At 37.4% G+C, this 51,068-nt stretch overlaps 2 protein-coding genes across 3 annotated transcripts; one reads left to right on the forward strand and one right to left on the reverse strand.

The window, feature by feature from the left end:
- Positions 1 to 9,766: 9,766 nt before the first annotated feature.
- Positions 9,767 to 48,053, reverse strand: LOC127806038 (nuclear pore complex protein NUP1). Of its 2 annotated transcripts, XM_052342995.1 has the most exons (8): positions 47,699 to 48,053; positions 47,272 to 47,336; positions 43,523 to 43,686; positions 43,072 to 43,279; positions 27,382 to 27,708; positions 27,185 to 27,271; positions 11,017 to 11,643; positions 9,767 to 10,483 (listed from the first exon to the last, which is right to left on the reverse strand). In XM_052342995.1, the coding sequence occupies exons 1-8, from the start codon at positions 48,000 to 48,002 to the stop codon at positions 9,974 to 9,976; spliced, it is 2,292 nt and encodes a 763-aa protein (XP_052198955.1). In that variant the 5' UTR covers positions 48,003 to 48,053; the 3' UTR covers positions 9,767 to 9,973. The 2 variants fall into 2 exon arrangements, with proteins under 2 accessions (XP_052198955.1, XP_052198956.1); XM_052342996.1 differs by lacking the exons at positions 27,185 to 27,271; positions 27,382 to 27,708.
- Positions 34,951 to 35,450, forward strand: LOC127806040 (uncharacterized). Its single transcript, XM_052342997.1, has 2 exons — positions 34,951 to 35,299; positions 35,380 to 35,450. Exons 1-2 carry the CDS (start codon positions 34,951 to 34,953, stop codon positions 35,448 to 35,450), a joined length of 420 nt encoding a protein of 139 aa, XP_052198957.1.
- Positions 48,054 to 51,068: the final 3,015 nt, after the last annotated feature.

Genomic DNA, 51,068 nt, shown 5'->3' on the forward strand with positions numbered 1-51,068 from the left:
TCATCTGAACTGTCGTCATCTTCTTCCTTTCATTTTTTTTTTAAATTAAACATCTGGGCTAGGATATGTGATTTAAAGACTTTATCCCACATGTTATATATATAAACATACATACCTAATTAAGGAGCATGAATAGTTAGGCAAACATGTTCCACATATGGTTTGTCACATCCCAAAATGCCTTTTTTTTGGTAATTTTTTATATGAACCATTTGTTTATTTTTTTTTCCATTTTGTACTTTGAAAACAGAGGGGTGCAAGGAAACAGAAGTTCTTTCTGATAACCCTTTTTTTGGTTAGGCAAAAAGAAAAAAAAAATGATAGGAAACTGTATATATTGAAACAATCCTAATCAAGCAAATTATGTTTCAATGGGATAAAAAATTAATTGAAGCCTTAATTACAAGAGAAAAAACTAGTTGAAGCTTTAATCGGAATTAATGTCCTAGAGGTTAATTAAAGCCTTAATTGCAAAGAAAAAAAAACTAATTGAAGTCTTAATGGGAATTAAAGTTATAGGGGATTTTTATTTTCCTTTAACCTATATTTTTTGGGATTTGTGTTTTTGTTTGGAGATTGGGATCGCAATTGTAGGATATGAGTAGGGAAATTATCTACTTTATTTTCACACTCAGGTCATTTTTCTTGTCTCCTACCTCATATCCGTACTCTCAAAATATTTTATTTAACCTTCCATCTATATACACTAGAGTAATGGTTACTTGATGAACATTTATGTACTCGATATAAATCATTCTAACAAATTTATATTTATGGTTTAAATCATTTTAAAATAATTTGATAATAAAAGAATCTAATATTAGTGTAAGTAAAAAACTAAAAGACAATAAAAAATAATAAAATAATAAAAAATATCACCTTGATTTGTTGATGGTGAGGGAAAGAGGCAAGAGAGGCTATAATTAGGTTAGGTTTCAAATTTATGAAAATATGTCTAATTTAGACATTTTTTTTAATATATTCCGCCACTCTACTCATACCCGATAAGTATTTTAGATAAGTATTTTAAATACCTCACCCATAACCTCCCCAACAGGTATTTTTTGATACCCAAACCTTCCCCATCAGGTAGGATATGTATAGGGTGCTCATTGCCTCAATTTGAGGGTTTTTCTGTATATTTTTATTAATTTATGCAATCTGTGTGTGCTCGGTTTAGAAGATATGAAAAGTGTTTTTTTGTACTAAATATGATTTGTCTATTTTTTAAATCATAACCAAACTATCATATACTTGAAACTACTCAAACTGTGACTCAATGATTTAGATGATTTCAATTATAACAATTGCTGATAACTAACGAGAAAAAAAAAAAATCATAGCAACAACTACAACACCTTTTACTTTTGTTTGATGGCATTTTAATTTTTTCGAAGGAATATTTATACTCTCAATCATTAAATTAAAAATTGTGAATTTATTACTTTACTTGACAATCAATATTAAAATTCTTAATTTTACAAGTAAATAAAAATTTTAAGCCAAAAAACTTAGTTTTGTTTATGTGGGAGGTATGGCAATTTATCGAAACCCAACCGAAACCAATTAAACCACTTCAAATGATTTTTGAAATTCTCAAAGCATAACTAATCACTTTTATTTATGAAATCACGATTTGAGTCAATTTGGTGCAACTGGTTTAAACAGTTTGATATTTTCCTTCTCGCCTATAATGCAACCTTATTTGGCTTCTCTCTAGTCGGTTCTTGAGATGCAAACCAAAGGATCCAACAAGATATATTAAAAACAATCGCAACCACTGACCTCAGTACAAAGGGTACCATTGAATATCACATGTAATTTCATGTAGCGAAACCATATAGTTAATTAAACTCAAAAGTTAGAGAACCAAATAAGGTTAATAATTAATGACCCAGTAATGAAGGTTTAATTACTAAATAGCAACCTTGACCATTGGTCAAAAAGAAATAGTCTGAGGAACCTAGACCATAGTCCATGGAAATCAAGTATTGTGGATGGCTTTAGATTCCCAAAAATATAATGAAAAGACCATTTAAGGTTGGAGCATTATTTTCCTCTTCTACACTTGGTTGCGTTGCTTTGTTTTTTCATTTCCATGCATGCCTACCTTGATCTTTGCTCCATTTGGCCTCTTCCATCTTCTCTATTTTGCTACCCCTAGCCTTTACTATTATTTACCACCTCCTTCCGTTTCTTCTTACCAACCTTAATTTGTTTATTTTTAGCCCTCTATTTTTCTAACCCTTTATTTCTTTCTCTAATTTGGATCTCACAATCCATCCTTCTCTCTTCCCCTTGATGGTGTTAATCTCCTATTTTGGTCTTTCTTTTTAGTATTGAATTAGGTATGGTGAGACATTTATGAAACCCAAGAATTAATAGATCTACTAAACCTGGTTTCCCTAACCTTTAATTGCACGCATTTGTATCTAAATGTGTGATTTCATGCTTTAGTCCCCTCGCTAAATCCCAAGGGTTGTTTAGTCATGTAGCTATTGAAGGAAAAAGATATATATAACATAGTGATTAAGCTTAGAGAAGAAAAACAAAGCATCATAATGTATATATATGGTTCTAAGGAGATTGTGGATCATCATGTCTACACAACAATATTTGGTTAGAGATAACCTTTATAGCAAAGAGTTTCATCTCAACATCGTTGTAGAAATTTTAATTAAAAATAACTTGATATCATTAATATATTTGAGAAATTTACACAAATATGAATTTGTTTACATTAACCCTTCAAACAAAATAAAAACATAAATGATTAGAAAACAATAAAATTTGAAGACTATATTCTTGGCTTCTTATGTTATGAGAATAAAATTTGAAGGCATTATCCAAGAATATCCCTTCAACAATATCCCTTTCCTTTTGGAATTCAAGTTTTTACTATGAGGATATAGCTAGGAACCACTCCTTTGCCATTGTTTTCCACTATAAAGATAAAGCATGGATTGTGGCTTGGCCTTTTGTAATATATTCAATAAAGTAAAAAAGAAAAAAAAAAGACGCTAGAAGATCATTTGCATAAGAGAAAAGTTTTTTTTTGGCTAAGAGAAATACATTAATGAAGGGATCAAACAACCTTAGAGATATAAAATAATAGGCCACAAAAGGGAATACACCTAAAGCTATTTAAGAGATGCATAACCATGGGTGAAGGCTGAGACAAGAATAGTGATAACCCTATAGGGGCCAACTTGGACTGGAAGAGTCTGGCTTGGAATGGCAAGGGCACTACGCCATTGTACGTATGGCGATGGGGCTAATTAAACTAGTTTTTGCCTCCTAACAGAGAGTGGGAAGGTGACCCGAGAGGGCCTATGCCAACACATAGGCACGAAGCAACCCTACCTCACACCAAAGAGCTAGCCATTTAGAGAAGAAACTATCAACAAGCAAAAGACAAATAAGCAAGAAAAGAAAAAGGCCTCAAGCACACGGAGGACCTCAAAACGGGGTAGATGGCATCAAACTACATCCACCATCAATGCTGGAGATCGTCATTTCTTTGTGGTAGGCACTATTAGTCTTGCCACTAAGGCACTTGAAGTGCTAACTTTGAGCCACTAGGCTTTGCTTTTTGATTGGGCTTACTAGTAAACTTCCAAAGCTCTTTGTCGATAGCTATAAAAGGTTCAAATATAGCATTCATTTATATTCCACAAGGGAAAGAGATAAGGTTCACATGTCGATAGCATTGATTTTTGCCTTCTAAGCTTTAGTCTTTTATTAATATTAGTGGAATATCTAACGTGATAACGTCATGTACATATGATATTTATTGACCCAGAAAAGCTTAGAAGTTAAATATGTCGTTAGATAATGTTACTACATTTATGCATAGATTAGCAAAACATGACTAGCGGTTCTCTTATCCTAGTGCTTTTCGGTTGCATTAGTTTGATTTATTGGCCTGAGTTTATCTTAATGCACCTCCTTTTGTAAGCTTAGCACACGATTTATAGAGTTGTAGTTCTCTTTTATATATATTTATATATATATATATATCCTTCTCAATAAATAAATAAATAAAACATGATTAGTATAATTTTATTTTATTTTTTTTGACTAATCATCAAAAATGGTAGAAACAACAAAAAGTTATCCCAAAAAATAAGACATGCACGGAGTAAAAAATAGAGCCCAAAGAGCTCCACAGATGAGCGTTAGGGTAAGATACTAGACCTCCAAATCACTTACTTTTAGAGAAGAACACTACCAAAAGTACACAAAATTAACAAATAGAAAATTTATGCAAATAGAAGAAGGCCTCACAAACAACACAAATAACTACGATCCCTAGGCCTACTGTCATAAACTTCTATTGGAACACATTAATGTTTCTTTTTTTTTGTTCACAACCCTAAGCATTTTTGCAAGGAAGCCAATATGGGATCCAACCCACCGAATAATCCAAGATAAATCAACGATGCATATATAGTACAAAATCTGCAAATCATGACCGCTAAGATGCAAATTAAGACAAGAAAGCACAAAACAAAGGGCTATTGACTTTTAGATCAAAAGGCAAGCTTGGATCCCAAACTAGACACCTCCAAGACATCCCCATGGTGAGCTTTGAGATGTTAGTCACAACTCACAACCACCATTTTTTTATTCACCTCAAGCAACATGTAGAGACCATAACTAGAGAGGTCAAGGTCATAAAGCAACTAAATTGGCAAGGGAGAAAGGATGGTTGTGGGGGAAAGGGTAAGAAGCTGTTAAAGATTGCTTCAGAACTGCCATAAGTCCACATGATATTTTTTTTTATTAGTTTCAGATTTTATGTTTCCAACAAATAAAGTTATCCTAATTTTTAGGAGTTGTTAGTCTGTTAGCAGATCGTAGCATGATTGGTGGCTATTAGTTAACATTTCAATTTTCTTTTTTTGCTATATACTAGTTGAGATGTTAATCAAATAAAAAGATGAATTATCCATTCTCCCAATCTATTCTCTGATCCTTATACGTTTTTTTCTCTTTTCTTTTTTCTCTATAGAAAAACCAACAGAAGCAACATGGGATAGGAGGAATTAATATGGCTTTGGGGAAAGGGTTACACATGTAATGGCCTATTGAAAATGGAAAAAGGCAACAATAAACGAGGAAACGACTAATTGTTGAGGGAAAGGGAAACAACGTCAAAGATGGCAGTAGGAGAAGGCAAACCAGTTAGCTAACTAAGACACCATGGTAGCAAGGGCTCCAACTTTCATATATTATCGTACCAACTTTCGCAACATTGAGATATTTTGTATAATTTTTAAGAGAAATTTTGTATCGAAAAATGTTACTAGATATAAGTACAATAAGCTTATCATTATAAGCCAACATGTTACATTTTTTACTTCCTAATGAGTAGATATATAAATTAAAAATTATGGTTTATATAAATTCCAAATTGAAACAAACCATTTTTAGTAGTAGAACCAAACTTCACAATTTAGTTTCATATGAACTACAATTTGGACAATATAAAATTATATTAATAAAAAAGCAAACAATAATTCAAAATTTTATGAGAATTTAAAATAAAAAGAAAATTGTTTGTATTAAATTTCAATACCAATTTTTAAACAATAAAAATTAACTAAAAGTTTATCATTTAAATATTTTTTGGTACAAGATATTTTTGTAGGCAAATATTTGTATATAATGTAATGTATAATAAATATACAAAATGGTTTAAAATAGTTTGTGGTTAGGTTTTAATTTTTAATTATGACTCAAATCAAAATGACATGGTGAACCGTTTTATCGAAGTTTCCAAAATAAATTATTAAAAAAAAAACGTTAACCAGAATCAAACCAAACTAACTTGTTCCATTTAATTCAATGGTTTAAAATCTCTTTTATTTTTCATCTCTAAGTTGAATGATAACTATAGGGATGAGAAAAGGTTGCCCATTTTCCTCAAAAAGAGAGCGCGAACACATTCAACATTTCTAGGACAGGAAAGTGAGAAAATCTAGTAGAAAGCTTATTTCTGTCTATGCATAGATTCACACCCCCATTCAACCATGACATATTTCCCTGATAAAGGGTAGTTTATGGACCACCATTTTAGTTTTCGGGCACCCAATATCTTTGCATCCAAGACACCCGCCCAAAACCATGCATAATGCACCAGAGAGCACTAAGAACAAGCATCAATTGAACTTTGATTTTATTGGGTTCTTACAAAAAGGTGCAAGTGGTCCTAGATGGAGGCTGTATATATATCAGTATGTATCTCTCACTTTTCTTCTTCATAGAAAGACATAAAAAAATCAAAAAAGCCCTCTTGTGTGTGGGAAAGGTAGGAGATACTAAGGTACGGTTCGGAGGAATGGTTGTCCTCAACTAACTCACATAGTCTCATTGAATAGGTATTAGTGCTTATGTGAATAAATTTTCTGTATGAAAACCGGATGCAGTGTAAATCATCACTTCCTGTTTTAGCTTATCTATTCAGGAGGTAAATACACTTATTATAGCTCATATTTATAAAATGGATATTGTTCTACACACAGATATACATTAGGAATGAAAAAAAAATCCATCAAATGACTTGTACATATTTGTAAAAATATAACAATCATCTCATTTTACAGAAACTTCTTATACCAAAAAATTATATAAATATTATTTTTGAAAAGAAATATCATTAATGTCATAGCATCTTAATAACATTTTCCATCCTGAAAGAGACTTGCAGATCTAATTTTTAGAGTGGCAAGCACTGAATATATATCAGCTGGAGCCTTAACGGTCTATATCCACACACAAACCAGATAACAGGATGCTTTGATATCTATGCATGTGTGTGTGTGCGCGCATATATAAATGCAGATTTTGATGTGTGCTGAACTTAAGAGAAGAGAAAGCTGTAACACAATGAATGAATGCTTGTTCTTGGGATCTGCAAGTGGTGGGTATTGGACGATAACAGGCAGCTGGCAGTGGTTTTCTCCCAACAAGAAATAAATACAAAGAAAATTTTTGGTCTCTCCTTCTCACAAGAAAGAAAGAAAAGACGCACTACATTAATTGGGGCTAGCTGAAGGAAGGACAAGGGAATAGGGAAAGAGTGGCTCGTGAGCAGAATCTGAAATGTCAAAATCATGTCTGTTAAGCATTCATTTCATGTCATTTCACCTCTTACTACCCCTCCTGACAACCATCTTCCCCCCTTGTTTTTGGACTCTCTCTCTCTCTCTCTCTCTCTCTCGGAATGTCTGTCTCCTAAGCTGTGCTAACTCCGATCATATGATTCAAATCCATCCCCCCACCCCATATATTGTGTTGAATTTAAATTTAAATAATTCATCACAAAATATGATATATTTAGATTTTATATACTTAAGATATAAATTATCAGATTTTAAAAATAATCTCGTATTTAATTATCAGATGGCATCGAGAACATATGTGATATTTTAGATGCTTTTTTTGTTTAGTTCTAACAAGATTTCTTCACCTTTTATAAAAAAATAAAAAAAAATAAAAAAAATAAAAATAATAATAATAATAAAAGAATATTCCTTTTATAAATTCTGCCTTTGCATTACTTTTTCTCTAATTTTCATCTTGTTGAAATTAGATGAACATACATATCAAATTTTAATACTGGGTGTTTGTCTTTTACCAACACGCAATAGAAATATATCCATGCTCTCTCTCTCTCTCCACTGAGTTTTTCATTTTATATGTGGAGAGGAATGTCTATTATCTATACATGTATGTCCTTGAGGAGTACCCACTGCGCACTGCAACTGATAATGTGGGTTGGAATCTCTTCAATCTGATAAGGAAGGGGGGGTTCTGAGCGCTGTCTTTTGGTGGCTGAAGGGATCAGTTCTTACATATTTTACTTTTCTTAGAGAGAATAAAATTTTAGAACAATAGAACAAACATATATATGAGATTCCAAAGGCATCTTGTTCTCTGGAATTAGCTAGGGCTTAACCTAAAATTCCCCAACCATTGGCATATATTTCTTCACGGATCTTATAAGCAGCACCTTTGCTGCTTGGGAATGAATTTTCTTAGTAACTTAACGTAGTGTTACAAAACTGAATCAGACATTAATTAAACTATGAAAATGTCAATTTATGGTTCATTGGTTTTACAAATAGTCAGTAATAAGTAGATATGTCTTGGGGTTAGAATAAACGAAATAACAGTTAAAATTGTTTGTCAATCAAATTAGTTCGAGGTTTATATAAATTCATATTGGAATCAATCATGATATCATCTATATTTTTTAAGCAAATCCAACCCAATTAAGAAAATTTGGGTTTCACCTGGTTAGATCTTGACTTCCCCATATATATATATATAAAAAAAAAATCATACGTATCAAAATTTTATAATCACAAACTTGTGGTATATAGAAGGTTACAATTTATAAATTAAATCTATCAAGATGATATTATTTTGACCCTTCACCAGTGCAATTTAACATTTAGCAAGAAAAAAAATTATGTTAGTTGTCTTACATTGATTGAGTTGAGGGATCACATGTTGTAGATAAGTGACCCCAAGTCTCCCTTCTAATCACAGTTGTCTGAAAATAGTACTGGTGGATCCTAATTTCCTTACACATGTTTAATTCATACCCCAAGCTCATGCTCTTTCGGCCGTTCATGAGTCTAAAGTTTACTTAGCAAGAAAAAAAAAAAATACAACTTTACTATGATTTATTTAAGCCAATTATGTTGGATCTGAGTCCATAAGACACTAAGGTCTAACTCAAACTATAACTCAATGATAGCCAAGTTTAAAAAAATAAGACAAAAATCGGACCATATTTGGGAGGGAAGGAGGTTAAGATGAAGCGAACCAATTTAATCACATTGATTTGGATCAATTTTCATATCTACCCGAAACTAATTAAGAACACATGAAAGTTCAATGGGCAATTTTAAATATCAATAATTAACTTAATAGTCTTTGTAAAATTAATTGCAAACCACTTTTTCTTTAGGTTCACCTTAATGCATTATTGTGAAGGACAAAAGGACATCAGAAAATTTCTCGTTACAAAGGGATATTTCAATAGAACTTGGGTGCAAAAAATATCGTAAAAATAATGTGACAATGACGTATATGATGGCACAATATGAATACGCCCATCAACCACTTTATTTGGGCCTACATTTCATAGCTTTTCGTACCCAGTGTTGTCCAACATGGGAAGTTAGGGGCCCCGGACCCTTACAGCCCGGCCCACCAGACGATCTTGAAGCTACCAGAGACCAATACACTGGCTGCAGTAAAAGCAAATTAAAACAACTAACATAAAACAATAATAAGAACAACCCAAAGTGGTAACCCTGCGGGTGATGCTTTTTACAGCAAAATTTGAATTGATGTCCAATGTTTCTCTAGGTGAGTACCCCTCGTTATATAAACTACGAGGGCACGAAAATTGGTGATGCCAAATTGGATGGCTCCTAATTAACCAGAGTTTTCAAACATCGTGGATAGGTAACGTGCAACAGATTAAAGGACAACACACTCCATACCTGAGTTTCCCCAACCATAACATTCCACAATATCCTTCATGCTCAAACAATGGAGCATCAAGTCCAAGAATTTGTCCTTACGTTACACACTACTAGATGCAAATATAAAGACAATTAATTCAAAGGGAAGATCTGATAGATCATAGGATGGAGCACCTTGTCTTTCTAAGGAGGACAAATACCAGGGGAGACAAACCCCCCAAACTGGAAGGAAAAACATAAATAATGGAATAGGGGGGAGAGACAATTGAAAATTGAAATCATTTTAGTCCCTAGCGCTCTGTAAGTACTGGTTTTGTAGCTCAACAAACACGAATCAGGTTTATGAAGTTTGAGGCAAAAGCAACAAATACAATTTATGATTCTTCTTATCAACTAAAAGTCAACATGACATAGAGTACAGATTAAGGAAGGAGGAGGGCCTAAACATATGATATTTGCCGGTATGATTAATAGCAAATGGCATCTTTCCCAAATGACCCGAAAGATAACCCGTTCTTGTCTGATCCAAAGCTGAAGTTAAGGTTCGATGTACCATCTTGTATAGAGCTTGTTGAGGTGAAAGAGAAAATAAGGGCTGGAGAAGATCTCTTGTCGCCAAAACTGTATGAAGGAACTGCAGGGTCCACATTCTGCTGAGGCAGACTACTGGCTGAGGTAGATGGCAAGATAGATGGCGTTGGCGGCTCAGAGAGTATGCCAGAAGATGTGGAGACGGGGAATGTGAATGCAGAGTTATTAACTGAAAAAGCTACTTGTGTCATGTCAGGCTTACCAACAGAAATAGAAGGTAAAACCGGCTTTGCCCCTGAAGTGTGAAATGAAGGCTTGCTTAGCATCTCAGAGCCAGCAGAGTTGGAAACTGTATTCGCAATTCCCTGCGATCTAATTTGACTTTGGAACGGCCACAGATCATTTGTGCCTTTGTGTCTGCTACCTGTGAACCCTAAGGAAGCAGTCTGCAATACAGATATAGTAGCCGTGAGTTTATGCGACCAAAATTCAGCAAGACCATATTTAATTTACATGAGCTAAGTAGCACCTTTTTATTTAACATAAACAAAGTGAATCCACATATTCAGATGAACGCAAATCAGAACACATGTTCTGCATATCACTAGCAAATTGAATGAATTACCAAGAGGATGAATGGACAGGCTGTGGGAACAAGCTCTTTGTTGAAAAAAGCAAGGGACAGAAGATGGGCATAAATATGATCGTCTCCCAACTATCACCAAGTGGGAAGCCTCATGCAACAAGGATGCATTTTTTTTAGCAAGAGGACAAATGTAGCACAAGTAGTCAAAGGTAGTTCCAGTTACAGTTTAGTCAATGATGCTATCAATATGTGCATGGCGCATCTATGTGGTGGTTATACAACATATCACAATGCAACAACCATTTATCATGTTCACATTGATCAAGAAATCAACAGCATGGAGAATGAGAGGCACCTTGATCTGAACAATGGCATTAAGAGATGATGAATTACCTCGGTGGTGCACTTGATTTGAGAACTATGAACTCCATTGACGGTAGAAGCACCAGCATCTTTATTTACATCAGTAGTTTCCCTTTTAAATCTCTGCTGAGGTTTCACTTCAAAAATTTTCCCTCCAGTTCCGAGAGCATAAGGTTCCTTCTCAACTTCAGTGTTCTTATGAGAATCAGACCCTTCTAAATGCGTCAAACCTATACGTTCTTTTAGGATTGCATCAGTAACTCTGGCAGATGAAGATTTCTTCCATGCAGTGACTAGCTGCAATTCAGCAGACTTCTCCTTAGCTGTGGGCTTGTTTCTATCAAGGTGCTCAAGAATTGCTCTAGCAGCAGGATTAGATGTCTGAAGGGTTGCAATACCTACTTCGGAACTGTTCTTTGCATTGTCCACTGTTTTAAACTCACTTGCAGTGCTGGTTTCTCCAGCCTCCAAGTTCTTCTTTATAGCAGGCATGTAGCCTTCAGAATTAGCTGCTGACGAAGTTCCTCGCTGGGGAAAATATAGAGAGACGGATCCCCTGGCTGGAGCTTGCGGGAGAAACTTATGTCGCATTCGACGAATAGGCCCCACTGACCTGATGTCATCAAGTATACCATCACCCTTTGACTTAATATGCGCCTGAAGCACAGCAATCAATTCACATGTCAGGAGCTGATTACATCTACTTGAGATGGATGATGTTCTCTAAATGTTCTGCCTCAAATTTGTAAACAAATGTTCAGTATTGGACTATAAAAAAACTTAATGGGAAGAGGTCCTCCCAAATAAAAACAAAAGACTCGTGGGTTTTTTATTAGCAGTTCAGAACAATTCACAGAAATAACAACAATAATCAATGTTTAAAGCTTCAAAAGAATGCAAAATTAAGTGGAGACACTAAAAGTAGATTTTCTTACTTTATTATTGAGTTAGAACTGAACAAATAATAAATATTTTCAAAAATTCCATCTTTTTTTATTTGTTCATGCAAAAATGACCACGCACAAGTAAATTTCACATTCTTCCATTTTCCTTCGTGCTTGACACATCATCTAGTGGGATTAAGGCTTATTAGGATTTTTTTTTTTTCCCTTTCCCTTCGCAATTCCTATTTACAAGGATAGCATGAAAGTTGTGGCAAGAGTTTTTTTTTTCAATTCTCACTTTATATATTAAGTTAAGCTTCACTCAAAAAAGTCACAAATAATTGACATCTTCATAGCTTTTAATTCAAAAGAAAGGAAAATGATCAGAGAGTTTATCATTGCGAAATCATGAATTTTACTTGAAAGAATTATTAAAAGGATCCATATCTTATCAGCAACACAGAAGTTAATGGCCCTGAGATGGACAACAATTAGACCTTAACAACAACTTTCCTTCTACAGTACATATATTCAATGCTAAACCTAGAATAGATACCCTAAGAAGATGAAAAGTGACATATAAAATTGAGAGAAAAAGAAGAGAGGAAAAGAACAAATCAAATCTATTAAGCTAGAGTCACAAGTATTTGCAACAAAACACTGTAACTGCTACGTACAAGCTACCTATGCTAGGTACAAGCTACAACTAGCATAGAAAACACACCTAATAGAAGCCAATATGAATTCTCAACAATCCCTCTCAAGCAGGTGCATACATATCATATGTGCCTAGCTTGAAACAAATATACTCAATCCTCTGACCTCAAAGAGCCTTAAACAAGTCAGCCAGCTCATCCATAGTCCCAACAAATGCTATAAAAATCTCACCAGAAATCAGTTTTCCTCGCACAAAGTGGCAATCTATTTCAATATGCTCGGTCTTTTCATGAAAAACAAGATTAGAGGCAAATTGAAGAGTAGATTGATTGTCACACGAGCTGCATAGAACACACCAAATTGCAGCTCCTTAGTTGTTTCAGCCAAATCAGCTCACATATAGCTAATGCTATGGCTCTATGCTCAGCTTCAATGCTAGACCTAGTGACAACATATTGCTTTTTACTTTTCCAAGAAACCAAATTGCCTCTAATCAAAGCACAATAGCCAGAAGTGGATCATTTATCGAATGGACAACCTACCCAATTAGCATCTGCAAAACCAGTCACGCGATAACCATACCAGGTGAACTCTTAAAATATTGTAAAATACACACCAAAGCCTACCAATGACCATTACAAAGAGAATCCAAAAACTGGCTAACAATACTAACAGCAAATGCAATATATCTTGTCGAATTACTGTAATATAATTCACCCCCCAACCAGGTATAGTGGGACTACTCAAAATCTGGGTACGAACACCATCCATATCAGCCCCAAGGAATCCTAGAGTAAGCACCATAAACAGTTTATCACTTTGTTTCTTTTGATCTGTAAGATCGGTTGTAACAGGGAGCGTTGCATTAAAATCTACCACAACAGACTAAATACAACCCAAGTAGGGAGCCACATTAGAATCTCCCTTCTAAAGATAGAATAAGTTACTAATGATATTGCATAAAAGTACAATATCATTAGGATACAGTTGTTGGGCATGAGATCAAGTATCAAAACAAGTCTCACAGATATGAAATAATGGGATCAACTCAACATCTATGACTGCCACAACAAAGTAACCAACTATGCATCCACATGACCCCATACAATCCTATCAGACTCAGCAATGTCAGAGAGTTTCATATTCAGATGGTCACTCACATTGTGTCCTCAAAACCACATGCGAACAGAGGCTGACCATGATAAATAGATCTTGCCATTCAATTTTTCAGTGGTACCAGAGATGGCACAGTCACAGGAATGGTTGCAAATGAAGATGAGCTCACCACTCTAGGATTTGATGTACCAGGATTGGATGATGCCATATCTCACAAATTGAAGCAACAATAATAATCAACCCAAACCAATGAGAAACAAACCCAAACTAGATCTGAAGGGAATATTGACCGGGGACCACAACTGAGACAGACAGATTTGAAGACTGCAGATGGAGAAGGGATGAAAGAAGGGCACAGGTCACAGCTTGCAGATCTAGAAGTGGAATATCTGAAGATCACAGATCTGGTCACTGCTGTCGCTGGACAATAGAGGAAAGACGGCTGATGGACATGATGTCATTGCCAGATGGGGTTATCATCGCAGGTTGTCGTCGTCGTCACGGGGATGGCTTCAGATGCAGGTCGTCATCATCGGATCGCCACCATCGCAGGTGGCGACGACAGCAGAAGAGTCGCGTAATAAAAGGAGACGCGAGAGAGAGAGAGACAGCAGCGACAGCAGAGAGAGATGGGACAGAGAGAAACCACCAGCAGTAGTGCAGGAGGCGAGGTGAAAGCTTGGTCACCAGTGGCAAATGGTGGCAGAGGCACATGAGGCAAGGTTAGGGTTTTTGTGACTTTCTTGGCTCAAATATGATGTTTTGACCAAGAGACGAAAAAAGTTGAATATTTTATTCATGTGTTAAGGTATATATACAACTCTACTAGTACAACATAGGAAGCAATATGCACATGCCTAAGCATGTACAATACTATAAAGCTAACAATTACCAAAGGATGTAACCTGAATCCGGGCCAGAAAAAGTCTTAGAGTATTGCACAGCAGCCTTGCAAACACTTTTTCCATAGTAGGAATGACAAGTCCACTGAGAATTTGTGTTTTAACACTCTCCAAGTCAGATCCCAATCCAGCCAATGTAAGCACCAGGAACAGTTTATCACGTTGGACATGCTGTTCAGTAACATTTTCAGGTTGGCAGCATGATATTGGAATCTGTCACAGCAGATTGAACCTTTCCCAGATATACTTTTGTATCTAAATCTCCTTTTTGAATATTAAACAATGTACTAATAATTGTGTTCAAACGAAAGATGTCGTTTGTATAACGCCTGTGTATGTGACCATATTTCTGCACAACTTTCATAAACACAAAAAAGAGGCACTAGATCTAGTTCAATGGACTGCCACAACAAAGAAACAAGCTGTCCATCAACTTTATCCAAAAATGTCCCATCATCCTCTGGTATCTCACTCAGTTTCTTAGTTAGATGATCACTAACCCCTTGGCCTTGAAACCACATTTTAACTGAAGCTGACCAGGAAAGAGAATTTTTCCCATTCAGCTTTCAGTTGTGCTCACAGGAGTACCAGATATGTTTGGAACAACAACAAAAGTATGGGATTCTACCCCTGAACCAGACATGTTTGTCAAGATCCAAGGGTTTAAAGCAGTTAATATAGCTTACTTGTATTTTTCTTCTTGTATTTTTTGCTGCTGGTACAACTTGTACCTTTCAGTTACAATTACAATTGAAAGTTAGATAGCCTATAAAAAGGCAATCTATTGGAGGATGGGGATAGATATACTTTTGAATCTAAATCTCCTTTTTTGAAGATTAAACAATGTACTAATAATTGTGTACAAGCGAAAAATGTCATTTGTATAATGCCTCTGTGTATGTGACCATATTTCTGCACAACTTTCATAAACACAAAAAAGAGGCACTAGATCTAGTTCAACGGACTACCACAAAAAAGAAACGAGCTGTCCATCAACTTTATCCCATAAGTTCCTATCATCCTCTGGTATCTCACTCAGTTTCTTAGTTAGATGATCACTAACCCCTTGGCCTTGAAACCACATTTTAACTGAAGCTGACCAGGAAAGAGAATTTTTCCCCTTCAGCTTTTCAGTTGTACTCACAGGAGTACCAGATATGTTTGGAACAACGACAAAAGTATGGGATTCTACCTCTGAACCAGACATGTTTGTCAAGGTCCAAGGGTTAAAGCAGTAAATATAGCTTACTTGTATTTTTCTTCTTGTATTTTTTGCTGCTGGTACAACTTGTACCTTTCAGTTACAATTACAATTGAAAGTTAGATAGCCCATAAAAAGGGCAATCTATTGGAGGATGCGGATAGATATGCTTTTGTATCTAAATCTCCTTTTTGAAGATTAGACAATGTACTAATAATTGTGTACAAGCGAAAAATGTCATTTGTATAATGCCTCTGTGTATGTGACCATATTTCTGCACAATTTTCATAAACACAGAAAAGAGGCACTAGATCTAGTTCAACAGACTGCCACAACAAAGAAACAAGCTGTCCATCAACTTTATCTCATAATGTCCTATTATCCTCGGGTATCTCTCAGTTTCTTAGTTAGATGATCACTAACCCCTTGGCCTTGAAACCACATTTTAACTGAAGCTGACCAGGAAAGAGAATTTTTCCCATTCAGCTTTCAGTTGTGCTTACAGGAGTACCAGATATGTTTGGAACAACAACAAAAGTATGGGATTCTACCCCTGAACCAGACATGTTTGTCAAGATCCAAGGGTTTAAAGCAGTTAATATAGCTTACTTGTATTTTTCTTCTTGTATTTTTTGCTGCTGGTACAACTTGTACCTTTCAGTTACAATTACAATTGAAAGTTAGATAGCCTATAAAAAGGCAATCTATTGGAGGATGGGGATAGATATACTTTTGAATCTAAATCTCCTTTTTTGAAGATTAAACAATGTACTAATAATTGTGTACAAGCAAAAAATGTCATTTGTATAATGCCTCTGTGTATGTGACCATATTTCTGCACAACTTTCATAAACACAAAAAAGAGGCACTAGATCTAGTTCAACGGACTACCACAAAAAAGAAACGAGCTGTCCATCAACTTTATCCCATAAGTTCCTATCATCCTCTGGTATCTCACTCAGTTTCTTAGTTAGATGATCACTAACCCCTTGGCTTTGAAACCACATTTTAACTGAAGCTGACCAGGAAAGAGAATATTTCCCCTTCAGCTTTTCAGTTGTACTCACAGGAGTGCCAGATATGTTTGGAACAACAACAAAATATGAGATATTACCTCTGAACCAGCCATGTTTGTCAAGATCCAAGGGTTAAAGCAGTAAATATAGCTTACTTGTATTTTTCTTCTTGTAATTTTTGCTGCTGATACAACTTGTACCTTTTAGTTACAATTACAACTGAAAGTTAGATAGCCTATTAAAAGGGCAATCTATTGGAGGATGGGGATTCATTATGAGAAATAACAGAATCTTTTCCCTCTAAAATTCTCTCTCTGTCCTTTATCTCTCTCTCGGTTCTTTCTATTCTCTCTCTCAACCTCTCTCATTCTCAATTTCTTCCTACATACCTAAAGAAACCCTAGATCAGGTCTAGGAACCTGACATTTGATATCAAAGAAAGGCGATTCTTGGAGGCTATTCTCAGAAGCAAAATTCCGAAGAAGTGATATGTGGAGATGGCGGAAGGCACTCGGATGAAACAATTGGAGTCAAGGCTGGACACTATGGAGTTCAGTTTGCGCTAGACTCAGGAGGAGGTGAGTCAAGTCAGGGTCGAGAATGCTACAACTGGGGAGATTGTGCAGACGAAGGGTAAAGGAGTCAAGGAAGAGTTCTCTAGTTTCAGCCAAAGGTTGGATGGATTCTTGAACATATTTTCAAAGATGCCTCAAGCCAGCTTACCAATGGATTTTCCTCCAAGATCCACTGCAGATCCGATTCTAGCAAGAGCTAGAATCCTTCCTCATACTTCTGACTTACAGGAAACTGAGGAACAACTTGAATTGGATCAGGTAATTCAGGTTAGAGGATCCTATCGAGCTCACCACCACACACCGATGCCAAGTCTAGAAATTCCGGTTTTTGAAGGTGTTAAACTGAGGTGGTGGATTAGGAGATATGAATGATTCTTCCAGTATTATAATGTGGCTGAGTGCCAGAAAGTTAACCTAGCAGCAGCTTATCTCAATGACATGGCTGATGCTTGGTCTCAAGGATGGATTAGAATGAGAGCTCAACTTAACTGGATTGAATTAATGGAGGACTTCTGTGATAGATTTGGTGAGAGATCTATGGCCGATGTGATAGAGGAATTCAATAAATTGAAGCAGGAAGGTTCGGTGATGGATTATCAGATCCGATTTGAAGAATTGAAGTCTTTGTTGCTTATTTCTCATCAAACTTTAATGAGCCTTATTTTGTATCAACTTTTATCAGTGGCTTAAATGAAGAGCTGAGGCCAACAGTGAAAATGATGCACAGCCTGCAACTGTTAAGCAAGCTGCTGAAAAAGCTAGATTATAGGAGTTGGCATTGGAAGCGATCTTCAAGAAGCATAAGATTCAACATAAAACCTATCCTTTGATGGGCCAACAGTCTGGAGTAAATCTTAAGACTGCCAATCCAGGGATGTATGGAGGAAATTAGAATACTAAGGCTTTACCAAATTCAAATCCGGGTAAGCCACTCACTATGGAGAAACAAAGGCAGCTAGGACTGTGTTTCAGATGTGGAGAGAAGTACAGTCCAGGCCATCAGTGCAAAAGGCAGTTATTGCAAATGGAAGGACTTGAAGAAGAAATAGAATAAGAAGCGGAAGCAGAAGATACAGAAATTATCAAGGAAGGAAAATTAGGAGAGGAAGGAAGAGAAATTTCCTTGCATGCTTTACAAGGCTGTCCTACTGGAAAAATTATAGAGGTGAAGGGAATGGTTGGAAAAATGGTTGATGGTGTTAGTAGACAGTGGCAGCACTCATAGCTTTCTAAATGAAGCTACAGCTAAGGAGTTACAGTGTAAACTGTCAGCCACTTTTCCTTTATCAGTGACCTTGGCCAATGCAAGCAAGATGTTTAGCAAATCCAAATGCCAAAATTTTAAATGGTTAATGCAAGGACATGACTTTACAGCAGATTTATTAATTTTGAAATTGGGAGGTTGTGACATAGTCCTGGGAGTCGATTGGATGAAGACAGTTAGCCCTTTAATCTTTGATTTTGACAAATTAGAAGTGACATTTGAGTTGGAAGGAAAGAAGTTGACATTGACCAGAAGTTTAGAAACTGCTGAATGCAGGATGATTACAGGCAAGAAATTACAGAAGATATTTCAGCAAAATGGGACTCCAGTGGCTCAGATGTATTCTGTATATGCCGTTGAGCTAGGAGAATGGACAGTGGTGGAAGATGGCAGTGATGCATTTGCAGCTAACAATCACTCAAGGCCTGCATCTACTACTACCTCACAGTCCCTTCCTAAGGTACAACAACAAGATCCTTTACAATTACTTTTGATTCAATTTAAGGATTTATTTGCTGAACCTTCTACCTTACCTCCAGCCCCATTTTTTGACCATTCCATCCATCTTAAACCTAATGCAAAACCTGTAAACATTCAGTCTTACAGGTATCTTCCCATCGAAAAGACTAAAATAGAAAATTAGTCAAAGAAATGTTGCCTAATTCTATTATACAGCCAAGCCCAAAGTCCCTTTGTGATGCAACGTGTAGCGCGCGTGTGAAAAAAACACACCAAAATAAACCCCTAACTTCTAGGTATATTTATAGTGTTTGGCTAATCCAAATCCATCTAATATTTGTAAATAAAATTCAACTAGAATCCTAATAGAAATAAATTCTAAGTAAAAGTCAACTAGAATCTTAATAGAAATAAATTATAAATAAAATTTAACTAGAATCCTAATAAAAATAAAACCTTAAAATTTAACTAGAAACATAAAGTAAAATCTTAAATCAAATAGAATTATAAAACTTAAAAAGTATTAAAATATTGTTCCGCGTGGTCGCGTCGGCCTTAGGCTAGGTCTTGATCGATAACTGCATCATTCACCTCTACTTGAGAAGAATTCGTCCTCGAATTATGATTTGGGTATGACAACTCAACATCCAGCAAATACAAAGAAAGATCAACAACATTGAATGTTTTGGAGATACCCATATGATTAGGCAAATCCACAACATAAACATTATCATTGATCTTCTTTGTATCTTCTAAGGACTATACTTCTTTGTCTTGAGCTTTGTTTTGTTTTTCTGCTGGAATTCGTTCCTTCTTCAAGAATATCATGATTTCATCTCCAACCTCAAATACCTTGTGCTTCCTATGCTTGTCAGTTGTCGTCTTGTACTTCTTATTTGTGCAACTTTTACTTGACATCGTCCTGAACCGCTTGAATTTTTCTGTTAAGGGAACATGAGCAAATACATTCCTTCCCCTCTTAGCCCTATCTTCGTTGGCATGGGTCCAACCATCGCCATGTTTGTTGCCCTCTGCCTCCCTTGCATTATTACTGTAGATTGAGGACGTTGAACATTCCATCTTGAGCGCTTATCTAATTTGGTAGATCTTATCACAGGTCTTTCTCCTCTCATTAGTTTTCTTGATTTTGCTCCTCAACAACTTCTAAATTCATTCGTAAATTTTTCTTGCCAGGAGAAGCATTCTTTTGCAACTGTTTCGAATAAAGGCTTATTCAATGACTACCAGCAGTCTCTCCATCACTTAAAATATTGATGCTTGAATCCTCCTTTGGTCTAAGCACTTGATCAGCTATAGCAACAGCTGCTGCAACATTTTTAGTTTCGGAATCTAATTTTAGATTAATACCAAAAGCATTTGCACTGCCCGAGTTAACTAGGCTGGGAGATCCAACACCCCTATCCACAAAGAGACCCCTGTGACCATCTTGCTTTTGCAATCGCAAAGGTGAATATGTTCCTATTGCCTTCAATTCAACCATGCCAGAGCTTGAATAAACTGTAGAAGGATCTGCTACCATGGCCTCCATCTCCTTTACAGTCGTAAGCTGATCAGAAGAAACACTACCATCCTTGGATTGTGAAGCAATGCTTGAGCTTTCGGGACTGAAAAATACCCCAGTATGAGTCAATAACCTTGGAGTTTTTGTCATGTAAACCAAACCTGAGTTTGCAAATGTGGAGGTTGCTAGGACAACATAATGTTCGAGATCAAGCTCCAAACTCACCAAAAAGCCATTCTTTAGTTTATACTCATCGTTTCCCCAATGGTTGTGTTGTTGCGGATTCCTCCTAACCCCTTTACCACTAGAGTTGGCTATCATACAACTAAGATCATCCTCATCGTCGCTATCATCCATAATTGGTCTTCTAGAATTAATGAGGACAGGATTAATGGCTGGTCTTCCCAGTTTAACGTAGTCGGCTTGATTCACACTATTAGTCCGGTTCTGATTATCCTTAACTCGTTGTAAAACACCCAATTGGTTGCGGATTCACTCCGATTGCTGTTGCATTGTACGAGTTATTTCTCGTTGTTCTTTGATTGCTCTCCAAACCACGAGCAACCTGTGATCACCGTCACGAGACTAGTTGCTACCGTTACCTTCAAGATTGGCAATCTGATTGGTTGATGAACCGCTCCGATACCACCTGACATAACGTGTAGCACGTGTGTGAAATACACACACTAAAATAAACTCTTGAAAGAACAAACTTCAATGGCCGAAGCTTGACTTTCAAAAAGACGCAAAAACAAGACTATTTTGCTAAGAAAACCCAAATAGGTTGCTGAAATTTGTATTGAGAAAAACTTGATTACAACCCCTAGCTTCTAGGTATATTTATGGTGTTTGGCTAATCCAAATCCATCTAATATTTGTAAATAAAATTTAACTAGAATTCTAACAGAAATAAATCCTAAGTAAAAGTCAACTAAAATCCTAATAGAAATAAATCCTAAATAAAATTTAACTAGAATCCTAATAAAAATAAAACCCTAATCAAACATGAAGTAGAATCCTAAATCAAGTAAAATTTTAAAACTTAAGAAGTACTAAAATATTGTTCCGACATGGTCGGGTCGGCCTTGGGCTAGGTCTTGATCGATGACCGCATCACTTTGCATTCCTTGTCCTCCTTGTTAAAAACAAAAAAGATGGAACTTGACAATTTTGTGTTGATTATCAACAATTAAATGCCCTTACCATTAAAAACAAATTTCCAATTCCTATCATTGAAGACCTTCTTGATGTGTTGATATTAGGGCTATCAAACCAGGACCAAACTGAAGAGAATTCCCACTCAAATTCTTACATACTCACAGAATTAGAAACCAATTAAGAAAACAGACAAAACATAATGAAAATTGAAATTGCACAAAGATAAATCAAACCAGCAAAGAGACGAGATTTATCCTGGTTCGGAATGCCTTTGGAAAACCTATATCCAGCAGTCAACACCCACACAGAGCAGCCTTTTATTCAGATAATATTGACCAGTACACCAAGCTTCTAACCCTCATCTATATCCTCGAGTACATACACTCATTCTCTCAAGAATACACAAGACTAAATACTAATCACTCAGCCTTTCTTTCTCAAGAATGAAAACAACACTCAATCATAGATGAAATAGAAACTCTCTCTCTTGGATTTTTTTCCCTCGATTGCCTCCCATGCCTTCTTATTTATAGAAAGGGCGGACATCCCAATATAACTAACTACTATTGGGATATTACAATTAGGCCTCCCGAAATACTAAGTAATTACACTTGGTATTTTAACCCTAATTGATCTAATCTTTCAGCCGATGCATCTCCAATATTTTACTGATCTTCTACTGCATAAACTCTAGGAAAACACAACATGAAAAATTGACCAGAGCCACTGTTTTTTTTCTAAATTGGGCCTTAGAGCAAGATATCATCAAATTTGGATGAAACCTGCTGATATACCCAAGACTGCTTTTAGGACTCATTAAGGTTTTTATGAGTTCACAGTTACGCCCTTTGGTTTAACTAATGCTCCTGGAACCTCTCAGGCCTTAATGAACCACATTTCCAGTCCATATTTTAGGAAATCCATCCTTGTTTTCTTCTATGATATCCTCATATACAGTCCTACCTTTGACCAACATTTAGCCCACCGAAGGATAGCATTTGAAGTCCTCAGATTGAATCAATTGTATGTAAAATTTTCTAAATGTACCTTTGCTAAGGGATACGTAGAATATTTGGGCCACATTATTTCAGGCAAGGGAGTAAGTATTGATTAAAAGAAAATAGCTACAATGGTTGAGTGGACAAGACCAGAAACTGTTAAAGAATTGTGGGGATTCTTGGGCTTGACAAGGTATTATAGGCAATTTATACAAAACTATGGGGCAATTAGTAAGCATCTAACTTAATTGCTCAAGAAGAAGAATTTCCATTGGAATCCAAGAGCAGAGGCTGCTTTTCAAGCATTGAAAATAGCTATGACTCAGGCTCCTATTTTGGCTTTACCCGACTTTTCTAAGCCATTTGTACTTGAGACAGATGCTTGTGATTCAGGAGTTGGAGCTGTGCTAATACAGGAAGGAAGACCATTGGCCTATATCAGTCAAGCTCTAGCCCTAAAGCACTTGGGACTAAGTGTCTATGACAAGGAGTTAATTGCAGTACTGGTAGCTGTGGGTAAATGGAGGCATTATTTGGAGGGAAATCAATTTATCATAAAACTGGTCATGAAAGCCTCAAGTTTCTGCTGCAATAGAGGTTACATACTCAGTTACAAAAGAAGGGAATGTCCAAATTATTGGGTTTAGATTACAAAATTCAGTATCAGAGGGGAAAAGAAAATGTGGTGGCTGATGCACTTTCTAGAAGAGAAGAGAAAGGAAACTGTCAGGCCATATCTGCAGTCATTCCGGATTGAGTGAGATATTTCTGCAAGTTATGAAAATAGTGATTGGGCTAAGGATCTCTTAACTCAGCAGTTCAACCAACTAGTAAACCCGGTTAAACTTTATCGGTTGGTTTAATCAGGTTTAAAGGAAGATTAGTGGTTGGGGAAGATAGACAACTTAAGGACAGGATCTTACAGTCCTTACATAGCTCTCCTTTTGGGGGACACTCAGGTTTAACTTTTAAGAGTTACCTATCATAGGGTGAGGCAGCTGTTCTTTTGGCCAGGTCTTATGAAGGATGTGACTACTTTTGTGTTAGCTTGTGCAGTTTCTCAATGCTGCAAGCATGAACAGGTTGTCTACCCTGGTTTACTGCAGCCATTAGACCTTCCAGAGCAGGCTTGGGAATGAATTTCTATGGATTTTGTGGAGGGATTGACTAAGTCAGAAGGCAGAGATGTTATCCAGGTAGTAGTTAACAAGTTCATGAAGTTTGTGCATTTTTTGAGTTTGGCTTGCCCCTTTACTGCTCAAGAGGTTGCTTGATTACTCTTGGATTCTGTAGTCAAATTTCATGGGCTGCCACTATCCATTGTGTCTGACAGAGACAAGATTTTCACCAGTAATTTTTGGTAAGAGTTGTTCAGAAGTTTGGAAGTTGGTTTCCACATGTCGCACAGCCTACCATCTGGAGACAGATGGACAGATCAAAAGGGTGAATCAATGTTTGGAAACTTATCTAAGATGTATATGTTTTTCAACACCTAAGAGCTGGAACAAATGCTTATCTTTGGCTCAGTGATGGTACAATTCCAGCTTTCATAGTTCACTGAAAAGGACCCCTTTTGAGGCTTTATTTGGGTACAAACCCCCTCTCTTGCCTTCTGTGATGCAGTATTCTAATTATGAAGTAATGGTAGATCAATATTTACAGCAACAGCAGGAGATGTTCCAGTTGATTAAAAAGGAATTGACTACAGCTCAAAATCGAATGAGACAATTTGCTGATAAAAGGAGTCAGAGTATTTGAAGTTGGATATATGGTTTACTTACAGGTGAAACGTTTTTAGCAGCATTCCTTTTTTAATTCTCCTGCCACTAAATTGAGCCTTGAGTACTATGGCACTTTCTTAGTAGTGGCTAAGGTGGGAAAGGTAGCTTACCATTTGCAGCTGCCAGATGATGTGCAAATTCACCCCATTTTTCATGTTTCTTTGCTTAAAAAATCAGTGGGACCTACTGAAAGTACTAACAGATGAGGATCTGACAGTAGACATTGAGCCCTTAGTCATCTTGGAGAAGCAGGTCATCTATCAGAATACACTGCCAATCACTCAAGTTTTGGTGCAATGGTCACATCTACACCTGGATCACACCACTTGGGAAAATTTGTTGGATTTACTTAAGCAATTTCCACGAGTGGCTCAGTTATTGTGATTTCTTGGGGACAAGAAATATCTTAAGGACGGGCAAATGTCAAGATCCAAGGGTTAAAGCAGTAAATATAGTTTACTTGCATTTTTCTTCTTGTATTTTTTGCTGCTGATACAACTTGTACCTTTCAGTTACAATTACAACTGAAAGTTAGATAGCTCATAAAAAAGCAATCTATTGGAGGATGGGAATTCATTATAAGAAATAACAGAATCTTCTCCATCTAAAATTCTCTCTCTGTCCTTTCTCTCTCTCTCGGTTCTTTCTGTTTTCTCTCTCTCAACCTCTTTCATTCTCAATTTCTTCCTACATACCTAAAGAAACCCTAGATCAGGTCTAGGGACCTGACAATGTTAAACCCTAATTTCAACAATCAACATAACAAGATAACACCAGAATACATATCGCAGCCTCAGGAATTCCAAAGCAGCAGATCACAGCTTCAGGAACAACAGATCGCACCAGATCAAAGAAATCTCAAGCAGCAAATCACAGCAGAACAGCAGATCCGACAAGTCAAACCACATTTCCAGAGATCTAGAGTTTCAGGTCTCAGATCACAGCTCTTGATCTGACCATAACATGAAAGATGATGATTTGAGCAGATCACAACTCTTGATCAGATCGCAGATCTGAACATCACATGAGAAATGATGATTTGATCAAATCGCAGCTCTTGTTCAAACCAAGGATACAGTCCTAAACAAGATTTGATGATTGAATTATTTCAAATCTGCTCCAATTCTCCAGATTTACCCCTCAATGGCTCTGATACCATGAAAAATGATATACAAAATTGAGAGAACAAGAAGAGAGGAAAAAAGAATTTGGAGGGAAGAACAAACCAAATCTATTAAGCTAGGGTTACAAATAATTCATACCAAAACACTGTCACTGCTATGTACAAGGTATAACTGGTATAGATAGCACACATACAAGCTAATATGAATTCTCAACAAAGACAATGTAGACATACAACTATAAAAGCAGGCACGGAAACAGGATATAGTATTTAGAAGAATTAGATATGGCAGGGATACAACAACCACAGGCCTTAATCTTGCTAAGTTGGGTTGGTTATATGAATTCTAGCTCTCTAACCAGCTGTATCCATGACCACATCTTCAGGCCGGACAGCTACATGGAGAAGGAGGGGATACAATAAGAAAATGTTATTCCATACTTTACACTTAATTGCCACTTAACATAACAAATAACAGTACTATATCTCATGCACCATTAATCAAGAAATTTAAAGAGGATTTAAATTCAATTACTTATAGAACAGACACTTAAATTCAATTGTCAAATATGAGCATCAAGAATAAACAAATTTATGAGTAAAAACAACAACCACATCTGATATTCATTAAAGACACAGGAAAAAGAAAAGAAAAGGTGTAAACATTCCAACCATCAACTTTTAAGAAGACTCAGAATCATTAGACACACCAAGTGGCATAATCCAATAAGTATTTCGATGTGTTGGATGAGTTATGATCACTGGACATGCCATATGACTTATCATGCACACATTTTAACATATCTGGAGGTAATGCATTTCTGACACACATTACATGTGTGCATCTATTTTGAAACCTTTAAGTGTACACATATTTATTAGCAGAATGGCTCCATTTGGAGCTTTTATCTTTGTTGACTTGATGCATGGCTGATTCTGTACGTGCATGCTTAGATAAAGAGCTTTTATCTTGGTTAATTTGGATTTGTCAATATGTGCATGCTTTGGAAAGGCATAAAAAAGTATGCTCTAAATAGCTTGATGCTCCTTGCTACAACAGTCAAGATTTTGCCCAGAAACAAACCAGAAAGAAATAATTACCTCCTTGGCCTAAAAAACTGAAGAAGATCAATTACTCTACTTACGCAATGGGTACTACTAAGCAAGCCAATACAGTCCAAAATCTAGGAAGTGACACCAGCATTAAGAAAAACAAAATGATAAAAATAGGACTACAGTATCCCATATATCAGATTTTTAGCATGTATGATTTTGAACATGATTGTTCACAATTGTTGAGATTTGTGAACAGAGAGGAAACAAAAAGTTGTTGGAAGAACCTAAATGTCATAAACATAATATGATTCTAAATCATAAACCAAATATATGTTAAAGAAGCATATCAGATTGCAGCTTGACAAAAAATATTTTGATAAATTTGAAAAAGAAAAAAAAACCATATTTGACAAACTACAAGGTATGTCTTAGAGGGGTAAAAAAATCAAAAACTTAAAAACTTTTTACTGATGAGATCAGATTTACCTGGCTGTAAAGTGGGGTTTGACATCGCTGCCTGGGGGTTGAGAAGATGTCCAGACTCTTATTCTTATCAGCTTCTAGATGAGTCAGCTAACAAGAAGAAAAGAAATATGAACATCACAAGCATGAAAATAAGTTTACAAGAATATAGTATAGGTGCAATCCCACAAGTAAGATTGAAAGGATTCAGTTCCACATACCATGGAATTGGACTTCGAATAGGCAATTCTGGAATGTATGGGTCTGGAATATGGGGTTCCTTGGAAGTGATTATGCCTGAATCTTCTACTTACATTTTGTGGTGTTGAATAGCCTTGACGATCTTCTAACATGGTGCCCGGCCAACACACAGATGACTTAGGTGAAGGTGATGAAATTAAAGGCACTTTTGCAAATCCATCATTTTGAACTAGCAATCTTTCATCTTTTGACATGCTCCACTTAGAATCAGTGCCTATTTCTGATAGTCGACTTCCCATATAAGCTCTTGCAACATCAACAGGTGAAGCACCAACTTCATCAATGACCTGAAAATTTTTTATCTCTCTTACTCTTTCAACATATCAACAGGCAGATGCAAGTTGTCAGAAATATATACAAAACGGATTATTCCCGAGGCAACAAAAAAAAAGGAATTCAGAATAGCTTATTTTAGACAATCAATGCAATGTTCTGAGCTCCCAAAAGCTCTAAAATTTCTGTCACACCAAGTCTATTACAAAAAAAGAGAAGAAAAAGAGTGGCATCCCAAGCACATCTCTGCTTACACCAAGGCAATCCCAATTCCATGTGTACAAAAGTTCCAAAACAAATCCTACATCATCCACTCAAAGCCAAAGGAAGAAATGACCGATCTCCCTAATCACAAAACTATGAAGGAGATGCTCCAAATAACTCGCCAGTCTCCTTATACATGAAGCACTACCCTACTGCACAACATCTACTCCTCAAGTTATCAAGTGGAAAGTATAGATTTAAGATAACTTATCCAATCAAGAAGCCCACCCCATAGGAGGAGCTCTTGTTCACGAAAAAGTTCATAAGGGAAGGTCACCCTCCATAATCAAAAGGAACTCCATGGAATGAGAAAAAGGAAAAACAAAGAGACAAGTGTTAAACCCACTTGTCCTCCTCCTGTGTCCAACCAATAGATTGTCATGGAGCATAATGAGGAAAGCTGGATACGCTCACACAATTAAATTAGTCTGGAGCTTACACCTGAACCATGAGGTGATAACACTGCTGTCAGGAAACAAAGTGAAACACTCCACCATAGATAGTTGTCTATCCTCCTCAAACTAGAAGAGATCAAGAATCAGTTCATAAAGAGGCATATAGCCACACCACTATCCAACCAAGACTGATCATCATCATCCCAACACAAGAAGTAGCCTGGCCTAGCCAACTCCCCTCCCCATCCACAGGATGCTTGCCCAGCATAACTACCTGTCACGAACCTAGGGTTCGTGATAGGTTAAAAGAGGAATTGGGGAATGAAATCAGAATTGTAGGAGGGGGAAATCAGTAGAAAAAGAGAGAGATATTGAGAGAGAAAGGGGAAGAAGTAAGAGGAACGTGAGGGAGATTGGAGAGAGAGACTTAGAGAGAAAATAGACATTCAATATCAATTTCAGCATGCCCTCTCCTCTTACAATGGGCCTTTTTATAAGCCTTAGTTAGCTCCTTAACTAATTTCTAACAGCACCCATGTGCTCTCTAACAAACACCCAAATATCTCCTAACAAACTAATATAACTAATTACATTATTACCTTCTAATTACCCTTAGGACATGACAATTTCCCCCCCTTGAAATGTTTTTTGTCCCCAAGAAACTTATTACCATCTAGCCGTTGCTTCTTTATCCAATGCCCGCCTTCTCTATCTGATTTTTCTTTCTTTCTTTTCTTGTCCTTCTAGGCCTTTTCTTCTTCCTCATTCCTAAATATCCAAGATCAATCCCCGTCGTAATTCGGCCTAGAACTTCAATAGGAGCAATTTGATAGAGTTCAAGTTCAATACCAGCAGCAGTTGTTCCTACACCTCCATGGTGCACCACAGCTGCACATTGAAAGATACGATCAGCATCCTCGAAATGCAGCAATGGAAGATTGCAGATTTGCCTTGGACACTCATACCAAGGCTGTTTGTGAGCATTAGCCTTAGGAGCTGTTGCAACTTCAATTTCAGCCAACAAATCATCCCTCCATGCAGTAGACAGCAACTTGGATTTGCTAGTGGAAGTAAAAAACAACACAGCAATGGAAGTTTTGTTCCCTTCGGCAAAATCTTCGACTTCTTCAGCTATCTCCCTTGGCCTTCCTGCCAAAACCAGCACTAGGGGCTGTCTGATACCTATTTTAACCCCAGCCAAGGATGATTCAACCTTCTTTGGATCCAAAGACAAAGGAGCAATATACTTAGGGCCTTCTTTAATTGCATGTGGTCCATCACAATCTTGACCCGGCCTAGGATAAATATTGCAGGTATTCCCACTCTTAGCTTCCGGTAGGTCCAGAATCGGAGGGAGAATTCCAGCTCCAATATCTGTATAAATTGCTGATCCTTCAATCAGATTTTCTTGACTCAATGCTATTCCATTTCCCACAAACTTCTGATCTGGAACACTACCAAATCCTTTCGCCCATGCACTAGCCACCCGGGGTAATGAGTTGACTTTGGCTTCCTCTATCACTTCATCAATTGCTTCCCTATTATTTCCTTGCAACCTTTCAGTAGATGCATCTTGGGGTATTATTTTTTCTTCTAACTTCTCAATCACTGCAACTGAATCCCCTTCCTGCCATCTTGACTTCTCCTTCGGTTGGTCCATTTTGAGAAATTCCTCCTTGTTAAAACTTCCGTGATAATCATTGAAGTATTCCGCAGGGAAATTGTAATGATACTCCTTAGATAGTATCATTGCAAACTCTTGCAACTTCTCGCGAAACATTCAACCGAATTTCTTGCACTCTTCATCAAACCCACTGTTGGTTCCTTTGTCCAATTGGCTGATCCCCTTCTTATGTTCCTTGTTGTTGCCCACTGAAAATGCAGCCTTCTTTGGCTGCCATTGAAGCTCCATTTCAGCTGAAAATGAAACATTCTTCTGCTGCAATTGAAGCTCCCGCGCACTGCTCCCCTTAGCTGATTTTTCACAATTAGCATACTTCGAAGACCACATACTGCTCTTCTTCAAACAAGTTAACCCAAAATTCAAAGCCAAAATTAACCTTTGCTTCCCTTTACTCACAGTCTAGAATTTCGATTGGAATCCACCGCCTGAAATTACTGCTCCATTATGATCTATCTTAATGAAGTCGGATCGAAATTACCGCAAACGAGCGCTGGAATTCACAGCCAAGAATCACCCATCCAAATTCACCTTCAAAAATCCACTCCCAGCTGCTCCGAACTTTGCTCAGCTTCTCCACTTGCAGCTGATTCTTAATCAATAGCCTTCCTTGCTCACCGAAGGCACTGTCGGACACCGCGTCTCTAACTCTCTGCTGCCGCTGCCGCTGCCGCTGCTCGCAATTGCTGCAGATTCAACAATCGCTTGGCCTCGAATCCGCTTCAGCTTATGGCTAGTGATGCATCAAGCTTGCTTCCCTCGGTTATGCTCTGAGTTGGCTTTCTAGAATGGTCGGAATCTCCTTCTGATCAAGGAGGAAAGCACGGTTCACCAACACGGTTCAGAAGGCAACCCCAAACCGTAGCACACACAGTGCCTTCCGATCAAAGCGGCAACAACCGCAAAACTCTAGTCGAAATTCCAATTAAAACCACCACACCTCAGCCGCACCTCTTCTTTCGGCCTCAGCTATCCGGCTTCCTCTTCAAGACTCGGACAGGAGTGTTCAGAATTCCCAGCGATAACCGCCTCACATCAACATCGAAAATCACTAGATCCTGCTTTCCCCTTCAATTCCAATTAATAGTTACCGAAATTATTGGCCGAGAGTCACTCACCTGTTGCACCTTCCAATTCCGAACTAAGGGTGCTCGCTTGCTTGGAGATTAACACCTCCCAGCGCCAGCTACTGCCCAATCACCGACCATTGAAAATGGCCACGACACCCACTGCACCACCGTGAGGAACCCGCTGCACAATCACCAGACCTACTGCAATTAATTCGGCTGCAACACCCACTCCCTTGCCTACTCAGATCGCGATCGATTGGAACTCCTGCACCAGTCGCGACCTCCTGGCCATTAGCATCGACCTCTGGTCACCTCCTCTATCACGGTCGGATACGAGAATCACTAGCCAAATACCGTCCTCTGACTCAACCATCAGAGTCTTAGCCGAAGTCACTCCTCCTTTAGATCCGAGCCGACACTCACCTCCTCGTGCATTGGAATCAATCCGAGATTCAAGGGACGTCTCCGTGTTCAAAAATCGGACAATAGTGTCTCTGATCTACAACCGCGTCCAAAAGCAGGAGCCCCGACCCAATCGGAATTCATCTGACTAGCTCGCCACTGAAATTCGCCTTCAACTGAAATCAAATCCACAGCCAATGATTGACTACTCTGATACCATTTGTCACGAACCTAGGGTTCGTGATAGGTTAGAAGAGGAATTGGGGAATGAAATCAGAATTGTAGGAGGGGGGAAATCAGTAGAAAAATGGAGAGATATTGAGAGAGAAAGGGGAAGAAGTAAGAGGAACGTGAGGGAGATTGGAGAGAGAGACTTAGAGAGAAAATAGACATTCAATATCAATTTCAGCATGCCCTCTCCTCTTACAATGGGCCTTTTTATAGGCCTTAGTTAGCTCCTTAACTAATTTCTAACAGCACCCATGTGCTCTCTAACAAACACCCAAATATCTCCTAACAAACTAATATAACTAATTATATTATTACCCTACTAATTACCCTTGGGACATGACACTACTTTTTTTGAATCATTCCATTTCCTTCAACTACCCCATGGCACACAGTTGTAACAGATAATCTTGCGTCAAATGGCCAAGCTTACCAAGGAAGCAACCAAACCCTTGATTGTCTCCTACCCAGGAAAATCTCACCTTATCCTAAGACAGCTTCAGAAAAAACATAAGGATCTTGACCTCCCTTAGCAAAGTCAATTAAGGCACCATCTTCAAACAGAATGTTGTGACACTAGAAGGACATGGATTTATTTTGAATTGATAATTTTGGTAATAATGGACATGCCTAATTTATCTTTCCATTTGTGTGCTTACCTGAACAACCATAATAAACAGACCACAAAAGATGTTGGACGGAATTAAGAAGCTGAAGACAAAAAGACTTTCAGCTAAAGAAGGAATCTAGTAGATATAGACATAGTTATCAAAGGCGCGCCTAGGCGCGAGGCGCCTTAAGGCGCCAGTTTGGCGCCTTGCCTTGGCCAAGGCGAGGCGGTTTTGGCGAGGCCCTCGCCTTGCGCGCCTAGGCGCTGGGGCGTGAGGCGCGCCTAGGCGTGCCTCATGAAACTGAGGTTTTCTACTTAAATCTTGCAGCCCAATCGCGCTTGCCTCTCCTCCCGACTGCATCCAGCCGCGCTTGCCTCTCCTCTCCAGCTCGCTGCTCGCTCCTCACTCCTCCCGACTATAGCATCTACCGTGCTTGCCTCTCCTCCCAACTCGCTGCTCCCTGGCCCTCCCTGCTCGCTCGCCCTCGCCCGATCTTCCATTCTTCCTCTTCCTCTCTAGCCCTAGCCGCGCGGCCGCGCCTGCCTCCTCTCTTCCTCTTCTCTCCAGCTCGCCCTCGCCCGATCTTCTTCTTCCTCTCCTCTCCAGCTGCGACCCCCTCCTCTCTTTCTCTCCAGCCCCAGCCCGATCCTCCTCTTCCTCTTTGCCGCGCCTGCCTCCTCTCTTCCTCTCCTCTCCAGCTCGCTGCTTGCTCGATCTTCCTCTCCAGTCTCCAGCCGCGCCCTTTCTTCTATTCTCCTCTGCTGAGTCTGCCCACGCCACGGTCTTCTCCTCTCTTCCTCGCCTCTTCTCATCTGCTCTTGAGCTCTTCAAGTTGAAGCTGCTAAGGGCCTAAAGCTGCTGCCGCCGCTGCCCACATCTTCTCCTATATTCATAATTTCATATTGTAAGTTCTTTAGTTGTATTTTATTTGTTTATTTCATGCATTTTTGCTTAATTTATTTTGTTGGCAGCTGGTTGCTGAAATTTGCTTTTAAGTCTTTATAATTTATTTCTATAATTAAGAGAATTTTGATGAAATTGGAACTGTGTTGCAACAGCCCAATAAATGTCGTCAACCACTTGCAAAACGGACCCGGCATGGAATTATTTTGAAGCTGATCCTAATGATAGAAATACCACCACATGTAAATTTTGTCGTAAAGTAACAAAAGGTGGTATATTTCGGGCGAAACAACATCTTGTGGGCGGTTTTAGGAATACTAAAGCTTGTCCAAAATGTCCTCCATCAGTAAAAGAAGAGATTGGAGAGTACATGAAAAAGAAGAAAAATAACAGGGATGAGCGAAATATAGCATCGTTAGATGATGATATTCAATTTGGTGAAGGGTATGATGATGATGATGATGATGATGATGATGAGCCGCTGCCTCAAAGTAGAAAAAGACCCAATGTATCTACCGGAAGTGGAAGCGGTATTGGTAGTATTGGTAGTGTTAAAGGGCCAACACAAAAAGGTCCACTTGATGTTTTTCTTAAAGACCCAGAAGTTAATGTGTTGAAAAGCAAGGGCAAAGGAAAGCAAACAAGGTTGGGTGAGCGTGATTTTGCAAAAAAAGAGTTAAGAGCTCGAGTTTGTAGAAGCTTTGCACGATGGATGTATGATGCAGGCATTCCATTCAATGCAGTGACATATGACAGTTTTAAAGTATTTATAGAAGCAGTTGGTCAGTATGGTCCGGGTGTGAAGCCGCCTAGTTACCATGAAGTCAAGGTTCCCCTTCTCAAACAAGAGGTGGAAGCCACTCGTGAAATGATGAAAGATCATGAAGAGGCGTGGGCCAAATATGGATGTTCCATTTTGTCAGATGGCTGGAAAGACAAGAGGGAAAGGACATTGATTAACTTTTTAGTCAATTCTCCTAAAGGAAGTATGTTCTTGGAGTCTGTTGATGGTTCTAGCTATTCAAAGACAGGGGAAAAGATGTTTCAATTATTAAGTAAATGTGTGGAAAAGATTGGAGTAAGAAATGTGGTGCAAGTGGTCACCGATAGTGCTTCAAACAATGTTTTAGCAGGTATGAAATTCATTTTTGTAATTTGTATTATGTTTATAAATAGAACAATTTGAATATTCATTAGATATTTATTATTTACTAATATCTTGTTAATTTCACTCTAAATAATAACAGGAAGATTTTTGGAGGCAAAATATCCTACGTTGTTTTGGACACCATGTGCAGCGCACTGTTTGGATTTAATGTTGGAAGATATTTTCAAGTTACCTAATATGAAGAAGACATTTGAGAGAGCTGTTATGGTGAATAGCTATATCTATACTCGTTCGGGTCTAGTAAACATGCTTAGAAGGTTTACTGACAAGAAAGAGTTGTTGAGGCCTGCAAAAACACGGTTTGCAACTGCCTTTATCACTTTGGGCAGGATGCATAGTCTGAAAAGCAACCTTAGAAGGATGTTTACCTCCGAGGAGTGGATGACAAGCAAGTGGGTAAAAGAAGCGGGGGCTAAAAAGGTTGTAGAAGTGATTTTGATGCCTTCATTTTGGAACAATGTTGTATTTGCTTTAAAGGTGGCTGGTCCATTGGTACGTGTATTGCGCTTAGTGGATGGTGAGAAGAAGCCTGCTATGGGATACATATATGAGGCCATGGATAGGGCCAAAGAAGCGATTGCTAACTCTTTTAATGGGGATGAAAAGAAGTATGCACCCATTTTTCAGATTATTGATAATCGATGGGATGTTCAGCTTCATCGCCCCTTGCACGCAGCTGGTTGGTACTTGAACCCAGAATATTTCTACAAGGCTGAACGTATAGATCCAGAGATCATGACTGGCTTATATGAATGCATTAGAAAGTTAAATCCAGATATAAAGGTTCAAGACCAAATTGATGCTGAGCTTTCGATGTATAACAATGCAGATGGGTTCTTTGGAAACTATATGGCTATTAGAAAGAGAGCTGAGAAATCACCAGGTACACATATATATATTACATTATATATATAATCATTCTAGATAATAGATAATAACTAACCCATGAATTTTATTGGACAGCTGAATGGTGGGCTTCATATGGAATGTCACACCCACGTTGCAAAAATTTGCAATTAAAATTCTTAGCTTGACTTGTAGTTCATCTGGGTGTGAACGTAATTGGAGTGTGTTTGAAAATGTAAGTGCATTGTACATATACACTTACAATTTTTATTAGTAGTTGGTTTGTTTCATGTAACTTATTCTTAGTATGTTTTTGCATAAATTGTTGCAGCTTCATACTAAACGGAGAAACAGGCTTGATCAACTTCGTTTAAACGACTTGGTGTTTGTGAAATACAATAGAGCATTGAGGCGTCGATATCAAATGCGTGATACCATTGACCCTATCATATTGACCGACATTGATGAAAGCAATGAATTGTTGACTGGAAAACTTGATGAGGAGAATGATAAAGATGATGAAACTGTTTTTCCAGATGACATTGGGGATGGGTTGACATGGAGTAATGTTGCTGCGGCTGCAAGAGTTGGAGAGCCTAGTTATCAATTTAGAACTAAACAAACTCGATCACAATTGGGATCAACTTCGGTTTCGACTTCAAAGCGGCGAGTAACTCAAGAGATTGAAGAGGAGGAAAGTGAGGCAAGGACCGAAGATGATGAAGACTTGGAAGAGGGAGAAGAATTGAGAGATGAAGAAGAAGATGAAGGGGTGATTGAAGGGGATGATGAAGATATTGACCTTGATGTTGATGATCTCCTTGATGATGATTGATTAAAAAACTTTTTTATATTGATTGTGGACTTGTAGTGTTTATGTGTTTGTTTAAAACTTTGCATTATAATTGGTACTTGGTAAAGTTTAAGACTTTAAGTTTGAACTTTGATGATGTTTCTAGTTTAGAATTTGCATGATGAATGAATTAACTTTGATGTTGTTAGTTTATAGAATTTGAAGATAATGAATCATGAATGATATGAATGTGTTATTATTGATAATTTGATAGTTGTTTATGATTTTACAAGATTTTGAGTTTTTTTCCTAAAAGGCGCGCCTCGCCTCGTGCGCCTCGCGCCTCAGGCTCCAGGACCTTTTGCGCCTCGCTGCGCCTCGCGCCTTTCAGAACTATGGATATAGATAAATTAGAGTAGATAATGTTAAATTTATATAGTGTAAAATCATGTTACAAAGCTGTTTTTAATCCCTAAGTTTTAGGAGAAAGCTCCCCTATTGTTTAGGAGATAGATATTCTAAATCTTCTCCTATTTTCTAGGAGATAGATAAGGATTCTAAGCTGTATATAAACTCTCCATGAGTTTAATTAATATTCATTCAAATCTTTAATCTTTCTAAGACTTGTTTCATGGTATCAAAGCCTGGTTCCGTTTTTATAGTCAGTTTTTTCATTAGCTGCAATCGAGAATATGGCAAATCATCATCAGAATCCTACTCTAACAAAGGCATCAGCCACAAGTTCTCCGAGTATTCTTCCTCATCTTTCTTCTGCAGCGAGTTATTCCAGCAGTCCGATTGATCACCATCCACTACGAATCACTCACCATAGACTAAATGGGAGTAACTTCAGGGAGTGATCTCAATCGGTGATGTTAGTTATCAAAGGAAAAAGAAAAGGAGGTTACTTAACTGGGTCTATTCCTTCTCCAGCAACGACAGCAGCTACATATGGTGTTTGGGAGGCCGAAAACTCCACCATAATGGCCTGGTTAATAAACTCAATGGAGCTTAAGGTTGGTAGGGCTTATCTATTTTATAAAACTGCAAAAGAGGTGTGGGATTCGGTCCAAGAGATGTACTGGGACCTGGAGAATTCATCCCAGTGCTTTGAGATCCGATCTGCCATCAGAACAACTCGCCAAGGTACTTTAACTGTTACTGATTATTTTAATCTCCTAATTGAGCTATGGAATGAGATGGATCTTTTCTATACTTTTGGAAGTGTTTGGAAGACAGTGATCTATACAATAAAATGATTGAAAAGGATAGGGTGTTTGATTTTCTCCATGGGTTGAACTCGGAATTGGATGAAGTTAGAGGAAGAATATTGGGGACAAAGCCCTTGCCCTCTCTCAAGGAGGTTTTTTCAGAAGCAAGAAGGGAAGAGAGCAGGCGCAGAGTGATGTTAAATCAGCAAAGTGAGGTTGCTATGACCAACCAAAACTCAGCTCTTGCTACATTTACACGGGAGGAATCTCTACCTAAGAATCCAGGGAGGGACAAACAATGGTGTGACCACTGCAAGAAGCCTTACCATACCAAGGAGACCTGCTGGAAACTCCATGGCAAACCAGCCAACTGGAAGCCACGAAACAAAAAGGAATCTGCACAATCAGCTTATGTAGCAGAAGTACCAACAGAAGCTGAAAAAAATACCAATTTAAATCTGACCGAGGATCAGATTCAAGCCTTGTATAGGCTTCTTAACCAAGGTACAACATCCACCAGTCTTCCTAAGGCATCTACTGCTATTCAAGGTAATTTTTCCTACTCTTTAGTTTTAAAAAGGCTTCCTAATAATGTTTGGATAGTAGACACCGGTGCATCCGATCATATGGCTAGCTCAGCTTCTTGCATGACAGAATATATCCCATGTAATACCTCTATTGAGATCTCTATGGCCGATGGAACTACTTCTCCTGTTATGGGGTTTGGGACTATTTGTATTTCTGGACTAAAATTGAAATCAGTCCTGCATGTCCCTGGTTTACAATGCAACCTATTATCAGTCCATAAGATTACCCAAGATATGAACTGTTATATCACTTTCTTCTCTTCCCATTACTTGTTTCAGGACCAAGCCTCAGGGAGGATGATTGGCAATGCTAGGGCAAAAGACGGCTTATACTACTTCATAGAGGATACCTCAATTTTTGCAACAAATAAAGCTGGTTTAACAGTCACTACTAATGCCAAAATTCTTTTATGGCATAAAAGATTAGGACATCCAAGTTTTCCCTACTTACAGTTTTTGTATCCTCAGTTTTTCATCAATAAAAATCAGAATTTTGCATGTGAGCAGTGCACTCTTGCTAAACAAACCCAGGCCTCTCATCCTATTCAACCCTATAAATCATCTACTCCTTTCAATTTAATTCACAGCAATATTTGGGGACCAGCTAAACACCCAAATATTTCTGATTTTCGATGGTTTATTACATTCATTGATGATCACACTAGGGCTTGTTGGATCTACCTAATGCAAAAAAAATCAGAAGCCAGTTTTATCTTCAAGAAATTTCATAAACTGATCCTGAATATGTTTCAAATCTCCATTCATATCCTTCGAACCGATAATGGTCAAGAATATTTCTCTCATAACCTTACAAACTATCTCTCAGAACATGGTATTTATCATCAAAGTTCATGCCCTTATACACCACAACAGAATGACATTGCAGAAAGAAAAAATAGGCACATCTTAAAGATGGCCCGAGCAATGATGTTTACTTCAAATGTTCCCTATTTTTACTGGGGAGAAGTTGTGCTTACAGCAGCATATTTAATTAACCGCCTCCCCTCCAAACCCTTGGGTTTTAAGACTCCCCTTGATCTTCTTTGTCAATCCTTTCCAAATACTATGTTTCCTAATTCTATTTCTCCCAAGATTTTTGGTTGTGTTGTGTACATACACAATCACAGTCCTTCCCGTACCAAACTTGACCCAAAAGCCATCAAATGCATTTTTATTGGGTATTCTCCTTCCCCAAAAGGTTATAAGTGTTATTGTCCTAACACTCGGAAGATCTTTGTGACCACCGATGCTACATTTTATGAAGATCTTCCCTTTTACCAATCATTTGGTCTTCCTACTATCAATCTGTCCTCTCCTCCTCACTTGTTCTCCATTGACCATTTGTTGCCAGTATGCTCTCAAGGGGGAGAATTGCCACCTGAGAACATACTGGCAGAACAATCCCAATCGTCACTTATGCCAAATGCAGCCATCTCTCCTAAACCCATGCCCTGTTCTGGTGCTGATAATCCACCACCGCCCAGCTTAAGGGCTGATGATCCTTTATTGGTGTACTCAAGACGTCCTCGGCCTAAACATTGCCAGTCATCACTTCCAGAAGCTGGTCAAGAAACTGACCAGCCTGCCAGTGGCCAAGATAATTTTGATTGGGCTATGCCAATTGCTCTAAGAAAGGGTGTAAGATCATGTGTAAAGTACCTTATGATTAATCATTTGTCTTACTTTAAATTGTCTCCCCAGTTCAAAGTTTTTGTGGCACAAATTGACAGCATCCGAGTCCCAAAAAATGTTCAAGAAGCTATGAGTGATCCCAAATGGAAGAATGTTGTTATGGAGGAAATGAATGCTCTTATAAAAAATAATACTTGGGATGTTGTTACATTACCTGCTAACCAGAAAATAGTAGGATGCAAATGGGTTTTTTTAGTGAAACACAATGCTGATGGAAGTGTGGAACGATATAAGGCCAGGTTGGTAGCCCAAGGTTTCACACAAACCTATGGGATTGACTATGAAGAAACCTTTGCTCCAGTGGCAAAACTTAACTCCATCTGAGTACTAATCTCTATTGCTGTTAATTTGGACTGACCTCTATTTCAATTTGACATTAAAAATGCTTTCTTAAATGGTGACTTGGATGAGGATATTTACATGAAGATGCCCCCTGGTTTTGAACAAGGTGCTGGTTATGATACAGTGTGCAAGCTGAAGAAGTCTTTATATGGACTTAAACAATCCCCACGAGCATGGTTCAAGAAGTTTAGTATGACACTAAACCGGGTAGGATATAACCAAGGGCAAGCTGATCATACCTTGTTTATAAAACATACAACAAGAGGAAGGAAAGTTATATTAATTGTGTATGTTGATAATATTATTGTAACATGAGATGATTTGCAGGAAATTGAGAGCTTAAAACAGCAATTAAGGGAAGAATTTGAGGTAAAAGACCTAGGAATTATGAGGTATTTCCTAGGAATGGAGGTTGCTAGGAGCAAGGAAGGTCTTTTCATCTCACAACGAAAGTACACTTTAGATTTACTAAAGGATACAGGTATGATGGGATGCAGGCCAGCTGGAACTCCCTTAGAGAAGGGCTGGAAAAATGATGAGGAAGGAAAGGATATTCCGGTAGACAAAGAAAGATACCAATGATTGGTTGGAAGGCTGAAATATTTGTCACTAACAAGACTTGACATAGCCTATGCAGTCAATGTGGTAAGTCAGTATATGCATTCTCCTACTAAAAAACATTTAAAAGCAGTGTTTCATGTCCTTAGGTATTTAAAAGGAACACTTGGAAAGGGCCTATTATTCTGGAAAACCAATGAAAAAGGAATAGAAGGTTTTGTGGATGCTGACTGGGCAGGGTCTCATGAGGATAGCAGGTCAACCTCAAGCTATTGTACTAAGTTATGGGGGAATGTGGTGACATGGAGGAGCAAAAAAACAATCAGTGGTGGCTCGCAGCAGTGTTGAAGCTGAATTCAGAGCCATAGCTTATGGAATATGTGAAGTAATTTGGTTGGAAAGACTGATGGAAGATTTAGGGATACCCTTAACTCAACCAACCAAGGTTTATAGTGATAGCAAATCAGCTATCAACATTGTAAAGAATCCAGTACAGCATGACCGAATGAAGCACGTGAGGATAGACCGAAGTTTTATAAAGAGGGAGATAGAAGAAGGAGGGATCAGTTTATTCTATATTCCTACAAAGAATCAGATAGCCGATGTTCTCACAAAGGTTGTTGCAAGATCGAGCTTTGAAGAACTAATTGGCAAGCTGGGAATGACGTGCATCTATTCACCAGTTTGAGGGGGAGTGTTGGACGGAATTAAGAAGCCGAAGACAAGAAGACTTTCAGCTAAAGAAGGAATCTAGTAGATATAGATAAATTAGAGTAGATAATGTTAAATTTATATAGTGTAAAATCATGTTACAAAGCTGTTTTTAATCCCTAAGTTTTAGGAGATAGCTTCCCTATTGTTTAGGAGATAGATATTCTAAATCTTCTCCTATTTTCTAGGAGATAGATAAGGATTCTAAGCTGTATATAAACTCTCCATGAGTTTAATTAATATTCATTCAAGTCTTTAATCTTTCTAAGACTTGTTATAATCTATTGGATGCCATGCAGAGAAGGGTATAAGATACTTGTTTGTTATGCCCATATTGAAGCAAGAAATGTGCTCAGTATTTTATGCACCAAAACAGGTACCAGACATGAATTAACCATTGTGAATCTGGAAGTGTCAAATGCGTGAATGCCCAAGATGAATCTGAAAATGTCAAATCCATGAATGCCTAATAAGGAAAATATGCTACAAGTTGCATCACAAAAGTGCTCAATGGTTTTATATACTTCCAAAAAAGACTAATTTGTTTTCAAACCCTTGCAGCACTGCCAGCCTGAGAGAAAACAGGTTTCATATGAAGGAAATAGTAGTATTCATACTGACAAATAGTGCACATAGATCATGCTTACATGACTACAATATGGTTAAAAAATTCTCTCTATCATTTTACATATCTATTTTTTGCACTTAAAGACTTAAAACAAAATGAAAATAATAGAGAGCACACCTTGTGGAAGTAATCCCTTTAACTATTTTAAAAACAAGTTTTATGGGGACAGTTAATTGAGAAAGCACAGTTTTGAACTTTTCTCTGACATTACACATTCAGATTCATCTAAAATACGAAAATAACCAAGTGGCAGAATCTTCAAATGTCCTACCATCACAACTTTCTCACTCTTAATGTTTCAGAATGACGGCAACCTCATGAGTTTCCCATTTAAGGACTATGCCCTAGAGATTACTATTTTACCCTTGGAAGAATCACAACTTAAATTGATATCATATTTGCCTCTCCTAGAAGACCAATAAACATACTATAAAAAGAGTGGATGAAATGAAAAAAATTTATGGCAATAGAGGTAGAGAATACTCAAGAAAATTTGGTGAAAAATTTTTAGACATGGCATGGAATGTAACAGTCTTACAGAAGATATGATTGTTATAGAGATGATTGGTGAGCCAATATCCATGTCGCCAACCCCTCCTAGCGAGATTAACGGTTAGTTTTTGTTATTGCATTCTATCAGTTTCTGTCTCTCCTCAACATCTTACATCCTCAAATCCTAGTACTTGATCAACTCTCCTCGACATCTTACATCCTCAAATGCTAGTACTTGATCAAACCCCACCATTGCCATTATAATTAACCACCTCAAAACTCTCATCTAAAATTCAGGAAGATAGGGCGGATATGAATCTAAAGCCTTCTCTGACTGTGTCCAGCACGAAGCATCAACTGGAGGTGGGAGCTATTAGTGCTGGAGAATGTACTTAGGCAAGATGAAACAGAAATGGAATCGACAACCATGATTTTGAAACTCAAATTTGGGGTATCTTGCAGCCATTTGGTGCTCACTCATCAATATACATTTCTTTTCACTTTCAGGAGAAAGGAAGCTGCACTAGTCTTCTCGAAGATACTACAGGTTGAAAGATCCATTATCTCCTTGCCCTAAAAGCATGAGAAATTCTTCACATATTTCACTAGATTAAATTTTAAAAGAAGTTTGAAGTATTTAACCATAAAAATAAAAGGCCGATGATGAATGTGTGATGCATATGCTGTTCAGCAACTGACAAATTTGGACTTGCAGAGAAAAAGAAAAGAAAAAGCAGCTAATTCACAAGGCATTTGACACTGTTAGACACAAGGTTGTCATGAAAATATACTCACAGCTGACTGGAGCAACGGTAATGAGGTTCCAACACTCAACCCCTCCTGCTTTTCTTCAGTAGTAATTCTATGTGGGTTTTCAAGGATCAGCATAGGCCCTTTGCCTTCTCTTATAGTGCCCATTTTTTGTTTCTTTTCATCTGGTTCATTGTTAGAAACATCAGCACCCCTAGAATTTAATATCTCTAACAAATGATTGATCTCGTCCCTGCAAAGTTATTGCAAGTCCAGACAAGCAAATTTCAGATACAGATACACAAATTAAGTGCAATAGATTTTTATATATGAACTGGAAAACAAGAATCAGAAAACCTATCCAAATTTAGTGGCAATAAAATTGGGTAATAGATAAAGCAATAAAATTTGATCCATTGACTATCAAAGCCATGCTGTCAACCAGAAATAGCAACTGATTCCTTATAAAAAAAAAAAAATCAATCAGGGAATTTACCTAGAAAACCTTCTTCCCTTTACCAGCTGCTCAATTTTCAAAAGTTCAGTACCATCACCTAAGCTGCTTTCTTTGTCTTGCCAAACCTGACCAAAGTCAGAGTTGGTATTGAACGTGTCTGCTCCAATGCTAGGATTTGTTCCACCAGTAGATCCTGATCCAAGCTGCAGAATTACAATGATTAACAATTTCAGATAATCCTGTCTTATTATCAACTAAATTTTAAATGGAAAAGGAAAATCAAACAAAGATCTATGAATGAAAAGTTAAAACTATTAGCAGTTCTTAAATATAGCAAAGTAGAAGATGAAGCAAGCTGCACTTATTCTAAACACAAAATAACAATGATGAGTATTATGCTGTGATGGTAAAAAAAGCACTATGAAGATTGTATGCATGAGAGGCTATTAGAAGAACCAACCTATCCAATGCCAAACATAGAAAAGAATAGCCATCAAATGCTTAGAATCTGGTATCTAAATCCTGGTCATATGTGGTGTGCGTGTGCATGTGTGTAATAGAGAGAGGGAGTGAGGGAGGGATAGGGAGCATCAATAGAGTTTGATAGTTCTTTATCTTATTTTTCTTATTACCATGCACTAAAGAATTGCAGAAACAAAACAAAATATACACGTACATATATCATGTAGATAACTTAAATTCTCAAAGTGTAGACCATAAATCAAATCAAAAAATTCATTACCCCACTTGTCCTCACTAGTCCCTACTCGTTAACATAAATGGTCTCGGACACCACACTTACTTTAAGTCTATTTCCACAATAATCCAAACATATACTTGGAGAACTCCCAAGCCCTATGGTCCTTCTCTAAACCCACACCCGAGAACCTCTCAATTCTTAGCATGTCAACCTTCCTCATTTATTAGCACACTTCACAACTGCCTCTCCAGATTCAATAACGTCTTGAGAATCACCTAGTTGCCATTATCTCAAGGCTTGATTAAATTGCTCAAATTTTTTTAACACTCAAAACCCCTTCTTGTCCTTTTACCCAACAATAACAAGAAGAAAAATCTCGGAATCATCGGAGCCACATATTTTTCTGAAAAAACCCATTCCAATCAAGGATCTCCAAAGGATGAATAATGGTAAATGCTAACCATGGAGCCACCGAAATAGGTCTAACATTGAAATTGTTACTAACCATGGTAAATACAAACCTAATTTCAATATGTCTACTAAGGAAAAAGTAGTTCTCCACATGCCTTGCCATTTCATAGCATTGAGTAATTACTCCGCATGTGGATTGAGTAATTCCCTCAACACTTCTAACGTTGAAAGTGTTCCTCTTACTTACAGTCAGCCCCAACCCGCAGATAAAAAAAGAGGGTTCGTTAGGCAGTCGATAGTCAACATAAAATTCACTGGATCAGAACCCCACCTAGTGAGATTAAGGCTTGTGATTGTTGTTTTGGTAAGAAAATATCATTAAAGAATGCTGCCATTGAGTGGGAGAATGTTGTACAAAGACAATAAGGGGTCTGTATATCTAGCAAGAACAGTTCATCCAATATTTGCACAGAAGAAGATAAACAAAAGGTGCGCATCCTTTTTACACCATAAAAATTTGCTCAAAGCATATGCAGATGTGTGTGTGGGGTACCTCCCCTTTTCGCACAGCATGGATTATTTAGCAGAAGAGATAATAGTATTGCTTTTACAAGCATACAGTCTTCTATTCATTGCTAGTCACCAGCATCACCACAATTATTCCACATATAGAGAAAAAGAGGCTCCTGATCCCCCAACCATCTAGCCAGAAGACGACGATCCCAGGATTCACCAGTCCTTGCAAATGCAGTAAGCACAGCCTTCTCCTCAAATTATCAGCCCCAAGAACTAAACCAGGGAAAAAATCTGAAAAAAAAGGGCTGTCCCAGAATAACCCTTCAATCTACAGATAGCCTTCAAAAAAGAGTCCAGTTTGCCTTAGTAACAAAGATATATTTTACAAAAGGAATAAGAAAAGAGAGCACATAAAAACCCCCATGCTACTCATCCTAAAGGAATCACAGGAAGGAACACACAGATACAACCCCATCAGTAAGCACTTGGGGCGATCTCACCTCGTACATAGATATATATACATATGTATATACACACTAGCCTTATCCATGCATGTGCATGACCTAAACAAGAGACCAGTTCACGGGCTGGCACTAATACCAAACAATGAAATGAAGAAGACGTTTGATGTTGAAATGTTATCATAAATAAGTGAAGTGACTTTAATAAATGGAACAAACTTGAAGGCATTATGACGCAAAATTATCTTTGTTTTGTTTTGTGCATGGCACAGGTAGATCATAGAACAAGAACGGGTCAGAAAAAAAAGTATAATAGTTTTCCTCTCTAAGAAGCCATCTAATGAAGGATAGCTTGAATAAATTGGATCTATGTTACCTGCAAGAGAATTTTGAGTTTGATTTTTGCCATTGAACACTATGCAGAAGCATTTAAATGTAAACGAGTAAAATACTATCAATGGAAGTTTAAGATTTCGATTGTCCAGGATTTGCAGAGAAGTAGCCGCAGGAAGGATGGAAGGATGAAATTTGATGTTTAATGGTTATTGGTTAAACAGAAGGAAAATTAGAAAGATGAAATGATTTAGGCATGTTTTAAGCTTGACAAGTTGGGGATGGAAGCCTACAAGTTGATTCTTCTAAGGTAGTGCAAATGCCTACCCAAGAGATTTGTTGCCAAATGTGAAGAAGAAATAACAAAAAAAAAAAAAGGAAAGAATCCCACTTACAGCTTGTTAGCCCCCAGGGTGAGATTGCAGAAAGTACTGAAAGTTTTATACAAGTGCTCCAAAATTCAACTCTAATGAAGAAAGGACTTGTGTGGGGCAGAAGACCAGTATAGATAAATCAGATAGAAATTTCTGGGTGGTGCTTCTCTCAATTCTAATATAACTCTGCATCCAATATTAAAACATTAAGAAATTTTGACCAACAATAAAATCCCGAAATTAGAGACTCCTAGAAACATTATCACCCTAAATCCTAAACCCTAACCTGTAACACTAGTTACACTACCAATGGCCAATCTGGGAAATACATACTAGGAACTAATAAAAATAATAATAAGTTCATTGACAATTTTCTTATCATAAAATACATAAACAAAACTTAAATTAACCTTAAACATATTTATTTAACATCTAAAGCATGTTGCATGTGAAACTCAAAATTCTTCCATCCTTTTTTTCCAGACTTCGCATAACAATTGGCAAAACAAACTTTCAAAAGGGCAATAAGCATAAGCACCATTGAATCTCCAAAGCCAATGATCTCAAGAGGAAGGAAACTAGAAGGGTTGGAGGAAACTTTGGGAGGATTCAATCAGGGGTGGACAAAAGAAGAGGATTTAGCAATATTCAAATTGTTTGTCATAAGCTTTCCCAACTGCCAATAAATCATAAGTCATAACCATTCACAAAAAGAAAAACATACGTGTCATTCTTTTTCCATCTCTTTTTTTTTTTGGGTGGGACTCTGGGAGACCGCATGAACGGAGAGCTAATATCCATAGCATATACAGATGCATATAACTTAAAAGAATAATCAGATATATACAGTTGACACACTTAGCTGCCTGTCATGATTAGAGTTTTATTGAATTAGTTACATGGACATTCTAAGTCCTTGAAAGACATGGAAATTGGGACACGACAACTATGACAAACTGAGAGTATAGAATTTTTCTTTTTCTGTAAACTCACATTCAGAGTGCATCCTTCATTATCGCTGTAGGCATTTTCCTTTTCCTCTGAGCCTCCCTTGTCTCCTTCAAAAAAATAGTTATATATACAAATTACAAGAAGAATAACAAATAGCTAAATAAAAGATAATATTCACAACTCTGTCAAACAAATAACAAATGAAAAACACTGGTTCCAGGGAAAATCTAAGTTCTGCCTATTACCAAGAGTTTCAGAGCAACATGTGCAAGGAGACTATCAGAGTTAATAATAAGATTATACACTATATGTATGAAAGATTAAAAATTGAGCAAATCAATTTTCATCTTACTCCAACATAAAATATAATATTGCATTCAAAAGTATAAGCTTTACTTGAACCCTAACCTTTAAAATGGCGTATACCTATGTATATAAATACATACAGTGCGACAAATATATGACTGACCGTGATCTTCGGTGATTAATTCGTCTGCTGCTGCGGCGGCGGCAGGGGCCAAAGGTGATTTGGAGAAGAAAGAAGGGAAGATTCTGATGGCACCACCGGCGATGAGGCGGCGGGCGGGATCCACGAGCTTCGAAAGCCAGCCGGAGTCGGGGGGGTGGGCGGCGGGTTGGCGCTGATTCGCCGGAGGACGCTCGTACGGAGTAGTCGGCTGCCTACGCGCCGGCGGTTTCTTGAACTTACCGCCGGCGCCTCCCGCTCCTCCGTAGAGACCGGACGATGACGGCATCGGCAGTCGCGCCGCCATTCTCTCTTCAACACTTCGAGCAGGAACTCTGACTATAGTGTTGATTTTTGTTTAATTCACTTTTCCCATTCTTTTTGGTTCCTTAAATTACACATAACCCCCTGAAGAAATATTTACACTATCACTTAATACTCATAATAACATGATAAACTTTAAACTTTATCAGGTAATATTTTTTATGATTGAAAAAGTTCTACAAAACAATGAAATGATATCCCAAATGAGAATTAAATAAAATAAGTCTAATAAGTTAAAACTTGAAATTCTTATCTAAAGTTTAAATTCCTTATTTAAAATAAAATAAATGTCTTATCTAAAATTTTCAAATTTTATCTAATAAAATAGATTTAAAGGACAACTTATAATAAAAATAATATGAAAATCGCACCAATCTTAACCTCTTAGTTTCTTTGTCCTTTTTTTCAAAATCTTTAATTTCATCTCTCTCTTTTTAATGGGCTATTTTTAAAATTTTGAAATAAATTGAATTATAATTCAACCATTTAATTCAAGACTTAATTTGATTAATATTTTATCTCAATTGAATTGATTTGATAATTAATTATAAATCTTCTCAAATAAGCTGATTGGTCCAATTTAGTTTTCTCAATATAATTTATAAAACATTCTTAATTTAGGGTAAAAGCTCAATTTGATCCATAAATATTTTTTGATTTATCAATTTAATCATTATTTTTTTTTTTTACTCAAATGAACTCTCTATATGTTACAAATCAGTATATTTTCACTATGTAATTTAACTAACTATTAATCACCATTAGTTATAAAGTAAAAATGGGTAAATTCATAAAATATAGGGGTAAACCAAAAAAAATTACAAATACACTTTTAATTTTTTTTAACTCAAATACACCCCATTTCTTTATGACCTGGTCGACTTTTAACCCTATGACAAATAGTGTTATTTGTTATAAGATGACAAACTAATTCATAAAGTACATAGGGTGTATTTGAGTCAAAAGAATAGTTCAAAGGTTAAAATATCAAATTATGAAAAATTTAAGGGCTGAATTGAACTTTTATCTTTTAATTTACAAATAATTATATATACCTAAGTTTATTATACAAAAGTTTTCGTATAATATGTGTAACTTTTTTGAAGTTGCCAAGTAAATCTAAACTCAATCCCACAAGTGTAAGTAATAAATCTAAAATTGAATTAATAGTCATAAACGATAAAAAGTCACTAGAGACCATTGATTGTGATAGTTTGGTAGAACAAAAATAACTATTAAATATATATTATCACAAAATCATACGAAGAACACCCAATTCACTTGTGTCTCTTGAAATGGAGTCTAAATATATAAATATGATTCATTCAGGTATTCTTCGAACTTAATTGAATATATATCAAGACATTTGTTTACCCACTTATTTGGTAAACAAGATAATGACTGCCATTACTTCATGAAGATAATATTGTCCATTTGGTCGATAGCACAAGAACCATCCCAAAGGGTAAATCCCACTCATAGCCAAGCTTGTGCTCTAAGCCCTCTTCAGTCTGCTTCCATGGCACCCAATTGGCTGAAAACTGAGCTGCCAATCTACACTAGGGTTGAATGGATATCTGAAAATCCCCAGTCGAAATCACCATTCAATCTATCACAAAGTTACATAAATGTAAATGAAAATGAGAACAAATATTATAGATGGATCCATGAAAGCAACAGGCCTGAGGAAAAGTTCTGGGTTTTCTGAGTTCTACAATATTCTGTCACCTCAACATCAAAACAAATGAAGAACAATGGAACATTGAGGAAGCTCAAGAAAGCAGCATTGTACACAAGAATCAAGCATAATGGGGCTGAACCTAGGTTGGAGATGCAGTTAGAGAGCTGGAAATTTTGCAGAAAAGAAGGGACCCTTATGACAGACGAAGTTTAGCGGCTCTGCTTAGGCCGGGAGCCTCTCGTCGGTTTAATTAACCTTAGGATTTCAATAAAGTATTTCCAGCTTTTGCTGAATCCTATGCTGGGTTGAAATGGCTCTTTCCCCTAATGGTTTCGAGCAAAACCATGCCAAAGCTAATATAGACCGCAATGCTCTAATGAGAGTTCCTAAAGCAAAATCTTCAGCCTTGGCTTGGTGATGTTTGACAAGCAGCATGTTTTTCGGGTTTCATCAGTGGATGATAATAACTCAAATCATCTGGCAGCTCCCATAATCCACTCATCCAAAGACTGATTTGCCATTTACCTGTAAGCCAGAAGACTATCAGAACCCATTATAGAAGCCCTTGAGATTGATCGAGTGGTAACTTCAGTTTGAGATTATCTCTTACCTTGACACTTTCCTGTTTCTTAATTGCAATTTCAGTCGCATCTGCATTTCCTTAGCAAAGTGAACCAAGCCACCCCGGCCAAGTAGATTGTTGCAATCTGAAGATCCTTGTAACTAAACCAGATGGGGAAGCAAGATAAATCCTCAAAGAAATTCTGGTGCCATGGTCCATGGAATCTGGGAATAGCAGCCATCCTCTCCCATGACATCTTTGAAAGATCCTATCTCTTTTGTTCTCCACTGGAATCTGAGTCCCCAAAGACGCAAGCAACTGGCAAATAAGAAGATTGTAGCACCTAAGATCAGCATTGCCAGCAAGTGGTTCTGACCGTCGTTTCTTGTTTCCATCAGGGTTTAGCCTTTGGCCGGCATCATTAGTTAACTTAATGTAAGAAAGCAACATAGAAGATCTGTTCTGCAGGTACTAGCTTCCTGTTTATCAAAACAGAAAGCAATTTCCAGAGTTTTTCTCCATAAATAACATGATAATTAAACAGTTACAAGTGCACGCATCCTCGCAAACTTTGAAATAAAAGCTGGTATGGAGGGCAATGAAACAAAGAACAACGTAATCAAATTTATCCTCCATATGTAATAACTCAACCAACCTGTTTGAGCTATTGCAACTCAGAATGGTGCTGCATTGCGGGCAGGGTATCTCATATCCGATACTTGAAATGCATGATGAGAAGGACCCCGTTCCAGTGTGCTCTATGGCATGATGAGAAGGACCCTAGTTCCAGGGTACGTGAAATGAAG

The sequence above is a fragment of the Diospyros lotus genome, chromosome 7 (genome assembly GCF_014633365.1).
Source record: "Diospyros lotus cultivar Yz01 chromosome 7, ASM1463336v1, whole genome shotgun sequence".
NCBI classification, from domain to species: Eukaryota; Viridiplantae; Streptophyta; class Magnoliopsida; order Ericales; family Ebenaceae; genus Diospyros; species Diospyros lotus.

What these genes read in the sequence shown, in the direction of transcription:
- LOC127806038 (XM_052342995.1), bottom strand. Translation starts at nt 48,002, where the DNA reads ATGGCGGCGCGACTGCCGATGCCGTCATCGTCCGGTCTCTACGGAGGA. An exon ending in ATTCGAAGTCCAATTCCATG is followed by an intron (nt 27,272 to 27,381) that starts GTATGTGGAACT and finishes TCTTCTTGTTAG; the next exon opens with CTGACTCATCTAGAAGCTGA. An exon ending in AAACCCCACTTTACAGCCAG is followed by an intron (nt 11,644 to 27,184) that starts GTAAATCTGATC and finishes GCTGTGCTTCAG; the next exon opens with GCGCATATTAAGTCAAAGGG.
- LOC127806040 (XM_052342997.1), top strand. Translation starts at nt 34,951, where the DNA reads ATGGGATACATATATGAGGCCATGGATAGGGCCAAAGAAGCGATTGCT. An exon ending in GAGAGCTGAGAAATCACCAG is followed by an intron (nt 35,300 to 35,379) that starts GTACACATATAT and finishes TTTATTGGACAG; the next exon opens with CTGAATGGTGGGCTTCATAT.